The sequence below is a fragment of the Mustela lutreola genome, chromosome 1 (assembly GCF_030435805.1).
Source record: "Mustela lutreola isolate mMusLut2 chromosome 1, mMusLut2.pri, whole genome shotgun sequence".
NCBI lineage: Eukaryota > Metazoa > Chordata > Mammalia > Carnivora > Mustelidae > Mustela > Mustela lutreola.
In genome coordinates this window covers 186,324,686-186,396,774 of record NC_081290.1, presented here as the reverse complement: position 1 = coordinate 186,396,774, position 72,089 = coordinate 186,324,686, and the positions used below count along the sequence as shown (strand labels likewise).

The following is a 72,089-nucleotide window of genomic DNA, read 5'->3' as shown; positions in this document are numbered from 1 at the left end:
GATGTTGAACATCTTCTCAAGTGCCTGTTAGCCAACTGTATGTCTTCTATTCAAGTCATCTGTCCCCTTTTTTTAAAGATTAATTTATTTATTTTAGAGTGTGTGTGCATGCAAGTTGGTGGGGGGGGGGGGCAGAGGCATGGATCCCACAACCCATAAAGCCATGAACTCAGCCAAAACCAAAAATGGGACACTCAACTGACTGAGCCACCCAGGCACCACTCATCTGCCCTTTTTTAAACTGGATTATTTGCTTTTTGCATCATTTGAATGTCTTGCTACTTGAGCTCTCTACTCAAGAAGTTACACTTTTGTATATTTTCTGGCTTTTTTCCTGAATGTTAGAATAAGAATGTGTTTTTTGCAGCTTGTTATGTCCTGTGGAAACAGAAGTCTTTATTGACTTAGTAAAATATTACTTTATTAAGGTATATTTCACATATTGTATAATCTACCCATTCCAAGCATACAGTTGAACCCTCTTTCAAACTGCATATATATCCACCCACCACCCCTAGAAACCCCGCTTTAGTGATTAGCTGTAACTGAGAGGAGTGTCATAGCCCTGAAGAGTATGTTTAAAACATGGAAAATGGTTGGTAAACATTATCCCAAAGGTAAAAAGACTGTGCAGTGTGCAGTCAAAAAGGGTCCCTGGATCTGTCCTTCTTTTGCAATCTTATAATTACTTCTTCCTAGCTGCCCTCCTGGCCTCAGACCTCCTCCATTTCTACCTATTTTTGTTTCAATGCTATGTACAACCATTACCATGAATCAGTTTTAGAATATTGTCATCACCCCAAGATGACCTTTCTTTTTTTTTTTTAAGATATTTATTTATTTATTTACTTATTTAACAGAGAGAGAGAGAGAGAGATCATAAGTAGGCAGAGAGGCAGGCAGAGAGAGGAGGACGCAGGCTCCCTGCTGAGCAGAGAACTTGATACGGGGCTCGATCCCAGGACCCTGGGATCATGACCCAAGCTGAAGGCAGAAGCTTTAACCCACTGAGCCACCCAAGTGCCCCCCTCCAAGATGACCTTTCATGCCCGTTCACCGTTAATCCCCCTTCCCAGCTCATCCTCATCCCCAGCCCAGCAACCACCATGGTAGTTTCTGCCTTTATAGATTTGCCTTTTCTAGAGGCAATTTTTTTCATATTGCAAGTGAAATCATGCAGCACGTAGTCTCCTGTGTCTGCCTTCTTTCACTGAGCACAGTAGACTGGAGGTTCACCAGACCCTGGAATATACAAGTAGTTCCTTCCTTTTTATTGCTGAATACTATTTCATGACATAGATATGCCACATTCTCCAGTGAGCAGACATTCAGGTTTCCTCCAATTCAGAGTTATTGTGAATAATGCTGCTGTGAACATTCATTCACAAATTCATGCATGGCTCATTGAATTTTTTTTTAAAGATTTTTATTTATTTATTTGACAGAGAGAGATCACAGTAGACAGAGAGGGAGGCAGAGAGAGAGAGAGAAGGAAGCAGGCTCCCCGCTGAGCAGAGAGCCCGATGTGGGACTCGATCCCAGGACCCTGAGATCAAGACCTGAGCCGAAGGCAGCGGCTTAACCCACTGAGCCACCCAGGTGCCCCTGGCTCAATGAATTTTTAATTGTTCCTCTTTGTTTTATTATCAGCGGTCACTCAACTATATCAGCTGTGGTCTGTAGGTCAAAAGTGGCCCACATCTTGTTTTTCCAAATAAAACTTTATTGGAACACATCCCAGCATACCTCTTCGTCCAGTCTGTGGTTGTTTCCACATTGCAGTACAACAGCAGAATTGAATATTTGTGACAGAGACACTCAGGCCTGCAAAGCCTTAAATATGTACCATCTAGCCCTTTATTGAAAAATAAATTGCTCACTCCTGCTCTAGAGTTTAATAAAGTAAATCTTTCATTTATCACAGTCTGTTTTCTAGGAATATGCTGCTTCATGACTAATGTAGGAACTCTTCAGCAGCATAATTCTCTTTACTCCCTGCTACCTTTATGCCCCTGGGATCATATAGTTTTATTTCTATTTCTGCTAAGCTACTCCTCAATATGTAATATATACATACATATTTTAGGTTGCATTTCTTAGGAGAACCCTAATACACTTTGTATTTCATCTTTTTCTTTGGCTATTAAAAGATTTCTCATCTTCATTTCTCAACACTTTGACTATGATATGTCTGGTCAAGGAAGTCTTTCTTTGGTTCTCCTGAGGGTTCATCGAGCTTCTTAGATGAGTGAGTTGAAGTCCTTTATGAGTTTTGGAAAATTCTGTCATTATTTCCCTGGATATATTTACCTCCCCATTATCTCTTTTCTATTTTAGGCCTCTAGTTACTTATGTACCAGACCAGTTGATATTGCCCCACAGATCTTAGATATTCTCTTGGTGTTTTTTGCTTTCTCATTTTTTAAAAAATTTCATGTAATTGCTATTGGCCTGTCTTCAAGTTTGCTGTTCTTCTTCTGGGTCTAGTCTGCTGTAATTCCAATAAAATTTTCATGTCTGTGATTTTTTTCATTTTGAACACTTTCTTCTAAGTTCCATCAAAATAATTAGTTCTCTTTAGTTATTTTTATCTCTCTGCTGTAATTTCTATATCTAGTCATGCTGTCCAATTTTTCCACTAGATTTTTTTAAACTTATTTGTCATGGTTATGTTAAATATCTCTGTACTGATCCCAGCAGCCTTTGAGTCTTCCTTATGTGACTTGTAATTTTTGACTGTCAGATATTTTGTATAAACAAGTAGTAGATATTGAAGGAAGGAATATTTTCCCCCCTCCCTAAAAAGGGTGTGCTTCTTTGGTCAAGTTACCTGAAGGCAGGATTGGGTCAACTTAGTCTATAGTTGAGTTGTGTCTGGGCTTTATCTTGAGTCAGTGCATCACTGGCTTTAAAATTGTTGAGGGCAAGTTCAGGGCTCTCTTTCCAAGAGAGCTTGGACCTGATCATGCACAAGACTCCACAGATCCCTTCATGCTTCAGGGACCAGATACCAAATCTCTAGTTCATGACACTAGCTTCTTTGGTTCTCTGGGGATTCCTGTTTGCTCTCTGGTCTTACTCTAGAATCTTCTACATCCAGAGGACTTGTCTCTAAACTTTGGGGAGCACGGCCGTGCATTAGATCAGTGCAGCCTGACGTGCTCTGGAGGCATTTCTCTCAGTCTTCCCCATCTCTCCAGCCCCCTCACTTGGGCAGACCCTTGCAGTGGTGAAGGCCTGGACTGCCTCCCAGTAACGTGGCTCACAGCATCAGCAGGTCTTGTGAGTCTTGGAAGGAATCTCTCTCAGCCTTTTAGCTCCTACATCTCAAGTATAACAGGTGTCCTAGACTTCTCCTGGTCTTAGAATACATTCTGTCTTGCTCTGTTAAGTCTTATGTTAATGTAGTTTAGTTTCAATGACACAAGGTTAATAGTCACAATTTATAACAAACATCTAAACAAAACTTAGAAGGAAATTTACTTCGAATACATTTAAAAGGAGAAAGGTGTTGGGTTTTTTTTTTTTTAAGATTTTATTTATTTATTTGACAGAGAGAGATCACAAGTAGGCAGAGAGGCAGGCAGGGAGAGGGGGGAAACAGGCTCCCTGCTGGGCAGAGAGCTCGATGCAGGGCTCAATCCCAGTACCCTGGGATCATGACCTGAGCCACAGGCAGAGGCTTCAACCCACTGAGCCACCCAGGCACCCCTAAAAGGAAAAAGTTTTAATAACTCTTGAACTTAAGAAACCAGAGGATACAGTCCCAATAAGCAATCAGATAAAAGAAATCGAGAACCAAAAAACAATAGTGAGTGTATGGTTTTATTCAGATACCACATGTGCCATTTACCAACATACCAGTCTATTCTCCACAACCAGCTAGGTGTCTAACAATTCAGTTCTGTCACTAATTGTCCAGAGTTAGCACAGATCCCACAGGTTAAGAGTTTAGTCCCACAAGACAGCCCCCATATCACATACTAGCTGCAAGTCTCAGGGGCCACTTGTACTTTTGACCAACCAGTATACACGTGGGGGTTCCCACAACCCTCTCCTCAGGTTTGATTGTTCACTAGAATGACTCACAGAATGCAGAAAAGCACTTTACTATTACCTGTTTTTCATAAAGGGTACAACTAAGTAACAGCCAAATGGTAGAAATGCACAGGACAGAGTATGAAGAGAAAGCTCAGAGCTTGTACACCCTCTCTGGGTGATCTTCTCTCTCAGGACACTGATGTGCTCACCAGCCCAGAGGCTCTCTAAATACTGTTCAAGAGTTCTTATAACTCAATCTCCAGCCCTTTCCCTCCCCCAGGGGGACTGTAAGTTCCCACTCTATAATCACATGTTTGGATTTTCTGATGACTAGTCCCTATCCTGAGGTCATCTACGGTCCCACCTTGGGTCACCTCATGAGCCCCACTGTGGTCTAAAGGTGCTCATTATGAAAAAAAAAAAAAAAAATCCTACTCCTCAAGAAACTGAAAGTCTTAGGAGCTTTGTATCTGGATCCAGGAACAGAAGCCAAATATACTTTTTACTATGCCATAGAGAGTAGTAACAAAACTAAAATAAGGTTTTTTTTTTTTTTTTAAAAGACTAAGAGGAAAGATACGTCTCTTAAAAATTGACAGTCTTAATGAACAAAATATAGAACAAGAGTAAATGCTATAAATCTATTCAGCAACAAATTTGAAAACTAGAAGAAACGATACATTTCTGGAGAAATGTAAAATTCCAAAATTAACTTAAGGAGAAATGGAAAACTTAAAAAAAAAAAAAAAAGCACTAAGCATGAAGAAAATAAAAATAATTAAAGACTTTATTTTAAGCAAGCACTATATTTAGATGGTTTTGCAAGTACAAGTTATTAGACTTTTATGTAAGAGATTATCCTCTCTGAAACAAGCTGTTTCAGAAAACAAAGGAAAAGCCTGCAATTTATCCTATGAAACTTTATACGAAAACTGATAAAGACAGTACAATAAAAGAAAATTACGAGCTTATTTAACTTAGGAATCATATGGAAATCCTAAGTGAAACATTAGTTAGCTAACTCTATCAGTATAAAGATAAATAAAATACCCATACCAGTGATAAGGAACCATTCAGGGTATCAGAATCCAGCTTAACTAGGGATATTAAATAAAACCCCATATATGACCTCATGTTGGTTTTACAAGGGTTAATTTCAGTGTAAGGCACTTTGCCAGCAGGTAGGCTCTATGGGGTTAGACCCTCTATGCAGTCACCTTTCCAGGTGTGCTATCGGTGCCTTTCCTCTCAGAGTTCATGTGCTGGTTTACAGAACTCCTAGTCTCATATCCAAAGTCCTTTATTTGTCAATGTTTGCAGCAAGTGTGGTATAATTTGCCTTGTTGTTTCCACCAAGTTCTTTTGCTCTAGCTTTTCTTCTTGTATTTTCTTTTTTCCCCTTAAAGGTTGAATTGCACAAACATTGAAAATCATGTATAACACCTTTTTGTAAGGATATTCCTAAGAGTAAGATGTGTAATAATTTAAAAAGAAAAATCCTTAAAAAGAGAAGATGAAAACTATTATACAGTTAACATAGAGAAAAAGCCTTGGCAGATTGTATTCCCAAAATGAATTCTAACTATTGAAGGAATTGTGTCATTTTAATGGTATTTGGTGTCATTATAGTAAAATAGATGTTATTTTGATGCTAAAAATATTTAGAGTATCTTATTGAAATTAATAGTAACAATTACTTAATGAGAATTCACTTTAATAATTCAGGTTTAAAAAAAAAAAGATAAATTCCCCACATAAGGTGAAATAATCTTGATCATGGGACCATATGTGGTTTGTCTAAAGATCTTCCAAAAAACAAGAAAAAAAAAAAAAAACTCTCAGTGGAAATTTACTAGACTCCCGTTAAGGAATTCAAGAAAAAGTAATGCTTATTCTCATAGATGCATAAAAGTATTTGATAAGGTTATTTATGTTTATAATAGCTATTGATGATAAAAACTCTCAAAAAAAATAGCAATAGAAAAAAATCATTCATCTTAAAAAAAAAAAAAAAAAAAAAAAAAAAAAAAACTATCTGCCAAAATTCTGCAGCAGTCATTTTACTTAAGAGTGAAAATTTAGAAATAGTTCTTTCAAGATATGGATGGAAATGATAAGGATGACCACTGTTATCCCAGGCCAGAACATAAAGATAAGAGGAATTTCCAAATATAAGAGCTTGAAAAGACACAAACTGTCATTATTTGCAGATCCTAGGATATCTTCTTTAACCTAGCAAATTGAGAGATTTTAATCTGCTTTATGAGTGATTGATCTACTACCTTTATTGTATGTTTACTTTAGCTCATGAAAGGTTTTTGTTTTTGTTTTTGTTTTTTTGGTCATAATTTTCTTACTTCCAGATCTGGCCTTTTTTTTCCACTTAAAGAAGTCCTTTTATATTTTTAAGGCTAGTTTACTGATGTTGAGCCTCTTTAACTTTTTTTTGTCTGGCTGATGCTTTATATCTCCCTTCCATTCTGAACAATAATCTTGCCAGTAAGAGTATTCTTGATTGTAGGGTTTTTTTCTTTTTCAGCAGTTTGAATAGATCATGTTACTTCCTTCTGGCATACAAAAAAAAAAGTTTTTTTTTTAAGGTTTTATTTATTCATTTGAAAGAGAGAGCGAGAGCAGGAGAGAGAGCGCACAAGCAGGGGAAGCAGAAGAAGGAGAGGGAGAAGCAGATTTCCCACTGAGCAGGGAGCCTGATGTGGGGCTCCATCCCAGGACCCTGAGATCATGAACCAAGCTGAAGACAGATGTTCACCAACTGAGCTATCCAGGCGCCCTGGCATATAAAATTTCTGTTGCCAAATTAGCTCTTAGCCTTATGGACTTACCCTAGTAAATAATTATTTCTCTCCTGTTGCTAAGATTCTCTCTTTGTCATTAACCTTTGAAATTTTAAATGTTATGTGTGTTGGGGTGGACCTCCTGGGGTTCATCTTCTTTGGAGCTCCCTGCTTCCTGGATCTGGATGTCTGTTTCTTTGCCAGGTTAGGGAAGTTCTCTGCTATTATTTTTTCAAGTAAGTCTTCTTAGTCTCTTCTTCTTGTGGCACCTTAAAATGCAAATGTTAGTACAGATGACGTTACCTCAGAGAGCCCTTAACCTGTCATCAATTTTTTTATCCCTTTTTCTTTTTGCTGTTCAGCTTGGGTGCTCTCTGCTACTTTGTCTGGACCACTGATCTCCTCTTCTGTGTCCTCTAATCTGCTAACGATTCCCTCTAGCGTATTTTTCATTTCAGTTATTTCTTCAACTTTGATTGGTTTTTATATTTTCCCTCTTTGTTGAAGTTCCTGCTGACTTCTTCCACTCTTGTCTTTATGCCCTTTACTTTGGATTGTTTTTCTGGTAGGTGGCTTATCTCCATTTTGTTTAGTTTTGTCTTGTTCTTTCATTTGGAACATATTCCTCTGTTGCCTTTGTTTACATTCCTGTGAGTTTTCATCCCCCCCACCCCATGTATTGGACAAATGGCCTTGTGCAAGAATACCCCCTGCATAGACTGCATATACCTGGTGGCTTGGCCAGCTGGCTGTGATTGCAGCCAGTGCAGGTTGGGAGACTTGGGACCCTCTACGCTGGGGTCACCATGGTGGGATGGCTGGAGCCAACATGGGCATGGCCTGGAAGGTCCAGGGCACTCTGTGCAGAAGCACTCTGTTGAGACAACTGAAGTGAAGCAGGCAAGGGCTGGGTAGGTCCTGGGACACTCTATGTAAGGGGCATCTGGGCAGAGCAGCTGGAGCCAAAGCAAGTATGGAATGGGGGCACCAGTGTACTCACTCAGGGGGAGCCTGACGAAATGGCTGGAGCTCAAGTCAGTATAGACCAGATGGTCTAGGGACACTCTGTGCAGGTAGCTCCCTGATGGGACAGCTGGAGCTGAGGTAGGTAGGGGCCACAAGGTCTTGTGGAACTCTGCACTTGGAGGGCTCTGGTGGGACAACTGTTGATGAAGCATATACAGACCTGGGGTGTTCCAAAATGCTCTGTACCTCTGTTGTCTTGGTGAAATGGCTGGGGCTGTGGTAGCACTGTTCAGGGGTGTCCTGGGGGCATGTAATTCTGGGCCTGTCTTCTGGGGCCTCCTTGGAGGACAGCTGAAGCTGGTCACATAAGGTCCCCATCTGAGATTCCAGGTGGATATCAATTTGGGGGAGACAAAATTCAACTCATTATCTTATATCAAACAATTTGACCAAACTTTCTTATTACTTCTAATAATTTGTGGATTATCTGTGTGGATTTTTATATTATGAAACAGACAATTTTATTATTTTGTTTCCTCTTGCCTTCCCCCTACCCCCTCCTTTTAGGTCTTCCTACTTTTAATACAACTCCAGCAAAACATTGAGTAAAAGTTGTGGTGGCAAACTATTTTAATTTCTTCCTAACTAGTATAAATTCTTCTAAAACTTTAGAGGTAAGTGTAATGTATTAGATGTAGGGTTTTAATAAATATCCTTTATTATACTAATCAGGTTTCTGTTTCTAGTTTGCTGAGATGTTGTTTTTACATTGTTTTATTTTTTAATTATAAATGAGTGCTGCATTTTATTGACTTTTTTTCAGCATCAAGTGAAAGGATCACATTTCCTTCATCTAAATGTTAATGTGGTTGTCAGGAAGGAAAAACTGTTCCTCTATTCCCTTCTGCTTAGTAAAGGGAGTCCTGTGAATTACACTGACAAAAGACAAAGTAGCATGAAGAAAAAAATGTTCAGATATGTGCATGTGGGAGCCAACAAAAAAGTAGCTGTCTTATTAAATGTTTGAGGTTGGAGGCTTATCCATCTAATTTATTAGGGAAAAGGGAGGAGGGAGAAAAGGCTCTTGGGGAAGAACAAATAAGTTTCTTTAGAGAAGACAACCTGTTCTTTTAGAAGAACAAATAGGCTATAAGAAAATTTGTGATAATGTTGGTTTATGCAGGGGCCACTGGTCATTTTCACAGAAATGAAACTCCCCAGAGGGGCATTTATGATAGCTGCCTTTCCCAGAAGTTGCTGCTCTTCCTCAAATAAAGGATGCTCCATGAAAGGTTCTTTCTGCATCTATTGAATCTCAAAAGTCTTCAGCTTAAAATAAGCTCTGTATGAACCCTGGGGTTCTGACTTGGATCCCTCATGGCAAAATAAAGTGGAGGTCCATTGCTGTCTTTCTGGGACAAAATGAAGCTGTGGTGGTTTTCTTCCTCTGTATATTACAGAATTCAACTGGGTAGTTACCTACTTAGCATTATTCAGCTCTGCCCTATAGTAAAATTAATTTTTTCCCTTCTGTACTTTCCTCACAAAATAGTTTGAGGGATTTTCAGCTTTCTTTCTATTTCTAAATAGTTTATATAACATAGGTAAAAGGGTAGAAATCAGGTAAAACTTGTGCTTTGTGGTACAAGTTGAAGAGGTTTTTATTATGAATTTATATTCTTTAAAAATTACACTTTGGATTTTTTAATAAATTTAATTTTTTAAATTTTTTAATTTTTTATTAACATATAATGGATTATTAGCCCCAGGGGTACAGGTCTATGAATCGCCAGGTTTACACATACCTTCCCCAATGTCCATAACCCAACCACCTTCTCCCTACCCCTGTCCCCCCGGGAACCCTCAGTTTGTTTTGTGAGATCAAGAGTCTCTTATGGTTTGTCTCCCTCCCGATCCCATCTTGTTTCATTTATCCCTTTCCTACCCCTCAAACCCCCCATGTTGCCTCTCAACTTCCTCATATCAGGGAGATCATAGATTTTTTAATAATTTAATTTTTTAAAGATTTTATTTATTTGGAAGAGAGGAAGAGAAAGAGAGCATGAGCAGGGGAGGGGCAGAAGGAGAAGCAGGCTCTCCTGGAGGTGGGAGCTTGATGGGGGGCTCCATCCCAGGACCCTGAGATCATGACCTGAGCTGAAGGCAGATGCTTAATGGACTGAGCCACACAGGTGCCCCTAATAAATTTAATTTTTTAGAACAGTTTTAGATTTAAAGAATGGGGAAGATAGTAGAGTTCCTAAATATTTTTTCATTCTACACTGTATTATTAAAATATTGTCATCAAACATTTATATTATGATATAAACATGCATATGTTGTATATGTTACTATGAGAACACATATTCTATGGTATATGGTTATAATTAATGAGCCAGTATTGATACATAGTCATTAACTAAAAACTATATTTAGATTTCTTTAGTTTTTAATATAATGTCCTTTCTCTGTTCCAAGATCCTATGTTACATTTAGTTGGCATGTCTTTTTAAATTCCTTCTGGCTATAATAGTTTTTCCAACTTCACTTGTTTTTGAGGACTTGATTTTCAGGAGTACTGATCAAGTATTTTACATAGAGTGTTCAGCAGTTGGGATGTATCTGGTATTTCTCATGGTCAGGTTGAAGTTATGGGTTTGGAGAAAACTACAGAGGTGACGTGTCTTTTTTATCACTGTGTATCAAGGGTACATCTTATCAATTTGATTTGTCACTATTGATGTTGACCTTGGTCATCAGGCTGAGGATATTCACCAAGTTTCTCTGCTGTTGGAGTTCTTCTCCCCGCCCCCACCCTATGTCATAATCTTTCCAAGAAAGGTACTATGCATAGAATAAGACCTTTCCTGAGTTTATTTCTTCTCCCATCAATTTTATTGCCTTATATTTTTAAAATAGTTCCTGTGTCAAGCTTTGTAAATGTATGGCTCTAGTTATTTTAGTATTCTCTCGTGATTTCGAACGTCTTTGCATCGGCTGTAGTAAACCCTTTTTTCCCCAGATGGATTATTTGTATATTTTTCCTTTCTGTTGATCAAATTTATTGGAAAGGTGCACATGTTTTAGTTTTGTTCTAGGAATTAAACTTTTGTTCTGATGGTTATTACTTCTTTGTTTTAGCTCCTATCAACATCTGCTCTTTTACTTGGCATTTCTTTACTACTTCAAGTTTACCACGCTCTTCTTTGGTGTTCTGGACGTGGGCATCCAACTCATGTGGTCTTCATTCTTCCTGCTATCTAATGGCTGTATTTACAGTTGTAAATTTCCCTCACAGTATAACGTGGTGGCGTTCTACATTTGATGGAAGGAATTTCGTTATTATTCACTGTCCACATTTTGTTGTGATTTCATTGTGATTTACATTTAAATAATGAATTTAACAGCTGTTGAGGTTTTTTCTTGTGACCCCATACATGGTCTATTTTTTTATTTTCACATGTACTTGAAAATAATATGTTTGTTTGTTTACTTGGATTTTACCCTGTCTTTCTTGGATTCTTATGGATGTTGACCTATTTATTTCTTTGCTCCAGATCTTTTGTCTTTCATATTCTTTCAACTCTTTACTCTCTGATTTCTGGGAACGATCCTCAACCTGATCTTTCACTTTCCTAACTGGCTTTCTGTATGCATTCTCCTCTTGCACCAGACTATCATTTATTCCGGGTATTATTTATTTCAGACCAAGAAGCTTCAACTGGTTCTTTTTTTTTTTTTTTTTTAGATTTTATTTATTTATTTGACAAAGATCACAAGTAGGCAGAGCAGCAGGCAGAGAGAGAGGGGGAAGCATGTTCCCTGCTGAGCAGAGAGCCTGATGTGGGGACTCAATCCCAGGGATCATGACCTGAGCTGAAGGCAGAGGCGTAACCCACTGAGCTACCCAGGCACTCCTCGACTGGTTCTTTTTTAATGACTACTTGTTTTCTGCTTTCCAATCAGACAATCAGCATCTCCACTTGCTCTCTAATACTATAATAACTCTAATTCTTGTTCAGTGTGGTCCATTACTTTTTCCCTTTCTTACGTAGTGCGTGTACCTTCGGCTGTCTCATTATTTTTCCTGCGATGCCACATTTCCCTGGGATTATCCATGACTGTCAACAGTCCTGTCTTCCTAGGAGAACCTGCCAAACTATAAGCCCTAGCTCGTGACCTCGGTGTAGTGAGTATACAGAGATTCTTGGAAGGGGTCTTTAGAGCTAAGAGCCCATTTTGATTTTTCCTCAACAATTTCCAGTTTGTCATGCACACACACTGTGACACTGACCTCAAGTGACTTTTCTGTGCCTCCCCCGAAGTACAGCTTGTCCCAAGAGCTGTCATCCTCTTGGGACTCGATCCTCTAAACCACAGCTTCTCAACCAAAAATGGTGTTGGGAAATATGTGCAGGGAATTCGGCGGCTGCTGTGATGACACTGTTGCTAAAGCATTTGGGGCAAGGGGTTGGGAATATTAAACATGCTATAGGCATGGAGAAATCCCACACAATAAAGTACCATCTTGAAAAAAATGACAGTAGCCTTCCCATGGGTAGCAAGAAGACAGGAGTTAAAGCTGAGGACTAATTCACTCATTTGCACCTGCGGGTTTTGCCTCCCTGCTCTCAGGTTTCTGTAGCAGGGCTGGATGCTGCTACACCGCCTCCAGGTAGGTCCTGAAAGATGGTGCTGCCCATTCTCTCCCCTATAGTCACCAGGTAGCAGTGTTCTAACCAGGGCACTGCAAGGAAATTAAAAGGACCCAGAATGCTTGCCTCCATCTTTACCCTGTTCCTGACTACCAGCTTTCTCCTGCCCTGGTTTGGCTTCCTCCTCCTAAAGGCTAACCTCCAACAGGGACATCAGAATCCAATCATCTTGGACTTCCTCAGGATTTCTTACAGCTTTTACTAAGATCTACATATACCAGCTTCTCCCTTCTGTGGCACACCTGGTGTTGAATCAAACAAAGGAACCAGCATCCTGTTAGTATTCTATCTTGGAGCCTCAATCTAGGAGCATGGAGTCTTAGCAACATGGGAACAGAAAGGTACAGTGGATCGCTAATTTTAGCTAATTTTGAAAATTTGGAGCATTAAAAGTGGATTTACCCCCAGAAAATAAGATATACAAAGACATGTTTAAAAAAAAAAAAATGCTGGGGCAGCTGGGTGGCTCTGACTCTTGATTTTGGCTCAGGTCATGATCTTGGGTGGTGGGATCAAGCCCCACGTCAGTTTTCATGCTCAACATGAAGTCTGGGTGAGATTGTCTCTCCTTCCCTTCTCCCCATCCTTCCCATGTTCTTTTTCCCTCTCTCTCAAAAAATAAATAAATCTTAAAAAAAAAAAAATAGTGCAACATTCATAGATGAAAAACATACCAAGCAAGATGAAAAGCCTAGAACTCTATCAGGTATAGATGACAACATGAAACAGTGGAAGTCATAGCACCTCTTCTGTATAGACATAAATCATTTGCTGAATTATTTGGTAGACAATATAGGGAAAATGAAACATTTCATGGAGAAATATATTATTTCTACCATTTGAGAAAGTTTTTAAAAATTTATAAAGATTTTATTTGAGAGAGAAAGAGCACCCACAAGCCAGGGTAAGGGGCGGAGGATGAGGGGTAGGGAGCGGGACAGAGGCAGAAGCAGACTCCCCACTGAGCAGAGAGCCCAACACAGGCTCATTTCCAGGACCCTGGGTTCATGACCTGAGCCAAAGACAGATGCTTAACTGACTGAGCCACCCAGGCGCTCCTAAGTTTTTTAATCTGAAATAATTTTATAAGTATAGAAAGGTTTTCAAAAGCAGTATAGAGAGTTCTTATATAGTCTTCAGCCAGCTTCACATAATAACATCTTGTATGATTATTGGACAGTGTACAGAACCAAGAAATTAACATTGGTGCATTAGTGACTGTTAGCTAAACTACAGACTTTATTTGAATGTCACAGTTTTTTCCACTAATGTCCTTTTTCTGTTCCAGAACCGAAGACATGATCCCACACTGAATTTAGTCATTACCTCTTTAATCTCTTCCAAGCTCAGTTTTACACTGTTTCTCATGATCATAAATCTTTTTTTTCTTTTTAAGATTTTATTTAGGGGCGCCTGGGTGGCTCCATGGATTAAAGCCTCTGCCTTCGACTCAGGTCATGATCTCAGGGTCCTGGGATCGAGCCCCACTTGCCTACCCCCTGACCCTGCCTGCCTCTCTGCCTACTTGTGTTCTCTATCAAATAAACAAATAAAATCTCTTTTTTTTAAGATTTTATTTATTTATTTGACAGACAAAGATCACAAATAGGCAGAGAGGCAGGTAGAGAGAGAGGAGGAAGCAGAGAACCGATGCGGGGCTCGATCCCAGGTCCCTGAGATCATGACCTGAGTCGAAGGCAGAGGCTTTAACCCACTGAGCCACCCAGATGCCCCTAAATTGGGTATTTTATTATTAAACTGCTTCCTTGGAATGGCTTCCACCTTCTGCAGAATTCTCATTGACCTGCATTTGGAGCCATGATTTTCTTCCTTGATCTAAGCTCCTCTGCCTTTTGTTTTTCAGATCGATCTTTCTTTCTTCCTTTCTTCCTTCCTTCTTTCCTTCCTTCCTTCCTTTTTTTTTTAAGTAATCATTCTGCCCAATGTGGGGCTCAAACTCATAACCCTGAGATCAAGAGTCTTGTGCTTAGGGCACCTGGGTGGCTCAGTGGGTTAAAGCCTCTGCCTTTGGCTCAGGTCATGATGTAGAAATTGATAGTGGGATATTGAGTGGGATATCCCCCATGAGAGTGGGAAATTGAGGCTATAATATGTCTTTCGCCCTTCATCTTGAATCAGGTTTTCCTGCTTATTTTTTACCAAAACATTTTTTGCACAGAGTAATACTCTATCATACTAAATATCACTTAAAATTTTCATGTGAAGTTGTAGCAATTAAAAAATACCTTGTAGTGCATTGTGATGGTTAAGACATTAATTACTATGATAACGTTCATATTCTCTAGGTCATTACTCATTTTTTTAATCTAAATAGCAACTACTGAGATAGTAGCTTTAAGTTCCTATCGCAACTACTGAGACAGATTTTAAGTTTTTAATTATTATTATGGATTTCTCTGTCCCTTTAATTCTGTCAAATTTTGTTTCACATAAAATATATGTCCATGTAGGCACAATACACATTTATAATGCTATGTTTTCTGAGAAATTGATTCTTACCACTCTTTGAAATGTCCATGTCTATGTCTGGTGACACACATTGTCTTGTCTATTTTAACATTAATATTAGCTTTTTCATGCTTACAGGGCATGTTGTTTTCATCTTTACTTTCAATGTATAGAAAACTTTATATTTAAACTACATTCTTGATAAACAGCAGCTAGTTGGGTCTTGCTTTTTTATCTGTCTTAGAATGTCCAGTCAACTTACTGTTAGTGAAATTATTGAATGGATGTAGGTTTACCTGCTTGCTGTTTGTTTTCTCTTTGGCCTCTCTGTTCCTCTTTTTGGATTAATTGAGATTTTTTTTTTAGAATTTCCTATTAGTTTCTTTATTCTTTTTACAGCTTGTAAGTTTTTTTTTTTAAGTAGTTCCTCTAGAGATTATAATGCATATTCTTTTATAGTTAGTATCTGCTACTTCGTGTGATCTGTAATAACCTTTCAAACATTTACTTCTATTTGCCAAGCCATTCTTTATGCCATCATTGTCATATTATTACAAAATTACAGTTCTTATTTAGAATAATTACATGTATTTTAGAGAACTTAGGACACAAGCATACAGTTTTTTTTATTAACACATACTGTATTATTTGCTTCAGGGTACAGTTCTGTGAAACATCAGGCTTACATAAGTCACAGCACTCACCATAGCATGTGCCCTCCCCAATGTCCATAGTATTTTGTATTTATCCATATAGTTACCATTTCTGGTGTTCGTTCTCTCCTGAAGATCTGTGTTTCTATTTGTATAATCCCCCTTTTGCTTAAAGAACGGTAGATAGCGCCCCTCATAATACAATCCGGTGCTGTTCTTTACTCCAAGTTTCAGCTTCTGTCCAGTGTCCATCTGCTTGTGGTGGCCACTTTCCAGCACTTGCAGAGATTTTCTTTCTTTATGGTTTAGAGTTTATCATTGTTATCAGCAGGAGAATTGTTCTGGAAAACAATTTCATAGTGTATATTAAGACCCTTAACAGTGTTGGGGCACCTAGGTGGCTTAGTTGGCTAAGCATCAGCCTTCGGCTCAGGTCATGATCCTAGGATCCTGGGAGGGAGCCCTGCATCCGGCTCCTTGCTGGGCACGGGGACCTGCTTCTCCCTCTCCCTGTCACTCCCTCTGCTTGTGTTCACGTGCGCATGCGTGCTCTCTGTCTCTCTTACAAATAAATTTAAAAAAAGAAAAAGACCTTTGACAGTGTCACCACGTTGGACCAGTAACCTGGATTGCAAAGATTTATAACAAAGGTTTATACTGAAGTATAAGTGAGAGAAAAGTTGAATGCAATAAATGTCCAAAAAGATGGAAATATGTAAAATATTAAGCTGTATCCATGGGCTGGAATACTATGTGAGCCAGTGATATAGATGAGGTTTCTTTTTTTTTTTTTTTTTAAGATTTTATTTATTTGTCAGAGAGAGAGAGAGAGAGAAAGAGAACGCAAGCAGACAAGCAGGCAGAGAGGCAGGCAGAGGCAGAGGGAGAAGCAGGCTCCCTGCCAAGCAAGGAGCCCGATGCAGGACTTGATCCCAGGATTCTGGGATCATGACCTGAGCCAAAGACAGCAGCTTAACCAACTGAGCCACCCAGATGTCCCATAAGGTGGGGTTTCTAACAACTGATTTTTAAAATATCAAAATTCGTTGGTAATATTCAGTTTATTCACAATCATGTGAAATGGCATGTAGAGAATGAAAGAAAAATATTAACAGTGGCATATCAGTTGTTGGCCTATATAGTTTGGCATTGTCTCATTTTTAATAATCAGTGTTTTTTTTTATTAGAAAATAAATATATTATTAAAGATTTTTATTTATTTATTTGACAGAGATTACAAGTAGGCAGAGAGGCAGTCAGAGAGAGGAGGAAGCAGGCTCCCTGCTGAGCAGAGAGCCTGATGTTGGGGCTCGATCCCAGGACCCTGGGACCATGATCTCAGCCGAAGGCAGAGGCTTTAACCCATTGAGCCACCCAGGCACCCCTAGAAAATAAATATTTTTATAAACCTATGTTTATTATTTCCTAAGTTAACTAAAGCAATCTGAAAAATACTGATACATATCATAGAATGTTTAAGCAACATATAAAATATCAAATGGAAAAAATCGTATTTTACATAAAAGCCTCATGCATTTTTTTATAAGAATTTATTTATTTGACAGAGAGTGAGAGAAGGAGAGAGAGCACAAGTTGGGGGAGCAGCAGAGGGAGAGGGGTAAGCAGGCTCCCTGCTGAGTAGGGAGCCCGATGCAGGATTTGATCCCAGGATCCTGAGATCATGACCCGAGCCGAAGGCAGAGGCTTAACCCACAGAGCCACCCAGGTGTCCCAAAGCCCCATGCATCTTAAACATTTTCTTAGGGATTTTTTTAATGACTGAATTCTAGTTTTAAGATTAAGACATTATAGGACAATAAACATTTGTTGTGCGCTATGCAGTTAAAAAACATTTTCCATGTATTCACAACTGCCCAGCAAATGTCTATTTTACCATCATTTTAGGGAAGAAGATCCTAGAACCCAAAATATATTAGCCAGTGAAAAATGGAGTTCCACCACCAAATTCAAAGAAAATTATTTTTCCCATGAGACATACACGATGATAAAATCTCAGTATCATTTTATTTTTTTATGTCCCATTATTCTATAAAAGATCAAAGTTGGCTAGCCTACCAAAAATCATATTACATAAAAACATTCTCTATATGTTTATTGTATTCATTATCATTTCAGATATGGATGGTATTTAAGCTGTCCCCCTTCCCTTCATCACTGGAACTTTATCATGAAGTCCTCAAGTCCTGAATTACCACTGCATCCAGTAGTTTCATCAGCAGAGACTGAGCTAAGAATTAAGAGAATCATAGAGAAACTAGACCAGTTGATCCCACCCAGACCTTTCACCCACATGAGCACCACCACCAGTGCCACACACGGCACAACCACCATCCTCCACCCTCAACATGCCTACTGCAGGGGGGATCAGCTAGACATCCTGCTGGGGGTGAGGGACCACTTGCATCACAGGAAGGAATATGGCGGATACTTCCGGAGGGCTAGGATGTCCTCCCCAGCCCTGAAGGCAGGTGCTTCTGGAAAGGTGACAGACTTCAACAATGGCACTTAACTTGTCAGTTTCACCCTCTTCTGGGAGGGCTGGGTCTCTCTGCCCTACTCATCCACCCCAGTGAAGGGATGTCGGCTCTCTGGAGGGCAAGTAACCAAGGCTACGACAGGGTGATGTTCACCGGCCAATTTGCCAGTGGCATCTCCCATGTTGACACTGACTGTGCCCTGGTTTTAAACTCTAGCACTGAGATCTGTGAGTACGTGGGTGCTCAAGACCAAGAATCCTTCTATGGCGTGAGACCTCAGCACATGCCCTGTGCTGCACTCACTCACATGCATTCCAAAAACACGGAGGTTTCTTATCTTAGCAGACAAGAAGGGAGACTCTTCAAAAGGTAAATAATTATTTCGGGAGACTACCTGGGAAAATGTGGCAATGATTTAGCCTCCATGTTGATCCAAAGAAAAGTGCTCTGAATATATCAATTTTGGGACTCTATGAAGAGCCATTTTAGAAAAAAAAAAAAAAAATCTGTGAATTCATTTTCATTTGGGGACAGTGTTGATGTTCCATTAGTCCCCAGTCTTTCTGGATATTTAACCCTTATCAGTGAAATAAAAAGATATGTAAACAAAATAAAAATTGAAAGGGAATGAGGAACATACATGTAAGTGCGTGCTCGAATATATTCTTACTTTGCCTCAATAGATTACCTTGCACCCCTTCTGGGTATCTGTACCCCTGGACTAATAAACAAAGGAAGGAAAATGTGATCAATGGCCTGAAATTATGGGTACAGTAGCCAATTATTAGCACTAAGAAATCACTGAAGCAATAAGTAATGTGGCTGTTAATGTTTCCTGATCTTTGGGGTCATCTGCAGATTAATTTTTGTATCTGTCTCTTTAAGAGCAAATGTGGGTGTAGAGATTATGGAAAACAATGCAACAATGCCATTAATGTCTCCAAATGCAACAGTAAGTTCTCCCTGGGATGATGGGTGGTGCTTAGTACTAAACTCATTCAAGGGTTTCTTTCTTCTGGTGGACTTGTTCATTGTTATCTGCCCTATTGGTATCTCTGCACATCAGTCTTCTCCGTGGTGAGCCAAGATATCAGTTACCCAAGTAAATAAATGATTGGAATCACTAGGGTATCATAAACCTGTTTAAGTAACTGTAATTCATCATTAATCTATTTATCGGGCAACAGATTAACTGCTTATTCAACACGATAACCTTCAACTGTCCAAACTCTCTATTTACACCTAGGTGTTTCCCTCCCCACATATCTCCTTCCCACATCACTATAAACCCAAAAATCACCATCTAGAGGTTTCTAACCTGCCATTTAAGAGTCTCTTGGGTAGACATATGTTTTTTTAATATTCAATTTTTTAAGAGTTCTTATAAATGTGTATTGAATGTTGTCATATTCATTCTCCGCATCTATTAAGGTGATCATGTGATTTGTATCCTAATTTGCTAATACATGTATCACATTGATTTGCAGGTACTGAACCATCCTTGCATTCCTGAAATAAATCCCACTCGAGTGTGGTATATGATCTTTTTAATGTATTGTTGAATTTGGTTTGTCAATATTTTGTTAAGGTTTTTTCATCTAAGTTCATCACGGATATTGACCTATAATTTTGTTTGTGTGATGTATTTGCCTAGTTTTGGTATCACAGTAGTGTTGGCCTTGCAAAATGAGTTTGGAAGCATTCTTTCTTCATAATTTTTTTTAGAATAATTTGAGAAAACTAGGTATCAACTTTTCTTTGGGTATTTATTAGAATTCACCTGTGAAGCTGTCTGGTTCTGGACTTTTGCTCTTTGAAAAGTTTTGAGTTACTGATTCATTTTCAGTCCTTGTAATTGGACTCTTCAGATTTTCTATTTCTTTATAATTCAGAGTTGGGAAGCTGTTTATTTCTTCTAGGTTTTCCAAATTTTTGGCCTGTAATTTTTCATATAATCTCTTATATTTTACATATGTAGTATCATCTGTGATCTCTCTGTTTTCACTTTTTTTTTAAAGATTTTATTTATTTGAGAGAAAGAGGGACAGAGCTAATGAATGAGGAGGAAGGGCAGGTGAGAGGGAGAAGCAAGGCTTCTGGCAGGGAGCCAGATGTGGGACTCTATCCCAGGAGCCTGGGATCATGACCTGAGCCAAAAGTAGACGCTTAACTGACTGTCACCAACACCCCTCCTTTTTCATTTCCAATTTTATTTGTGTTCTCTTATTTTCATTAATGAATCTGGATAGTGGTTAATTGATTCTGTTTACCTTTTCAAACAACCAACTTTTAGTTCATTGAGCTTTTCTATTTTTTTTTTTTTTCATGTTCTCTTCGATTTTTTTTCCACTCTGATCTTTAGTAAGTCTTTTCTTCTTCTAACTTCGGGCTTTGTTCTTTTTCTCTAGTTTCTTTAGGTTTAAAATTGGACTGTTTATTTGGACTTTTTTGGTTTATTTTTTGCTATAGTACTACAAACTTTCTCTTAGAACTATTTTTGCCATGTCCCATGGATTTGGGGGAGTTGTGGTTCTGTTTTCATTTGCTTCAAGGTGTTTTTATTTTTTTACTTCCTCTGATTTTTTTTAACCCATTAGTTGTTTAGTAACCTGCTGTTTGGTCTCCATGTGTTCATGGTTTTTCCAGTTCTTCTTGTAATTGATTCCTAGTTTCATGCCATTGTGATTGGAAAAGATTCTTGGTAAGATTTCAGTCTTTTTGAATTTAATGAGACTTGTTTTGTGGCCTAACACGTGATCTATCCTAAAGAATGTTCCCTATGCGCTTTAAAAATATGTGTTCTGAAGGTTTTGAATGAAACTTTCTATAGATCTCTGTTAAGTCTATTTGATCTAATGTGACATTTAAGGCCAGTGTTTCCTTATTAAAAGGATCTGGATGATGTAACCATTGATGGAAGCATGGGGTATTTAAGTCTTCTACTATTATTGTGCTACTGTCAATTTCCTGTGTCTGTTAATATTTGTTTTATGTATTTAGGTGTTCCTATGTTGGGTTGCATAAATACTACAAACATTATATCCCCTGCTTGGATTTAGCCCTTTATCATTATGTGATGCCTTTTTCTGTTTTAAAGTCAATTTTGTCCTACACAAATATTGTGTACCAGCTTTCTTTTTAATTTTCATTTGCGTGGAATATCTTGCTTTCCTTCACTGTCAGCCTGTGTGTCTTTAGATCTGAAATGAGTCTCTTGTAGGCCGCATACAGGTGGTCTTAGTCTTTTTTAATCTGTTTTGCCACCTTATGTCTGTTTTTTTCTTTCTGAGAAGTTTTAATTATATTTAATTTATTTCCCATGAATATGCCTATTCAGATGTTCTGTTTCATCTTGTATCAATTCTGTAAGTTGTATTTTTCAATGAATTTATCTATCTCCTCTAAATTTTGAAATTTGTTGGCATTCACTTTTATTGTAATATTGCCTTGTCACCCTTTTAATGTCTACAGAATCTTTAGTGATCCTTTTTCATTTCTAATATTGGTAACATGTGCATTCTTTTCTCTTTCTTTCCTTTTGATTAGAGCATTTAATCCACTTAAATTAATTATAGACATGTATGTACTTAATGCTATTCTATTCATTGTTTTCTGGTTCTTCTGTTCTTATCTTCCCTTTTATTTTCTTAACAGTTATATTTGGGTTCTTTCCTCTTTTGTTTATCTATTATAGATTTTTGTTCATGGATACCATAAGATTCATATATTCACATATATGTATTAAGCTGATAGTCAATTAAGTTTAAATGCATCGTAAAACAGTACAATTTTATTCCCCCCACTGCCCATTTTTTTGATGTCTTATTTTATGTCTTTTTATTTTGTGTAAACTTTAACTGTTTTTATGGTCATAGTCTAACCTATTTTTGTATTTAACTTTCATACTAGTTCTTCAAGTGGCTGATTTACTGCCTTTACTGCATAGTTGCCTTTATCAATTAACTTTTTCTTTATATATATATATATATATATATATATATATATATTCTATAAATATGTATATGTATATTTCTCATTTTCTGTTTTAAGAAAACACTTTATCATTTCCAGAAGATTCCATTCCTGTGTTTCATCTAATCCACTGTTGGTTTACTCTAGCTTACTTTCATTTCAGTTTGTGTTCTTTAGCGCTGGCTCATTTTTACATTTTCTAACTCTTTTTTTTTTTTTTTTTTTTTTTTAAAGATTTATTTATTTATTTATTTGACAGAGAGAAATCACAAGTAGGCAGAGAGGCAGGCAGAGAGAGAGAGAGGAGGAAGCAGGCTCCCTGCTGAGCAGAGAGCCCGATGCGGGACTCGATCCCAGGACCCTGAGATCATGACCTGAGCCGAAGGCAGCGGCCTAACCACTGAGCCACCCAGGCGCCCAATTTTCTAACTCTTTATTGAAGTTCTCCATTTGCCCATTTTGGTCAGTCTCTTTATAACCATTACTTTGAACACTTTATCGGGTCAATTACTTATCTCTGTTTCATTTGGGTTTTTCTGGGGTTTTAATTTTTTTTTTTTTCATCTGGAACGTAATTCTTTGTTTCTGGTTTTGCTTGACTTTTTGTGGGATTTGTTTTGTTTTGTTTTGCTATTTTTTCTAATGAATTAAGCAGAATAGTTACCCCTCTCTGTCTTGAAAGAGTGGCCTTGTGTAGGAGCATTCTCTGTGTAAATTGTGTGCCTGGTGGTTTTGGCACCAGGTTGCCAAAACCTGGATGACTGGGGCAGGACCAGTCATGGGCCTGGGGTCTCTAGGGTTTTACTGGGGTGGGGCCACCCTCATGAGATAGCTGGGCCTGGAGTGGGCATGGGTCAGGGGATCCTGCTATGTCCATCCTTGTGAGATGGCTGAGTCTGGAGTGGGTACATGCCAGTGGGTTCCTGGTGTCAACCATGCCAGGGCTACCTGAGCCACCTTGGCAGGGTAGCTGGGTCAGGCATGGCCTGAGGAAATCCCGTGGCCTGCCATTCTGGGGCCTGCTGGCAGGACAGATGGAGCTGGGGAGGGCACAAACTGTTGGCATGGGGTGGTGCCTTTGGGGGCAGTGGGAGCTGATGTGAACTAGAGGCCCGGCACTTCCTAGGGCAGCCCTAATAAACTGGCTAGAGCACCTGGACTCTGCTCCCATCCAGACTATTACAGTGGAGGGGGAGTGCACACACACACACACACACACACACTCCTTGTCCATCTCCAACCCCAAAAAGAGTTTCAGTAGTTCCACTACTTTTTTGGCAAATGATTCAGTATGAGTGAGTGGATTTCCTTTACTTAAACACTAGTTGCCTTTTAAATAGCTGTTTTTTACTATGTCCCAGGACAAGCAAGTCTAATATCCCTCCCTAATCAAGTTGCTACACTGGAGGTAGGGCTCCTATGGTTACCATCATCTTTTTATCCTCCTCTTTGTGGTCCCTCTGTTGTTCATTGTGAAGTAGCTGTTCAACCAGCCCTCAGTTCTTCAGAAGGAATTGCTGTGAATGTGGTGGTAGACTTGGTGTATCCATGGAAGGGGATGAGTTCAGGGTGTGCCTGTGCTGCCATCCTGGACCCTCTATTCAAAGAATTTCCAGTTTGATGATGTCACTTATGACACTATGACAAAGTGTGAGAAACTTGAGGGTAAAATGGGCTAAAATGATAAAATAATTGAATTTTTATTACTATGCAAGAACTGATTACTTTCAGAGGAAGCCAAACAAATATTTAAATTTTACCCAGAGGGTTCTTTTTGGGGGGAGGGAGAAAAAAAAACATGTTCTCTATAATAAACTTTAATGAGCACTATTTAAAAAATTCATATCAGAAAGATTTTACTAAAAATAACTATTTATTAAGAGAATGATGCTTCAATAGGGTTTTTCACCTCCCTCCTGACCTATTAAGAGAATACTTAGAAATGATAGTAGGTTCTTAATAATTACTGGTGAATATGTGATATTTTAGATCTTCTCTTGCTGTTATTTTTGGTAGGAAAAACAGTTCCAATGAAAAAGAAATGCAAGTTTGGAATGGCATCTAGAATCCCTGGGGGACATGTTTGGAAAGAGACATGGAATCCAGTCTCCTGTAGTTTGACTCCAATCAAAATGAAAGAACGCCTAAGAAGAAAATTCATGTATCTAATGGCCAATTTCATGATCCGCCAGTGGATGGAATATTTCAAAAACAGTATCAACAGTATGCCTCAGTCTAAGCTATTATATATATCCCTTTCAGAAATTTCACTTTTTGTTCCAAGGAAGCAGTAGGATATGCCTTCTTCATATTTCTTAACCACAACACAACTTTTCAAGACATAATTGTTTTTCTTTTTTATTTTTATTTTTTTAATTAATTAATTAATTTATTTTCAGAAAAACAGTATTCATTTTTTTTTCACCACACCCAGTGCTCCATGCAATCCATGCCCTCTATAATACCCACCACCTGGTACCCCAACCTCCCACCCCCCCGCCACTTCAAACCCCTCAGATTGTTTTTCAGAGTCCATAGTCTCTCATGATTCACCTCCCCTTCCAATTTGCCCCAACTCCCTTCTCCTCTCTAACTCCCCATGTCCTCAATGCTATTTGTTATGCTCCACACATAAGTGAAACCATATGATAATTGACTCTCTCTGCTTGACTTATTTCACTCAGCATAATCTCTTCCAGTCCCGTCCATGTTGCTACAAAAGTTGGGTATTCAACCTTTCTGATGGAGGCATAATACTCCATAGTGTGTATGGACCACATCTTCCTTATCCATTCGTCCGTTGAAGAGCATCTTGGTTCTTTCCACAGTCTGGTGACCGTGGCAATTGCTGCTATAAACATTGGGGTACAGATGGCCCTTCTTTTCACGACATCTGTATCTTTGGGGTAAATACCCAGTAGTGCAATTGCAGGGTCATAGGGAAGTTCTATTTTTAATTTCTTGAGGAATCCCCACACTGTTCTCCAAAGAGGCTGCACCAACTTGCATTTCCACCAACAGTGGAAGAGGGTTCCCCTTTCTCCACATCCTCTCCAACACATGTTGTTTCCTGTCTTGTTAATTTTGGCCATTCTAACTGGTGTAAGGTGATATCTCAATGTGGTTTTAATTTGAATCTCCCTGAGGGCTAGTGATGATGAACATTTTTTCATATGTCTGATAGCCATTTGTATGTCTTCGTTGGAGAAGTGTCTGTTCATATCTTCGCCCATTTTTTGATGTGATTGTGTGTTTTGTGTGTGTTGCGTTTGAGGAGTTCATTATAGATCCTGGATATCAACCTTTTGTCCGTGCTGTCATTTGCACATATCTTCTCCCATTCCGTGGGTTGCCTCTTTGTTTTTTTTTACTGTTTCCTTTGCTGTGCAGAAGCTTTTGATTTTGATGAAGTCCCAAAAGTTTATTTTCGCTTTTGTTTCCTTTGCCTTTGGAGACATATCTTGAAAGAAGTTGCTGTGGCTGATATCGAAGAGATTACTGCCTATGTTCTCCTCTAGGATTCGGATGGATTCCTGTCTCACGTTGAGGTCTTTTATGCATTTTGAGTTTATCTTTGTGTACGGTGTAAGAAAATGGTCAATGGTCGAGTTTCATTCTTCTACATATAGCTGTCCAGTTTTCCCAGCACAATTTATTGAAGAGACTGTCTTTTTTCCACTGTATATTTTTTTCCTGTTCTGTCGAAGATTAATTGACCATAGAGTTGAGGGTCCATATCTGGGCTCTCTACTCTGTTCCACTGATCTATGTGTCTGTTTTTATGCCAGTACCATGCTGTCTTGGTGATCACAGCTTTGTAATAAAGCTTGAAATCAGGTAACGTGATTTTATTTTCTTTTTGTTTTGGGGTTTTTTTAAATAATTTTTTTAAATTAAATTTATTTATTTTTAGCATAACAGTATTTAGTATTTTTTCACCGAACCCAGTGATTTTATTTTTGTTTTATTTTTGTTTTTCAACATTTCCTTAGCGATTCGGGGTCTCTTCTGATTCCATAAAGATTTTTGGATTATTTGTTCCAGCTCTTTGAAGAATACCAGTGGAATTTTGATCGGAATGGCATTAAAAGTATAGATTGCTCTAGGCAGTAGAGACATTTTAACAATGTTTATTCTTCCGACCCAAGAGCATGGGATGGTCTTCTATCTTTTTGTGTCTTCTTCAATTTCTTTCATGAGTTTTCTGTAGTTCCTTGAGTACAGATCCTTTACCTCTTTGGTTAGGTTTATTCCCAGGTATCTTATGGTTCTTGGTGCTATAGTAAATGGAATCAACTCTCTAATTTCCCTTTCTGTATTTTCATTGTTAGTGTATAAGAAAGCCACTGATTTCTGTACATTGACTTTGTATCCTGCCACGTTGCTGAATTGCTGTATGAGTTCTAGTAGTTTGGGGGTGGAGTCTTTTGGGTTTTCCACATAAAGAATCATGTCATCTGCGAAGAGAGAGAGTTTCACTTCTTCATTGCCAATTTGGATACCTTTCATTTTTCTTTGTTGTCTGATTGCTGTTGCTAGGACTTCTAATACTATGTTGAACAAGAGTGGTGAAAGTGGGCATCCTTGTCTTGTTCCTGATCTCAACGGGAAGGCTGCAAGATTTTTCCCATTGAGGATGATATTTGCTGTGGGTCTTTCATAGATCAATTTGATGAAGTTCAGGAATGCTCCCTCTATCTCTATACTTTGAAGCATTTTAATCAGGAACGGATGCTGGATTTTGTCAAATGCTTTTTCTGCATCAATTGAGAGGACCATGTGGTTCTTCTCTCTTCTCATATTAATTTGTTCTATCACACTGATTGATTTGCGAATGTTGAATCATCCTTGTAGCCCAGGAATGAATCCCACCTTTAAAAGAATACATTCATCTAACTGGAATGGAGGATGTGCAGAGAAGGTTTATTCCATCCCTGTCCCAATGCATACCTCAGAATGTAGCCAGCATGTCCAGAAAGTCATTGACAGAGCTGAAAACAATGTAAGATCTTGTATTGCCCATTTTCTACAGTTGGCATAACACTTAAGGGTGTGGGTTGTCCCTCTAAGTTTCTTCATCTGTAAAATGGAGGTGAAAATAGTACCCACCTGCTAAGTGTACCCACCTGGTAAAATGAAGTAATATATACAATGCTTTTAGAATTGTTTGTTACAGAGGTAAGCCCTCTTTGGTGTAAGCTATCATCCCTATTGTTGTTACATGAAAAGAGAGACTCCAGGAGCAAGGTGATGACTTGGCATCAGTTAGAAATAATACTTACAAGCATGGGCTGTGTTATCTATCATACATAGACTGTGCCACTTAGAAGCGATGTCCTTTGACTTGTTACTTATTTTTTGTGCCTAATTTTCCTCATCCAGCTACACAAGAATATTATCTGGTGGTTGTTATGAAGACTAAATGAGATAATGATTATAAATACTTAACAAGCAAGGCCCATAAACACATAGGGTCCAGTAAACAAGAGCTACTGTAGCTGTATCCCATGTCCAAGTTGGGGTTGGAATCCAGTGGCTAGAATCCTAGACCAGTTGCTCCACCTACTAAACAAAGGACGCACCAATAATAATTCAGAATTCACCGGTAGATCTGAGCACTCTTACCTGGCTAACTTCCTGCCTACTGGGTCCTGGGTCTTGTCTGTCTTCCCTGGGGACAGTGCACCTTCTGTGGTTCTGTTATGGCCTGACATGCTGCCACTCTTGGGATCTCAAACTTAGAAGGTCCTCCCAATAAAAAGGGAAAAACAGTAGGAACTTGGCTCCAAGCAATAGGTAGAATTCGCAACAAAAGGGGGAGAGTTGTAAACTGTGACCTCTGAACTCCTGCAGACCTCAGTTTCCTCATCAGTAAAACTCAGGATCTGGAGGTAATCTTCAGCATCACATTCCGTGTAACAGTGGATCTCTCAGGTTATGAAAAGCACAGAATTTAATGAATTACCCCCCTCTTTGTCTAACCTTTTAAATTGTAGCAAAATATCTGTTGCACGTTTTGTTAAAAGTAACATTTTATAGCAGGCTTTGGAAAAGGAAGTTGAAGTAAATTAGAAGCAGAATGAAGACAATGATACTGCCATTTTCCTTCAACTAATGCTCCGGGGTCTTTATTTTCAAACGCCGTGGGTGAAAACTTTAAATATAGCCCTTTACTTCAAAGATGGCACTTGTTACAAAGCATTATTAATCCTTTTCTACATATTTTCCTCAGAAGTTCTGACTACAAAGCAGCTGGCCCCAGTAGTCTGATAAAGGCCTAATTTATAGGATGGAAAATGGAAGGACTTCATTTTATTCTATTCATATTAGGCTCCTATTTTCATGGGTTCTAAGATTGGGTAGACAGTTTTCACAAGAATTGGGAGGAATTTCAAATTGAGGTGCCGCATCTGTCACTAGCTGTGTAACCCTGAGCAGGTCATTTAATCTCTTGATCTTCTACAACATGACAATTGTGTGTGTTCTATGGATAAGAAGTTACATATGTTCTCTTGTAGAACCACATAAAGCAAACTGACTGGGGATGGTAAGCACTGGCGTAACTTCATTGGTGCATGATGTAGTTAATTTTTTAGGTATTGTTTTGTACATCTTGTGAGCTGTAGATTAAGCTTGAGGATAGAGAAAGTACTAATTGATGTCTTTGCATTAAAACACACACACACACACACACACACACAAGTAAACCTACTTCTCCAAATACTCTGTTTCCCTAAGACTGGAATTTTATATACTTATATATATTCTATATATATATATAACTTAAGTTACATCAGTGCTTACCATCCCCAGGCAATTTGCTTCTACATCATTCTACAAGGGAACTTCTTATATAACTTCTTATCTGTGGAATACTTTGGATTGTTCAAGTAAGTTTCAAAACTATTCCTTCATTTAAGCCTGTAATCAGTCATGACTGACGTGTTATAAACACCAAACCTTTTCTTCTGTCCTTATCATCTTTGTAATTTCTCACTTGTTTCATTTTGGGATTGCCTATTGGTCATCAGCACTGAAGTCCGTGGATCTGCATGAATCTGGAAGACTTCAACACCAACTTGCTGTGGACTTGGACCAGAATATCAACATCCAGTGGCAAAAACATGGCTACTCTCTGATTGGACCATTGACCTATTCAGTGAAAGAAACTGAATATATAGCTCGAGTCGTTGACAGAACTGGAGGAGGAAAGAGCACGGTCATTGCTATTTCTCTGGGCCAGCATTTCAGACCCTTCCCCATTGATGTTTTTATCCAAAGGACCCTCAGTATCCACAAGGCTGTTCAATGCCTTCTTCTATGAAGCACAGACACTATGGTTATTATCAAGGCAGAAAACATCAGGGAGATTCATGGTGACGTGGAAAGATTCAGGGACTTTCATGGTTATGTCCAGTATCTTGCCATTAAGGATTTCTTTCAAGATCTCAATGTGGGTATCATTGATGCCTGGGATACAACAATTGCACGTGGCACCAATAATGTCCACCTGCCGCAATCTGTATTGATAAATCAAGTTAGTATATTGTTAAACTCTATTTGCCAGATGACCCCTCTGAAATCCATTCACTTAATTAAAAACATTTATAAAGTGTTTGCTATCATGCCAGTTCCTGTGTTTGGCTCTGAACTCACAATTAGCATGAGATAATCTGCACTATGGCTAATCCATAAACCACTGATTCAACCAAATTATTTCTAATTGGGCATCCACTTAAGAATAAAAATTAGAAATGCCCATGAAAAGGAGCTACACTTCTTGACCAGAGTCCTGCTACTCTTCACAAATGGGAAGTCAAGACACCTAATGGTTATAAGGGCCTCTGATTCATGGAAATCCCGTGCAATGAAGTTATCTGAAAATATTTGGAGAAAGCAGTCCCATTTTCTTGTCTCTGCTGCTAAAGACAAGCTCAAGATGATTTCCAAGTGGCAAGAGAAATTCTGTAAGGCAATTCTGCATGGCTGCTGTCCTAAAGGGGCAACAGAATTCTAGGCAAGGCCTCCTGGATACTGAAACCCTCTGACTTTTCTCTCCCTATAAGAACTCCCACTGGTAGGAGCTAATCAGATTTGATAGAATTTATCCTCCAGGAATAAAAGACAATACGTGTAAAGGCACAGTTCCCTAGGATTCAAGAAGTTGATCACAACTTCGGATAAAGCACATCAGCTCTCTCGGCCTAGTTCCCAAATTAAGAAGTCAGTCGAAGGCTTGTGATTTCTTCAGACCTTGCTCTGTGCAGATCTGTGTGCTGTAGGTCGTACTTCAGGTACTGCCTGGAGGGGTAAGACTTAGAACAGGTGCCTGGCAGGCAGGGTGCAAGTTCTGGCACACCATGTTAGCCTTGCCAGCAGCCAGGCTAACTTACAGGTGTGTTGGACTTGCCGGAGGGCTTTTGATTTGAAGAAAGCTCCACTGCTTGAAATATATTGGAAAACTGCAATGTAGATGATCAAAAACATTGGTTCCTATACTCTACACATGTAGGTTAACGTTTTAATCTCTTTCTCTTGGGTTCTAACAGACCTTCCAAAACTTGACCAAACAAGAATGACTGATAGAATTTCAGTTGAAAGATGCAGTATAATTACTATAAAACAATTTGGCATCCTATTCTTAATTTTTCACTCTAAGCCATGCCCCAGATACCACGGGGCCTCTGACCTACTCTTGCCACTTCTAGGAAAGAACAATTATAATAGAAACATAATCCATTTATCCAGTTTCCTTTGGGTGAGAGATAATAAATTTTCTACTTATTTGCCCATGAACCACGGTTCACGGTTTAGTGTCCAGTAAACATTCGGATGGTCAAAAAATATTATCTAGCATGTGCCAGGAACTGATCTAGTCCTTAAGAGATAAAGTGACCAAAAGGCACATGAATTCTCTGCCATCAAGTAATTTACACTCTAATAAAAAAAGATAAGATATAAACTAATTCCAACCTACTAAAGTCGAATCAATAAAGCATGTGACGTAATTAATGGACAGGGATGGTGTGCTGGCAATGCAGGAGACAAGTAGAGAAGGTATCTCAGAGAGGAAGGCATTTCAAGGGAGATAGAACTCCCGGAAAGGAGGCATCCATGAGAGGAAGTAGAGACCCAAAAAATGACAATTGCAAAACCCCTGTGATATGACGGAGCTGGGTTTAATTAAGGAACAGGAGATCATGATGCCTGGAGTACTGCCAAACCAGGAAACATGGAGGGAGAAGGTAGAGGGGAAAGCAGGGGCCAGGTTCTGTCTGGCCTTTGTAGCCTATGGCAAGGAGTTTGAATTTTATCCTAATTACCATGAGAAGGCAGTTGAGGAAGGAGAAAATAGAAGAAGCAGGAGAATAAGAAGAAAATGCAAGGGGGGAGAGGGACTGGTTACCTGAACCTGGGTGTCACTGTAGACTCTTGTAGTTGCTAAGGTCCGAATGAAGGAGAGTTGTGAAACCACGGAAACGGGCAGAGCGTGTGTTGTTCTGTTATGAAGTGGCTTTCCCTGACCACACTCTTCACCCGCGGTGAGAACCAATCAGGGGCGCTAGAGGTCTTGCGAAAGGAGCAGATTTTTGAAAAAGACACACAGAGGGCTATAATTTCAGAACAGAGACCAAAAATTAGAATATGACCTAGAGTTTTTAAGGAAAGAAAAAGAAATAGGTTTGGGTGCCTGGGTGGCTCAGTGGGTTAAGCCGCTGCCTTCGGCTCAGGTCATGATCCCAGGGTCCTGGGATCAAGCCCCGCATCGGGCTGTCTGCTCAACAGGGAGCCTGCTTCCTCCTCTCTCTCTCTGCCTGCCTCTCTGCTTACTTGTGATCTTTGTCTGTCAAATAAATAAATAAAATCTTTAAAAAAAAATAGGTTTGTAATGTATAAAAAAAGAAAGGGTAGGCTCAGATAAAACATTCAGAATAGCTCTCAGAAGTTAGCACTTCTGGTTCTTCCAAAAACTGAATCATCAGAAACGCAGAGGTAACTGTCTCTATGTCTCCTTGACATTTAAGGTGGTCCTTTCCTGTCTGCGATGATTGCCAAGTGTGCACACAGCAGATGCAAGCTGGTCTTCTAACAGGAGGAAGAGGGGGAAATGCCCGGCACCCAACCTTTTGGGAAGGATGGATAAATATTCCTAAAAGAAAGAAGTAAATATTTGCAAAGAAAACTATTTCCAAGAAGCAAGGGTGTTAAGAAATATTACTGAGAAGAAACTGAGAAGGTGAGTGGTTTTGTTTTTGTTTGGTTTGGTTTATTTTAATTAACATATAATGTATTATTTGTTCAGGGGGTACAGGTCTGTGATTCATCGGTCTTACACAATTCACGGCAGAAGGTAAGCGTTTTTTAATTACACATATGAGGATCTTGCCAAGGAGAATGTTCAAAAACTGGTATATTCTAAGTACTATTTACTGCTGAATTATTACAGTTATAACCTCTTGCCATTGTATTACTCTGGACCCCGTTGGAAGGTAGGCCCCACACTGTGAACTAAACCAGGGATGTCTCCTAGAATTATGAAACCCTTGATGAAGGAGCGATGGTAATGTATAAAGAAACCATATGGTATCCTTAGGGTAAAGGGAGGGAATCCAGGGAAGGGGCAATAGGGAAGGGGCCCTCCATGTTTGTGGATCAGAGGATCAGACCTTGTCGGTGAAAGTAACGGAGGGTGAAGGTTGGCCCAGGCCACAGCTGGTGTGCAGTTGCTGTGCAGTTCCAGACCCTCACTTTGCAACTGCAAAAATCAGCCCTTGTGGTGCGCGCAGGGTGCAGGTGATTGGCAAGCAGGGGCACAGGCAGGCAGAGCAGGCGGGGACCTGGACTTGGGCAAACTCTGCAGGAGACCTGCCAAGGAATGGATTGCCCACGCAAACAGGAGGCCATCATAGGCAGGAAGTTTTGTTTTCCTTGTTGCAAAGGCCCGGGAAGATCATCGCTAGTCCGAGAGGAGGATGCGAGGTCCCCAAATGATGGACAGGTTCTGGGATAGCCCCATACCCATACCCATACCCACAACACCAGCCCACCGCAGAGCCGCTGGAAATAGCCCCATACCCATACCCACAACACCAGCCCACCGCAGAGCCGCTGGAAATAGCAGCCTAAGTCCTTCCTCCTGTAATGTCCCTCCAGCGCCCTCTACTGAGAAAGTCTGACAATGTGCAGGAGAGACGCTTGAGAAAATCGGGTCCGTTATTGCAGAGAAGATACTGAGGGGTGAGTTTGTAGCTGAGAAAAAAGAAGCTGGTAACTGTTACAGTCATCAGCCTACTCCTTTTTACTGGGTCGTTTCCTCGGGAAACAGGACCGTGCTCTAATAATACTTTACATCTTCAAAAAAGTGAACACAAATTTTAAAACATATATATTAAAAACTCTGTAGATCCCTGATACTACATTTCTTTTCAGTTATTGTCACGCGTCTTCTCCCCTTGGAACAAAACCTTGACGGTGGGATTCTGTATTCTCTGTCCTCACTGCCTCCTACTCTGTTTCAACACATTCCGTGTTGACTTATGTTCTCCACTGCTCCTGTTAAGGTCATCTTTGCGCTGTCAGAGATAATGGCCACTTGTCTGTGTTCATCCAAATCAGCCTCTTGGTGGCATTTAAGTGGACAATACGCCTTCTTTTTCCAGACCCTCACTTCGCTTTGTGTGACATGACTCTTTCCGTGTTCTCCTCTTGCCTGCCTAGAGACTTCTTCCCCCTCTCCTTTGGCCATTCTGCCTCTGCTACTTGGCCTCTACATTCGGAATACCCTGGGGTTCAAGCCTATTCACCTGTTTTGCGCTATAATCTCATTCCAGGTGATACCGACCCTTTGCTTTAAATCCTGCCTATAGTTTCAGTGACTTCTAAATATTTGTCTCCAACTCTGATCTATATCCAATGGCCTACTTAACTCTCTATTTCCTGCCTAGGTGGTATCTCAAACTCATCATGCTGAAAGTAGAATTCTTGACTTACATTCCAAACACATTTGTCCCTAGTCTTCTCCAATTCAAAAAATGTTAGAAGCTATCCTTCATTCATCCGCTGCTCTCCTCACCAAGTCCTGCCGTATTTTGTTGTATTTGGACAACCTGTGTCTCTTCTCTCCTTCCTGGTTCAGGCTGTAGAGCCTCTCTCCTGCAGATAGGAAAATCTTAAAACCTTGAAACGTCTGCAAAGCATTCTCTACCCAGCAGCCAGACTGATCTTTGGAAACTGCAAACCGGATTATGTCACACCCTTAGATAGTGATCCCAGAGGGCTGGGATCAAGTCCCACATTAGGCTCCCTGCTCAGTGGGGAGTCTCCTTCTCCCTCTGCCCCTTACCCTACTCTCATGCTTTCTCTCCTGCCCTCTCCCTCAAATAAATAAATAAAATCTTAAAAAAAAGAAGTGATATTCCCTGTCATTGTGAAATATGTGATTTAGTTTCCATGTTACCTACCTAAATACTATCTTAGATAGTATCTTTCCATGGATTCTACAGCCTCAGGGCAAGTGTCTCGTAAAACCTGACCACACAATCTAGATGTAGGTCCCTCCATCTCTCTGTTAGTTAATTACTTTATTGTGCTCCCTTTTCATGTCACTAAATGTCGCTTTCCAAGATGATCTCATTAAGTTGGTTTTACCTATGATCTTACCTGTTCTACTTAATGCTGGAGTCTAAGCTCCCTGACTGGGAGGGTCTCAAGTTGCCCACCAGGTGTTTCATCCCCAACATCTACAGAATTCCCAGAATATATTGGTTCAATCTGTATGTGTTGAACAAAAGACTCCTCTTAGATTGGCCAGGGAGAAAGCTAGATGTAAGAGTGGCTAATACCACCCATTTGTAATTATAGAGCTATGTGTGTGTAGAATGGCATGGCCTATAGTAAGGACGTGTTCTCTCTCAGGAGAACATATCCATGATTATTACGGAAAGACTCCAACATGCACCAAGTCTGCAAAAGCCCAATAAGATGTGTATCACAAAATATTTCCATGTTGTGACTCAGAAATAAAAAAATTTAGGGACAAAGACCGTAGTTTTCATTATTACCTATTGATGATTGAAGCTTTAGAAGAGAACAGAGAGTACGGACACATGTTAGTAGTTGTATCTTTGTGTTGCCAGGAAAGATTTGCTCTTTTGGAACACGAACAATTATACTGATCCAAGCGGCTCCTGGAAAGGGCTTGGCACACGTGGAAAACTAAGGTAGGATAAGATTTGGTCTCTGACCAGAAAGTATCTATAATACAACTAAAGAGATAAACTTGTATAGAAATAACTTGGAAGTGAAACCAGGGGGTCTGCCTGCATAGCCTAAACTTCTATATGTCATACTAAATTAGGCTCTGAAAGTGTCCCTTTGATGGGTTTCCCACTTCCAGAACCAGGTAAGGATCTACTGACTTTATATTCCTGCTTTAAGTCTATTGTCCAAGCTGTTCCTTTTTAATGGGAAGAAAATCCTTCCTAGCATTCTCTAATTAAAGAGAATAGTCCTCCAAGTCCCAGATCTGTAAAGCCATACTCAACCACTGCCTCTCCTGTGCACTGATGGCACAATTTTCATATGGCTGTAATTAACATTGTATTAGAAATTCTAGGGGCACCAGGTTGGCTCAGTCAGTTAAGCATCTGCCTTCAGCTCAGTCATGATCCAATGTCCTGGGATTGAGTCCTACTTTGGGCTCCCTGCTCAGCAAGGAGTCTGCTTCTCCCTCTCCCTCTGCCTCCTCCACCCTGCTCGTGCTCCCTCACTCTCTCTATAAGAGAAATAAATAAAATCTTTAAAGAAAAAATAATTCTGTATGTGTCTGACAACATAGGTAACCTGGAAACTAAAATCACATATTTCACAATGGCTGGGAATATCACTTTTTTTTTTTTTAATTTTTTTATTTTTTATAAACATATATTTTTATCCCCAGGGGTACAGGTCTGTGAATCACCAGGTTTACACACTTCACAGCACTCACCAAATCACATGCCCTCCCCAATGTCCATAATCCCAACCCCTTCTCCCAAACCCCCTGCCCCCGGCAACCCTCAGTTTGTTTTGTGAGATTAAGAGTCACTTATGGTTTGTCTCCCTCCCAATCCCATCTTGTTTCATTTATTCTTCTTCTACCCACTTAAGCCTCCATGTTGCATCACCACTTCCTCATATCAGGGAGATCATATGATAGTTGTCTTTCTCTGCTTGACTTATTTCGCTAAGCATGATACGCTCTAGTTCCATCCATGTTGTTGCAAATGGCAAGATTTCATTTCTTTTGATGGCTGCATAGTATTCCATTGTGTATATATACCACATCTTCTTGATCCATTCATCTGTTGATGGACATCTAGGTTCTTTCCATAGTTTGGCTATTGTGGACATTGCTGCTATAAACATTCGGGTGCATGTGCCCCTTTGGATCACTACATTTGTATCTTTAGGGTAAATACCCAATAGTGCAATTGCTGGGTCATAGGGCAGTTCTATTTTCAACATTTTGAGGAACCTCCATGCTGTTTTCCAGAGTGGCTGCACCAGCTTGCATTCCCACCAACAGTGTAGGAGGGTTCCCCTTTCTCCGCATCCTCGCCAGCATCTGTCATTTCCTGACTTGTTGATTTTAGCCATTCTGACTGGTGTGAGGTGATATCTCATTGTGGTTTTGATTTGTATTTCCCTGATGCCGAGTGATATGGAGCACTTTTTCATGTGTCTGTTCGCCATCTGGATGTCTTCTTTACAGAAATGTCTGTTCATGTCCTCTGCCCATTTCTTGATTGGATTATTTGTTCTTTGGGTGTTGAGTTTGCTAAGTTCTTTATAGATTCTGGACACTAGTCCTTTATCTGATATGTCGTTTGCAAATATCTTCTCCCATTCTGTCAGTTGTCTTTTGATTTTGTTAACTGTTTCCTTTGCTGTGCAAAAGCTTTTGATCTTGATGAAATCCCAGTAGTTCATTTTTTCACTTGCTTCCCTTGCCTTTTGCGTTGTTCCTAGGAAGATGTTGCTGCGGCAGAGGTCGAAGAGGTTGCTGCCCGTGTTCTCCTTCATCCATTTTGAGTCTATTTTTGTGTGTGGTGTAAGGAAATGGTCCAATTTCATTTTTGGGCATGTGGCTGTCCAATTTTCCCAGCACCATTTATTGAAAAGGCTGTCTTTTTTCCATTGGACATTCTTTCCTGCTTTGTCGAAGATTAGTTGACCATAGATTTGAGGGTCTATTTCTGGGCTCTCTATTCTGTTCCATTGATCTATGTGTCTGTTTTTGTGCCAGTACCATGCTGTCTTGATGATGACAGCTTTGTAATAGAGCTTGAAGTCCGGAATTGTGATGCCACCAACGTTGGCTTTCTTTTTCAATATCCCTTTGGCTATTCGAGGTCTTTTCTGGTTCCATATAAATTTTAGCATTATTTGTTCCATTTCTTTGAAAAAGATGGATGGTACTTTGATAGGAATTGCATTAAATGTGTAGATTGCTTTAGGTAGCATAGACATTTTCACAATATTTATTCTTCCAATCCAGGAGCATGGAACATTTTTCCATTTCTTTGTGTCTTCCTCAATTTCTTTCATGAGTACTTTATAGTTTTCTGAGTATAGATTCTGTGTCTCTTTGGTTAGGTTTATTCCTAGGTATCTTATGGTTTTGGATGCAATTGTAAATGGGATTGACTCCTTAATATCTCTTTCTTCTGTCTTGCTGTTGGTGTAGAGAAATGCAACTGATTTCTGTGCATTGATTTTATATCCTGACACTTTACTGAATTCCTGTACAAGTTCTAGCAGTTTTGGAGTGGAGTCTTTTGGGTTTTCCACATATAGTATCATATCATCTGCGAAGAGTGATAATTTGACTTCTTCTTTGCCGATTTGGATGCCTTTAATTTCCTTTTGTTGTCTGATTGCTGAGGCTAGGACCTCTAGTACGATGTTGAATAGCAGTGGTGATAATGGACATCCCTGCCGTGTTCCTGACCTTAGCGGAAAAGCTTTCAGTTTTTCTCCATTGAGAATGATATTTGCGGTGGGTTTTTCATAGATGGCTTTGATGATATTGAGGTATGTGCCCTCTATCCCTACACTTTGAAGAGTTTTGATCAGGAAGGGATGTTGTACTTTGTCAAATGCTTTTTCAGCATCTATTGAGAGTATCATATGGTTCTTGTTCTTTCTTTTATTGATGTGTTGTATCACATTGACTGATTTGCGGATGTTGAACCAACCTTGCAGCCCTGGAATAAATCCCACTTGGTCGTGGTGAATAATCTTTTTAATGTACTGTTGAATCCTATTGGCTAGTATTTTGTTGAGTATTTTCGCATCTGTGTTCATCAAGGATATCGGTCTATAGCTCTCTTTTTTGGTGGGATCCTTGTCTGGTTTTGGGATCAAGGTGATGCTGGCTTCATAAAATGAGTTTGGAAGTTTTCCTTCCATTTCTATTTTTTGGAACAGTTTCAGGAGAATAGGAATTAGTTCTTCTTTAAATGTTTGGTAGAATTCCCCCGGGAAGCCGTCTGGCCCTGGGCTTTTGTTTGTTTGGAGATTTTTAATGACTGTTTCAATCTCCTTACTGGTTATGGGTCTGTTCAGGCTTTCTATTTCTTCCTGGTTCAGTTGTGGTAGTTTATATGTTTCTAGGAATGCATCCATTTCTTCCAGATTGTCAAATTTATTGCCATAGAGTTGCTCATAGTATGTTCTTATAATAGTTTGTATTTCTTTGGTGTTAGTTGTGATCTCTCCTCTTTCATTCATGATTTTATTTATTTGGGTCCTTTCTCTTTTCTTTTTGATAAGTCGGGCCAGGGGTTTATCAATTTTATTAATTCTTTCAAAGAACCAGCTCCTAGTTTCGTTGATTTGTTCTATTGTTTTTTTGGTTTCTATTTCATTGATTTCTGCTCTGATCTTTATGATTTCTCTTCTCCTGCTGGGCTTAGGGTTTCTTTCTTGTTCTTTCTCCAGCTCCTTTAGGTGTAGGGTTAGGTTGTGTACCTGAGACCTTTCTTGTTTCTGGAGAAAGGCTTGTACCGCTATATATTTTCCTCTCAGGACTGCCTTTGTTGTGTCCCACATATTTTGAACCGTTGTATTTTCATTATCATTTGTTTCCATGATTTTTTTCAATTCTTCTTTAATTTCCCGGTTGACCCATTCATTCTTTAGAAGGATACTGTTTAGTCTCCATGTATTTGGGTTCTTTCCAAACTTCCTTTTGTGGTTGAGTTCTAGCTTTAGAGCATTGTGGTCTGAAAATATGCAGGGAATGATCCCAATCTTTTGATACCGGTTGAGTCCTGATTTAGGACCGAGGATGTGATCTATTCTGGAGAATGTTCCATGTGCACTAGAGAAGAATGTGTATTCTGTTGCTTTGGGATGAAATGCTCTGAATATATCTGTGATGTCCATCTGGTCCAGTGTGTCGTTTAAGGCCTTTATTTCCTTGCTGATCTTTTGCTTGGATGACCTGTCTATTTCAGTGAGGGGAGTGTTAAAGTCCCCTACTATTATTGTATTATTGTTGATGTGTTTCTTTGATTTTGTTATTAATTGGTTTATATAGTTGGCTGCTCCTACATTGGGGGCATAGATATTTAAAATTGTTAAATCTTCTTGTTGGACAGATCCTTTGAGTATGATATAGTGTCCTTCCTCATCTCTTATTATAGTCTTTGGCTTAAAATCTAATTGATCTGATATAAGGATCGCCACTCCTGCTTTCTTCTGATGTCCATTAGCATGGTAAATTCTTTTCCACCCCCTCACTTTAAATCTGGAGGTGTCTTCGGGCTTAAAATGTGTTTCTTGGAGGCAACATATAGATGGGTTTTGTTTTTTTATCCATTCTGATACCCTGTGTCTTTTGACAGGGGCATTTAGCCCATTCACATTCAGGGTAAGTATTGAGAGATATGAATTTAGTGCCATTGTATTGCCTGTAAGGTGACTGTTACTGTATATGGTCTCTGTTCCTTTCTGATCTACCACTTGTAGGCTCTCTCTTTGCTTAGAGGACCCCTTTCAATATTTCCTGTAGAGCTGGTTTGGTATTTGCAAATTCTTTCAGTTGTTGTTTGTCCTGGAAGCTTTTAATCTCTCCTTCTATTTTCAATGATAGCCTAGCTGGATATAGTATTCTTGGCTGCATGTTTTTCTCGTTTAGTGCTCTGAAAATATCATGCCAGCTCTTTCTGGCCTGCCAGGTCTCTGTGGATAAGTCAGCTGCCAATCTAATATTTTTACCATTGTATGTTACAGACTTCTTTTCCCGGGCTGCTTTCAGGATTTTCTCTTTGTCATTGAGACTTGTAAATTTTACTATTAGGTGACGGGGTGTGGGCCTATTCTTATTGATTTTGAGGGGCGTTCTCTGAACCTCCTGAATTTTGATGCTCGTTCCCTTTGCCATATTGGGGAAATTCTCCCCAATAATTCTCTCCAGTATACCTTCTGCTCCCCTCTCACTTTCTTCTTCTTCTGGAATCCCAATTATTCTAATGTTGTTTCGTCTTATGGTGTCTCTTATCTCTGGAATTCTCCCCTCGTGGTCCAGTAGCTGTTTGTCCCTCTTTTGCTCAGCTTCTTTATTCTCTGTCATTTGGTCTTCTATATCACTAATTCTTTCTTCTGCCTCATTTATCCTAGCAGTTAGAGCCTCCACTTTTGATTGCACCTCATTAATAGCTTTTTTGATTTCACCTTGGTTAGATTTTAGTTCTTTTATTTCTCCAGAAAGGGCTTTTATATCTCTCGAGAGGGTTTCTCTAATATCTTCCATGCCTTTTTCGAGCCCGGCTAGAACCTTGAGAATTGTCATTCTGAACTCTAGATCTGACATATTACCGATGTCTGTATTGATTAGGTCCCTAGCCTTCGGTACTGCCTCTTGTTCTTTTTTTTGTGTTGAATTTTTATGTCTTGTCATTTTGTCCAGATAAGAGTAAATGAAGGGGCAAGTAAAATACTAAAAGGGTGGCAACAACCCCAGGAAAATATGCTTTAACCAAATTAGAAGAGATCCAAAATCGTGAGTGGGGAGAAAGGGGATAAAAAGAGGTTCAAAAAGAAAGAAAGAAACAAAAAGAAAAGAAAAAAAAAAAAGAAAAGAAAAGAAAAGAATTTTTAAAAAATGAAAACACCTAAGAAAAATGTAAAAAAGAAAAAATATATATATTAGATAAACTAGTAAAAAATCGTTAAAAAAGAAAAAGGTAACAGTTAAAAAAAAAATTTTCCCGAAGGCGAGAAAAAAAAAAAATGAAAAAGAAAAAATTAAATTAACTGCAAGACTAAAAAAAATCACAGGAAAAAAGCCATGAGTTCCGTGTTTGGCTTTCTCCTCCTCTGGAATTCTGCTGCTCTCCTTGGGATTGAAACCGCACTCCTTGGTAGGTGAACTTGGTCTCGGCTGGATTTCTTGTTGATCTTCTGGGGGAGGGGCCTGGTGTAGTGATTCTCAAGTGTCTTTGCCCCAGGCGGAATTACACCGCCCTTACCCGGGGCCGGGGTGAGTAATCCGCTCGGGTTTGCTTTCAGGAGCTTTTGTTACCTGAGCGCTTTCCGTAGAGTTCCGGAGGACGGGAATACAAATGGCGGCCTCCTGGTCTCCGGCCCGGAGGAGCCGAGAGCCCAGGGCCCCACTCCTCAGTGCGCCCTCAGAGAACAGCGCCCAGTTACTCCCGTCTGCCTGACCTCCGGCCGCGCTCTGAGCTCACCGAGCCTGCGACCGGTTCAAGGTAACACGGAGCTGCGAGCTTACTGTCGGCTCTGTCTCTGTAGCCGGCTTTCCCGTTCCAATACCCGCAAGCTCTGCGACACTCAGACACCCCCGATCCTTCTGTGACCCGCGGGACCTGAGGCCACGCTGACCCCGCGTGGGCTTCGCCCCGGTTGAGCCTCTGGAGCGATGTCCCTCAGCGGAACAGACTTTTAAAAGTCCTGATTTTGTGCACGGTTGCTCCGCTGCTTGCCGGGAGCCGGCCCCTCCCCCCGGGGTCTATCTTCCCGTCGCTTTGGATTCACTTCTCCGCCGGTCCTACCTTTCAGAGAGTGGTTGTTTTTCTGTTTCCAGAATTGCTGTTCTTCTTCTCTTCGATCTGCCGATGGATTTTCAGGTGTTTGCAATCTTTAGATAAGCTATCTAGCTGATCTCCGGCTAGCTGAAGCAGTCTCAGCTTGCTACTTCTCCGCCATCTTGACTCCTCCTGCCGAATATCACTTTTTTTTTTAAAGATTTTATTTATTTATTTGAGGGAGAGGGCAGGAGAGAAAGCATGAGAGTAGGGTAAGGGGCAGAGGGAGAAGGAGACTCCCCACTGAGCAGGGAGCCTAATGTGGGACTCCATTAGTCCCATAATGTGGGACTCTGGGATCACGACCTGAGCTAAAAGCAGTTGCTTAGCGGATATGAGCCACTCAGGCACCCCTGCCTTTATCACTTATAAACAATCCCAAACCATCAGAGCTGAGAGACCATCCATGGATTTCCAGCTGTTTCCAAGTCGGCAGCTGCAGGCCCTAGGACTAAGTACATGAATGAGTGATTAAATAAGTAACTTATATGACTCATGGGGATAAAGCAGACTTTCAGATAGAACTTCCCTAGAGGTAAAGGATTCATGACTGGATATATGACTCCCTCTCTTACCTGCCTTCAACTGTATTCCCTTCTTTTTTTTTTTTTTTTTAAGATTTTATTATTTATTTGAGGGCACAGAGATCACAAGCAGTCAGAAAGGCAGGCAGAGAGGTAGGGGGAAGCAGGCTCCCTGCCGAGCAGAGAGCCCAATGCGGGGCTCCATCCCAGGACCCTGGGATCATGACCTGAGCCGAAGGCAGAGGCTTTAACTCAATGAGCCACCCAGGCACGCCTGTATTCCCTTCTGTATTAAAACATCTGTTGTTTCTGCCCTGACCAATCCTCCCCCTTCTAGTAAAAGAGGCTCTCTTTTCCTAGAGACCTGCACTTACCATGCTTATCATGCTAGTGGACCTGTCAACCATGTGGTTCTCTGTCTCTGGGTCTTCCTCTTCCATGGGCGCACTCTCCCCTGTGTATAAGTGGTTGCTCCTAGTGGAGTCTTTTGGGATTGTTCTGTGTGGTGGTTTTTTCTGTGACTTATAAATTCTGGATCTCTCATTGAGACATCTTGAACACTGAAGACCATGTATGTCTTAAACATCTTGGGACTACACTGTGCAAAGGATCATCTGAGAGTAGATCCAAGGAAAGAGGATAGTAGACCCTAGAGGCTTGGAGAGTTGGCTTACCTTATTTGACCCCCAGATGAGTCATTCAGTTTCCTTTCTCCCGTTCCTTCAGCTGTCATGGAAACTACTAGCATGAGTTGAAAACTAGAACTGGAAGAGTCCTGGATAATGTGTTTTTGTAAGGTCAACTTGCCTCTGGAGAATAATGAATAGAGATTGCAGATACAGTTGTAAAAGTCATTACGTACCATAGAAAATTAGCGAATTCAACAGTCCTAAGTCCTAGAATCTGTGATTGATACCCCCCAAAATTTTTTTCTGGATACTCTGATAGGCAATGGTTTACATGATAGTACTTCTGTCTTTTGCTGTGAATCTTCTTGAAATAAGTAAAGGTAGACATAAAGAGTTTGTATGGAGACTGGATTGTTTTATTTCAAATATTTCTCCTGAAACAAATAGTAAAAGAAACAGATTAAAGCACTACCAAGTGTCTGCGTATGTTTTTACACTTATTCCTCACAAACCCTAAGAAATTCATACTGTTAATATCCCACTTTATAGATGACTAAATTCTGCCTATTGAGTAGAAAGGGAAAAACTTGTCCAATTCTAAAGCCAGTCTTTCGGAAACTTTTTTGTTTATCAGTATCTAGTGATAAAAGATAAACCAGTGACTCACAGTATAAAGGAATAACAAGATGGTAACAGTAGAAAGTAGGAAATGACGGTAAATAAGAAAAGTTTGGGGAATTTATTCAAAATGGTGGACTTGGCACACGCTACGGATTTATTTTATAAGTCCACAGAAATGTCTGAAAGGAGATTTATAAAACTTCATTACCATAACAGAGAGGAAGAAGAATTTCTTTTTACAAAACAGAGAATGTGAGAAAATCCAAAGACTAATATTAGAAAGGATGAGATTAAACTTGAAAACTCCAGTCCAAGATGCATTCGGGTCTGGACGGCCACAAAAGTTTCATGTGCCAGAATCAGGAGAGAGCCCTGAGAAGATTGTACTCTCCTAAGTGTGCAATAGAATTATGTCTAAAAACTAATGTGTATACTTTAATTTAAAAATAATTTATTGCTAATTTTCCCATGAATCATAATCACTGATCATAGATTACTATAACAAATATGATAATGAAAAAGTTTGAGATATAGCAAGAATTATCAAAATGTGACAGGGACACAAGATGAATGCAAATGCTATTGAAAAAAAAAATGGCACCAATAGACTGCTTGATGCAGGGTTGCTACAAGCCATCAATTTGTAAAACAAAACAGAAATGCCGTATCTGCAAAGTGCAATAAAGTAAGGTAAGTCTCTATAAGTAGGCCAGTAGTGAATTTCAACTCCAAAGATGAGCACATAACCAAAACTTACCATTTGAAAACAGTGAATACTCGAAAGAGAAAGCTTCAAGCACAACAATGAGAAGAAATTTGCATGTCAAGGAAACATTAAGTTACATAGGACCTAAAATCTAATTCATTTCTGGAATGACATGAGAAGATACTGCAGCCATATGTAGAGTTAGTTAGACGTTCGGTAAACGAAATGTGTGATAGATGAAATAAAGGAAAAACCTGAAGGATACACTAAAAATCAAAATGAGAACAATACACTGGGTGAGACGAAATATTAACTCAAGAATTCATCCAGAATATAGAATAAAAGAAAAAATGAGATCAAAATGGTAGAAGTTAGTAGATATGAGTTCTCAGATTTAAAGGGTCATGAGCCATTAAAAGTGCCAAGCGAGATAAAAAGATTTGCATAAATTTCATAAGACCAAGGATGAGGAGAATATTTTAAAAACTTCCAGAAGGATATTAACTTTGATATCTGATATTTCGTCAGCCACATTAAATGCAAGAAGAAAATAGAACAGTGTCTTCAAAGCTGTGAGACATCTCATAATGCTATATCGCATAAACTTAACTGTTTGTAGAGGCAAAACAAAAACCTGCTCAGTTTTCTGTTAGCCCTTTCTGAAAACACTAAAGATTTCACAACAAGATGAGAAATCAATTTAGTAAGATAGGAGTAGATTTTAGAAATGTTGTTGAAGAAACCAGGAACACAACAATATTGTTTTAATTGTGAGCTAATACGTAATATATAAAACCTAACTCTTAAGCATAAAGATTAGTTGTACCGGTGGTAATGGTTGTAGTTGATAATTGCTGACCTTAGAATTAGACTGAATGTGGGGGGTGGGGTTATGGACATTGGGGAGGTTATGTGCTTTGGTGAGTGCTCTGAAGTGTGTAAACCTGGCGATTCACAGGCCTGTACTCCTGGGGATAAAAATATATGTTTATAAAAAATAAAAAATTTTAAAAAAAGTAACAGTCCCACAACTGTCTACATGGAGAATTTTCCACAGACTTTGTTAAATAAAAGTTAATATTAAGAACAACTCCAAAAAAAAAAATAAAAAAAAATAAGTGTTCATTGCTTCTCAAAAAAAAAAAAAAAAAGAAGAAGAAGAAGAAGAAGAATTAGACTGAATGCAAAACACAGTTCTAGGATGCCTGGGTGGCTCAGCCAGCTGAGCGTCTGCCTTTGACTCAAGTCATGGTCCTGGGGTACTGGGATTGAATCCTGCATCAGGGACCCTGCTCAGCAGGGAGTCTGCTTCTCCCTCTCCCTCTGCTTTTCTTTCTTTCTTTTTCAAATAAAATCTTTTTTTTTTTAAAGGTGTTATTTATTTATTTGACAGAGATCACAAGTAGGCAGAGAAGCAGGCAGAGAGAGAGGGGGAAGCAGGTTCCCTGCTGAGCAGAGAGCCTGATGCGGGGCTCGATCCCAGGACCCTGAGATCATGACCTGAACCCAAGGCAGAGGCTTAACCCACTGAGCCACCCAGGCGCCCCTTTCAAATAAAATCTTAAACACACACACACACACACACACACACACACATAGAAGCACAGTTCTAAATATGATACATATATTCATTTAATTTTCCTCACAACCCTGCGAGCTATATACCTGGAAACTGATAATACTGAGGCACAGAAAAGTTGAGTAGCTTGCTATTTGTCACAGAGCCAGGAAGTGGTAGAGCCGGGATGTGAACCTGTAAATCACTGAGATTCCAGACGATACTAACATGGGTAATAGACAGAATTGTGTTCCACCCAAATCCTTATGTGGAAGTCCCAACCCCCAGTACTTCAGGATACAACCCTATTTAGAAATGAGGTGTTTAAAGAGGTTATTAAGTTAAGAGGAAGCCTTTTGTGTAGGGTCCTAGCCCAACAGAACTGCTGCCCTCATAGGAAAAGGAAGAGATGCCAGGGAGGTGCATGAACAGAGGAGAACATGTGGGGACACAGCAAAGAGGGGACCATTTGCAAGCCAAGGAGAAGGCCCAGAGAAGAAGCCACACTTGCCGACGTTTTGACCTTGAATTTACAGCCTCTGGAACTGTGAGAAAGTATATTTCTGATGTTTATACCACTCAGTCTGTAGTATTTTGCTATGGTAGCTCTAGCAAACTAATACTGATTTGAGTGATAACTGTGTAGCAATAGGAAAACCTTACATGCTAGGAAATTCTAGATGCACCTTTTAAAGTAGAAATGGGGGCGCCTGGGTGGCTCAGCGGGTTAAAGCCTCTGCCTTCGGCCCAGGTCATGATCCCAGGGTCCTGGGATCGAGCCCCGCATCGGGCTCTCTGCTCAGTGCAGAGCCTGCTTCTCTCTCTCTCTCTCTGCCTGCCTCTCTGCCTACTTGTGTTCTCTGTCAAATAAATAAATAAAATCTTTAAAAAAAATAAAAAATAAAAATAAAGTAGAAATGTAACCTTACTGTTTTTTTTAATTAAGAACAGCTTATAAAGAAATATCTAATTTTAAACCAGAAAAGGAAAAAATCTAACAAAGGAAACACATTTTTTTTAAAAAAGGAAATGAGTGGCGCACCTGAGTGGCTCAGTTGGTTAAGCGTCTGGCTTTGGCTCAGGTCACAATCCCAGGGTCCTGAGATCAAGTCTCCTTAATGTTAAATATCAGTGATTTGTAGATTAGAATTTAAAAAAAATTTAATCCTGGGCACCTGGGTGGCTCAGTGGGTTAAAGCCTCTGCCTTGGGCTCAGGTCATGATCTTGGGGTCTTGAAATAGAGTCCCACATCTGGTTCTGTGCTCACCAGGGAACCTGCTTCATCCTCTCTCTCTCTGCCTACTTGTGATCTCTCTCTCTCTGTCAAATAAATAAATAAAATTTTTAAAAAAAATTTAAATCCCTTTTTTTTTTAAAGATTTTATTTATTTGTTTGACAGACAGAGATCACAAGTAGGCAGAGAGGCAGGCAGAGAGAGAGGAGGAAGCAGGCTCCCTGCTGAGCAGAGAGCCTGATGCGGGGCTCGATCCCAGGACCCTGGGATCATGACCTGAGCCAAAGGCAGAGGCTTTAACCCACTGAGCCACCCAGCCCCCCTTTAAATCCCTTTTTAAGCTGTTCAAAATATACATCTGAAACATAACGACACAAAAAGGGTGAAGGCGGAAGAATGGGAAAATAGTAAGTACAAACAAAAGAGATGGTATAATAGCAATTTTCGCATAAAGCAACTGTTAGGGGAGCATAATGACCAATTAATCTTTCTATTCTGTAACTGCTTCTTCTACTTAGACCATATTCCTGGATCAAGAACCAAGAGTGGCACATCTCCATTCTGGATCTGACACCTGAAAGGTGAGTCACCAGAAGGATATGTTGTCCTCAGGGAATGTTTAGATGTAGGAATACGGTGCCCAGGAAGGCAAATAAACCTCTGGGTAGGATGAGATGGTCTAGGAAAAAGTCTGTTAGTGCCATAAAGATTATAACCTTGGGACAACAAGATTATGAACTTCTAAAGATCAACGATAATGTTTTATTATTCATGCTTGAATCACTAGCACCTAAAATATAGGTATAAAATAAATGAGTGCATTAATGTATCGTGTACATTGTATATTTTAATGATTTAATTCTCCATTATCATGCACATACCTGAATTATAAATATAGTAAGTGTTGCTTTTGCCTTTATGCCAAAGACCTGTAACATGCAAAGGCAATATCAGAATATCAGAATGCTCAGATAAACTCTGTCCTGGCTTCTCATGCTCCCTTATGAAGACTTTTCGACTGTAACCTCCTGACCTATGGTGTATTTCTACCACCTCATTTCTTGCACAGCCTTTCCTTTACAGCAGCGATTCTCAAAGTACGGTCCGTAGAAATACACATACAGTCCACACGCCAGCCCACTGACCTCTTTTACTGGTCCTCATCAAGATATATACAGAAATTGAGAGGAAGCATTTGAAACATTCCAGACAGCTTCAATTACCATGACAATTATGCAGATTTTTATTGTTTGTTTTCCAAAGTCCTGGTAGAGGACAGTTTGGAAACAAGTAAATAACTTGTCTTTCAGTTCAGGCAGCTGGAGAGGCTTTGTGGCTGAAAGTTGGCTGAATATAAGTCAGTTGGGATCTTCAAAACCAAATCTTAGGAATTGGCGCAGAGTTGAGGCATAAAGAGACAGGTGAGGTTGGAGTTCTGTTTCAGAGCTAGAGTAATAGTCACATAAGCAAACCAAAACCTAAGGGGCTAGGTGGGAAGGGCCTGGAACGCCCTCAGCAGAGTTGGGGTTCATCCTCCCTTCCCCTATCCTACAGAGCAGATAGTCCTTCCTGTTTTAGATCTTTTTCAAACCAGTAGAAATCTCTCAACCACCCACCATTTCCCTGCCTGGTGTTCACCCACTATGTGTCTTAAGTGGGGTTCTTTCCAGACCCCAGGTTTTCAGAGCAACGGCTATCCATACAGTAGAGCCACTGGGGTATTTTTACACTATGACCACAGGAACTGACATGTGTTAAAACTAAGAAATTTCTATCCCAGTGATTTCTGGTAAAATATAGGGAGAGATGCAGGAATCTCAAAGATTTTCTGGGTGAATCTCTGGGACCCACCCCGTGAGCAGAGCCGGTAGCCTTCTGTCACCATCCAACTACTCTTTATTGGCTTTTCAAATTTATGCCCTAGGTTAGTCATAAACCAGGTGACAGTGAATACAGATAGATGAAAATAAACGTCTTCAGGGACAAGAAAAAATAAGTTTTGTACAGCCACAAGAGACCGTTAAGAACACAGGTGCTTTTCCACTTACCCAGATGAAGAAGTCATTGAAACAGATGGTTAAGCAAAACTACAAAGACTTCACTGTCTCTAATCTTGCCTGTGGTGAGTAGGGGAGAGGAAGAAGCAAAGCAAAAGGAATTAGAAAGACTGTGTCCATGTCAAAATCTTTTTTCAAGGAAGAGAAAAGGGGAAAGTTCAGAAGAAAAATGTAGTAAACAAAAATGAGTGCAAGAGCCTGTCTTCGTGACAAGAACAGGCTAGTTGTCCTGACATGGCATGAAAATAAGATTTTTTTTTAAAGATTATTTATTTATTTATTTATTTGACAGATCACAAGTGGGCAGAGAGGCAGGCAGAGAGAGAGGGGGAAGCAGGCTCCCCGCTGAGCAGAGAGCCCGATGTGGGGCTCGATCCCAGGAACCCAGGATCATGACCTGAGGCCCAAGGCAGAGACTCTAACCCACTGAGCCACCCAGACACCCTGAAAGTAAGATATTTTTCTAATAACCAGTGATCCAAAGTACCCAGAGCTCCATGGGGAACAAGCATATAGACAGTCATTCCACCTAACATCCAGTTGGAGAAAGATGTGAAAATACCTGCTCACAACTGATCTTATTTTTTTGCCTTGTTTCATGTAAGACATTGACAGGGTAGAAAATGTATAAATATGTCACAGGAATTTGGAATGTGGGAGAGATCAATGTGGTCTAGAACTATGCTAGAAAGATTTCTGGAGAGCTGGGTCCTAAACTAGGGACTGACTGCCTATCAAGTTTGGATTGGTACAGGGCAAGGCATCCCAGGTAGGAAGTAGGCTGTGTCATATAACATCAAAAAGCAGGAAGGTATTTTTTATTTTTGTCCTTGAATATGTGAGTATCCTTGTACTGTATTTTTTTATTTATTATTTTTTAAAGATTTTATTTATTTATTTGACAGAGATCACAAGTAGGCAGAGAGGCAGGCAGAGAGAGAGGAAGGGAAGCAGGCTCTGTGCTGAGCAGAGAGCCCAATGCAAGGCTCGATCCCAGGACCCTGGGATCATGACCTGAGCCGAAGGCAGAGGCTTTAACCCTCTGAGCCACCCAGGTGCCCCCTTGTACTGTATTTTATGTGTATGATTTTAATTTACATAAAAAAATTCTTGTGGTAAATACTATTTCTTTCTTCACTTACTAGTGTGTTAAGCAACCCTCCATGTTATATGCGAATGTCCTAAGTTGCTTCTGACCTCTGCATAGTGGCCCACATTACAATCCACTGCATATGTCTTAACCATTCCATAACAATACATAGTATAGTCCATCTAATTCCCTGCAGTGACAGAAACAGATATACAGGAAACTGAAATAAAATTTTACAAGTGATTTTTTTTTAATGGACCTGACTGAAAAGTCTTCTGATGTACTCAGACTGGATTGCTTGGACTTAGTACATAGGTATACACAATTTCAGAAAGAAAAAAAAAACCTATCATAACACTTTCAAACTTTATTATACTCACCAGTATACTCGTCAAGAGTACCACAGACTTATGTATAAAAATGCAGTATATATTATGACCCAGTTGGGTTTAAGTGAGCAAGGTAAGGTGCTATAGCTTTAGAAAACATATAAAGATAAAGGAGAGACATCATATAACCACGTCAATAGCAAAAAAGCCTGTGACAATTCGATTTCCACTAATTCAACTTCCACTGAACACTTAGCACTGTTTTTTACAAGATAGCTTCCTTTTTTAATTGAAGTATACAGGACATAAAATGTTATATTAGTTTCACATATACAACATAGCGCTTCAATAATCATGTACATTACACAGTGCCCCCCACTATAAGAATAGGTAACCGTCTATCACCGTACAATGTTATTACATTATTGATAATCCCTATGCTCTACTCAACATCCTTGGGACCTGTTCATTTTATAACTGGAAGTTTGGACTTCATAAACCCATTCTTCTATTACACACACACACACACACACACACACACACACCCCACATATTACTCCCCTCTGGTGACCCCCAGTTTCTCCTCTGTATTTACAATTTTGTTTCTTTTGTTTGTTCATTTCCTTTGTTTTTTAGATTCCATATATAAGTGCAAATACATGGTATTTGTCTTTCTCTGTGTGACTTATTTCACTTAGGACAGTGCCTTCTAGGTCTATCCATATTGTCATGAATGGTAAGATCTCATTCTTTTTTATAGTCAAATAATATTCCTGTCTCTTCTTTATGCATTCATCTTTCAGTGGATGCCTTGGGTTCTTCCATATTTTGGCTATTGTAAATGATCTTACAATAAATGTAGTGGTGCTTACATTTTTTTCAATTAGTGTCTATATTTGATTCATGTAAATACCCAGTGGCAGAATTATTAGATCATATGGTAATTTTTATTTTTAATTTTTGAGGAATCATCATAGTGTTTTGTAGAGTGACTGCATCAATTTACGTCCCCTACAACAGTGTAAGAGATTTCCCTTTTCTCTATGTCCTTAACAACACTTGGTATTTCCTGTTGATACTAACAATTCTGACAGGTGTAAGGTGATATCTCATTGTGGCTTTGATTTGCATTTTGCTAATAATTAGTGATGTCAAGCATCTGTTTATATGTCTATTGGCCATCTGTATGTCTTTTTTGGAGAAAGTGTCTATTCAGATCCTCTGCCCATTTTTAATCAGATTATTAGGGGTATTTTGGTATTGTATGAGTTCTTTATATGTTTTGTACATTAACTCCTTATTAGATACTATCCTTTGCAAATATTTTCTCATATCCAGTAGGCTGCCATTTTTGTTTTCTTGATGGTTTCTTTCAATATTCAAAAACTTTGTATTTTGGTGCAATCCCAATAGTTTATTTTTGCTTTTGTTTCCCTTGCCTGAGAGACATATCTAGAAAAATGTTGCTAAGGCCAACGTCCAAGAGATTACTGCCTATGTTTTCTATTATGTGTTCAGACATGCCTTTAAACCATTTTGAGTTTATTTTTGTAAATAAAGTGGTCCAATGTCATTATGTCCAGCTATCTAAGAACTATCCTTTTCTCATTGTAAATTCTTGCCTCCTTTTTCATGAATTGATCATATAAGAATAGGTTCATTTCTGGGCTCTTTGTTCCATTGATCTGTGCATATGTTTTTGTGTCAATAGCATATGGTTTTGATTACGAAACCCTTGTAAAAGTGCTTGAAACTGGGGTTATGACACCTTAAGCTTTGTTCTTCTTTCTCAAGATTGCTTTGACTGTTCAGGGTTTCTGCCATTCCATATAAATTTAGGATTATTCTAGTTCCGTGAAGAGTGCTATTGGTATTGGTAGGAATTGCATTGAATCTATAAAATGCTTCATGTAGTATGGGCATTTTATTGATATTAACCTTTCCAATCTATGAACGTGGTATATCCTTCCATTTGGTTGTGTCATCTTCAGTTTCTTTCATCAGTCGCTTATGGTCTTCAGAGTAGAGGCCTTTCACCTCCTTGTCTAAATTTATCTGTAGGTGCTTTATTCTTTTTGATGCATTTGTAAATAGGATTGTTTCAGTTTCTTTTTTGGTTACTTTATTATTAGTGTAGGAAAATATAACAGATTTCTGTATTTAGTTTTGTATCCTGAAACTTTACTTAGTTCTTATAGTTTTCTGGTGGAGTCTTTAGTGTTTTCTGTATATAAATTCTTGTTATCTGTAAATTGTGACAGTTTTCCTTCTTCAGAGAAGAGATTATTTTTAATCTAATAGAAAGCATTAAAAACAGTAACTATAATACATCAAACATTATATGTTGAACCAAATATGGAGAAATTTAAAATTAACAATGGGAACAAGCCAGAGCTGCTCAGTATGGCCACTTCTAATTATCTTTGTTCTGGATGTGTACTGGGAAAAAAAAAAAAAACAACACTACAAAAAATAGCAAAGTATAATAGGTGGGAGCAATGAGAGAATGGAACTGACTGGAAATAGCACAACGGCATTTGGGGGGGTAATAGTAAAATTTTGTATATTGATTCATTTTTTTTTTATTAATTTCAGAGGTAGAATTTAGTGATTCATCAGTTGCATATAACACCCAGTGCTCATTCCATCAAGTGCCCTCCTCAATACCCATCACCCAGTTACCCCATTCCTCCACCAACCTCCCCTTCTGCAACCCTCAGTTTAATTCCTAGAGTTCAGCAGCTCTTATGGTTTACCTATTTTCATCTTATTTTATTTTTTCTTTCCCTTCCCCTATGTTCATCATTAAAACTATTATAAAATACTAGATTTGGTTACTAAATATTTGGTGTGTTAGTAAAGACATATATATTACTATATAATAAATTAGATTATTTAAAATATCTATAACTATTTCAATAGAATTTTTGTTATTCTATACATTTTATGTATTTAAAAACATTATCTTCAGAAGAAGTCTAAGGGCTTCATCTGTTTTGTTACTTAAATTCCACATATGAGTGAAATCATGGTATTTGTCTTTCTCTGACTTATATACAAGTGTATACATTTGTTAATGCTCATAAAACTGTTCACTTAGAATGAACGAACATATTGCATACAAGCTATACCTCAAAGTTACAAAAGAAGAGCTATTACGATTCCTAAGGAATACCTCAGCAATAACTTTACTGGATAGCAATTGTAATGATGGAAAAAAGACTGAAATTGAAAAGATACTTAATAATAGATGTAGGCAGGTTGAACTGCTGGGGAAGAAAAAACTCCCAAAATATGATAACTCAAACAGAATACAGTTCGTTTCTCTCTCATGTAATTGTTCAAGCAGATTCTGCTCCTTGAGATCATCTGGGAAGCCAGGTAGTTATCACGAAAGCTCTATCATTTGTTGCCAGTGGTCTTAACCTAAGGCCAATGGATACCCAAATGGTCCTATAGACAGAATTTAGGAAGTCCGTAAACTCTAATAGGAAAAAAAATTATATCTTTATGTTCACTAGGTTCTGAATGAAATTTAGTAATCTCTTTAATTTTAAATAATGACAACAAATCATAGTAGCACTAACAGTACCTATGGCCCAGTCACCAATTGAAATCACAGATATTTTCATATCACAACTCCGTTATTACAGAATCTGGAAATATCACTCACACTTAATGTCATTTTAGAACTATTATAAAATATCAGATTTGGTTACTAAATATTTGGTGTGTTGGTAAAGACTTGCTATACAACTATATAATAAGATTATTTAAAATGTCTGTAACTGTACTTCAACAGAATTAATTTTTGTTATAATTCTATACATTTATGTATTTAAAAACATTTTCAGAAGAAGTCTAAGAGCTTCATTAGACTACCAAAGGGGCCCATGTTACATAGAAGTTTTAAGCATACCCCTGTTAGGATATTGTCCTCATTCTCATGGTCAAAGCCAGGCTGCTTCCCTCTTTAGTTTGCATGAAGTAGGAAGAGAAAAGAGAGCATGGAGGAGCCATATCCAGGCCTTACGGGAGAGGCCAGGGTATGGACACACCCCCTTTGACTTCATTCCATTTCAGACAACTCAGTCCCAGGGCCACACCCAAACACAATGGAGGCTGGGAAAACACAAATATTGTGCTTTTTCGGTGTCAGGAAGGAAAAAAGTTTTCCTCCGCCCTCTTTTGGTCACTGGTTTAGTGTGAAAATTAAACGGACAGAGTAACAGATCAGCACATAAATTTCACTGAATTTTTACTATAACATGGGCAGCTTCACAAGAGAATCAACACCCAAAGAAGCGACCAGCACAGGAAGCTTTGACATCTTTTAGACAAACAGTAAATTTGTGAAGACATAGGGGTTTGGGCTAGTGCTAGTCAAACTGTGGCCAGGTCTTCCTTTACTGGTTAACTTCCTTAACTTCCTAACTGAGGTAAGTAAGGGTTAGTTGAACAAGTTTGTTTGTAGATTCCTCTGGTGCCATCTCTGCGCTGATAAGTCTATCACCAATAAAATAAGGATTGGCTTCGGTTTGGGGGGAGTTTTTCTTGTTTTGTTTTTAGTTTGCTTTTGTTTTGTTTTATTTTGCAATACTATTAATTGCCTGTGGCTCAAAATAAATTGTATGTCCAAGAGGCAAATTTGGGGGTGACATATTCTAGTTTCCTTCACAGGCCTGATAGGACACTAGACGTACAACCCCAGGAGAAACATTCCATTCCTTAACTACCTTTCTGTTATTCGTGATGAAAGGGTCTCTGCATATTGACCCAGTCATACCTGAGGACGACTGAGTATAAACACAAGGTTATTCAATGAGTCAAAGGCAGTGGCCAGTTTTCTGATTCGTGAAACCATTCACAAAGAGAGGAAGAAACAAAAGAATAGAAAACATTCCACTGGACAAGTTGACTTGAGATTTCTGTGACCAGTAGTGTACTGATAAGCCTCCTCTGAGGAGTAAGGGGTAGGAGAAGAACCCATCCTGTAAATCTACCCATCAAGGCCACTTTCAAGATGATGTCATGGCACAAGGGGTTGGGAGAAGATGGGCACATGAAGCTCCCACAGACTAGTATGAGCTAATGTGCCTCTGCTGGGGGTGGGGTGTGTGTGAGGATTTCCAAGTGGAGACATTCTGAAGAAATGTTCATAAGCAGAGCTCAGGTTTAGGAGTAGAATCTGGGTGAGGCATTGATTTGGGAATCGATAAAATTATGTAGCAATAAGGTTCTTTTTAAATAACAACAACAAAAAAAGGCACGTGGGTGGATCGTGTCTGACTTTTTATTTCAGCTCAGGTGCTGATTTCCTCTCAGGGTTGTGGGATCAAGCCCCATGTGAGGCTTGATCCCCCTCTGTGCAGGGCGGGGTGTGGAGCCTGCTTGGGATTCTCTCCCTCTCTCTCTTCCCTCCTCCACTCTCTCCTCTCTCTCCTTCATGTTCTCCCTCCCTTGCTCGCTCTCTCTCTCTCTCCCTCTCTCTAAAAAACAAAACCAACCCTAACAACAACAAAAGACAGCAGACAACAGACCCAAAATGGAGTCGTTTATGCTAAGCCCCATGTCACAAAACCAAGGCTTAAAAGTTTCAGCTCTCCCCGAAATGGAATCTTAAATGATTCAGTTAGTACTCTCAGCACTTAGGTAATCTGCCTAATCGACCCTTGCTGTCCCTGAAATTTGCCTAGTAGGGTAACTTCCTGTTCCCACTCTGTTCTGTTTATAAAAGTTTTTTCATTTTCTACAGCTCTTCCTGCCAGACTCAGATTAATTTTTGTTCAAATAAACTCAACCATTTAGTATACCTCAGTTTACCTTTAACTGAGTTCAAGTTTTAGTATCTGAGGAGGGAACTGAATGAGACTCCTGACAGCCCTCAGGAAAAACAAGCAACTGGGTAAACTCCTGAACTTATGGCTTCTAGCCTCCGAAGGTTGTAGGGAAGTCCTTTTCTCATCCTGGCTCTTCAGTTTTTTGTTGTAAGCTTTCAGACTTTATTTGAGCATTTCTGTCTCCAGACTGGCTTCTGAATCTGGCCAGAGTTGGGCTGGCTCTGACTTAGAAACTGAACGGGGTCTGGGCTGGACAGCTCACAATTTAACCTGGACTAGGTCTAGTGTGAGGTCTTAGGTAAATAAAACTTTGTTTTAAGGATGAACAAACAGGTCAACCTTCTTTAAAAAAATTCAAACTGCAATGACCACAGCAGAGAACTTTTAACTTATATAAATGGAATTTAAAGTACCCTAGGAAAAGAGAAGTCTCAGGGAAGCACTCACCATAAAGGGTAAGAGAGAAAATTATTTTTCCTCTTCTAAGTTTTTGGTGACCAGATCGAGACCTGCTGGGACACTCTACTCCCTCCAGATCCTGCAGATGGGATCCTGAGAAAACTGGCAGAAGCTGGCACAGGATAATTTTTTTAAAGATTTTATTTATTTACTTGAGAGAGCAAGAGAGAGAAAGAAGGGGAGAAGGAACGGGGGAGAGGCAGAGGGAGAAGGAGAAGCAGATTCCCCACTGAGCAGGGAGCCAACATGGGGCTCAGTCCCAGAACTTTGAGATCATGATCTGAGCCATAGGTAGACGCCTAACCAACCAAGACACCAAGGTTCCCCCAAAGGGTAATTCTTATCAAAAGCACCAATCCCAGATCTCTACCTGTGGTGTCTGATTGAGAGAAATAGGTAACATTTCACATAATATCTTCTTTTCCAAATGCAGATTTACCGGTAGAAAACATTTGTAAAAATATCAAGAATCTTGAGTTGTGACTTAGAATTTGCTTTTCGGTACCCATTGATTAGATATATTTTCTCTTTCAGAGAAAGCTGTTGACTTCTTGTTTATCTCATTTTGTGTCCTGAGAACTTGGCTGCCAACAATCAGGTTGAGGGTCCCATAAATATGGCTGGACGGAAATGTGAGTCACACCCCACTTCCAGCCAGATGCGGCTGGACAGAGATGAGGGCTGTATTCCTCTTGCTGCTGGGGTCCTGCCAACTGTTGCAGCTCTCGGGGCATTATCTGTCTGTCTTCTGGTTATCTTTTGGTCTTAGGAGAGTAGTATATTTTGCACCCTCTTTGGGGACATGTCTTGTGTCTATGAAGTTGTTTAATACTGCCAGGAATATCTACTGTTTGTCCCTGCAGAAACCTGGCAAGATATCAAAAAGATTTCTCTTAAGTAGTGTTGTGGTCAAAACTTGGTCAAATTGGCAGCTGATAGAACCTGAGAGGAACTCTTTAAAAGACCTTCTCCCCCAAGCTAAGATGAAACTATGCCCCCAGAAGGAAAGAAAAATATTCTGAAACCTTTGTGGGAAGACTTGCTAAAACATTTCCAAGACAAACAGCTCTAAATCTAGAACATAGGAATCTTTTGATTTCCATCTTATCATTCAGTTTGCAACCCAATTCTTTGAGGAATTAAAAATAACTGTCCTAAAAATTGAGGACAACTTGTACAACTTGTCTTAAAAGTTGAGTCTTTACAGAACAGAAAAAGCCTACCTATCCTTTTTACCAGTCTGCAAACCTCCCCTATTTATCTCAAAAAGCTTGTAGATATTGTAAAAATTCTGGTCTTAGGAAACAAAAGTCCTTCTTGGAGGAACTTTCATTCTTTTTTAATGTGCTTTTGAGATATAAATATTCTACCCCATTTTCTCTCAGAAATGAGGGCCAACTCTTTGAAATGAAGACTTCAGAGAAGTAATTTTTATCAGAAGGAAAAAAAGAAAATGAAAAGAAAGGCTTTTTGGAAACTAAGCAAATAAAAAAATCTTAAAAATCTTCAACACAAATAGTGAAAAGTTTAAGCTGTGTGGGCAATTAACCTGAACTTATTCCACCTGTCAGAAACATAATTTGGATCCAACTTTTTAAAAATAAACTAGTGAGTTTTATATTATCACACCTATCTCATGGCTAAAATTTTAAAACAAAAGCTGTAAGATCTATGTTTGTATCTTTCTGTATATTTATGTATGTCTGTTACACAAATATAGGTGTATATATATGTATACCTATATTTTGTATACCTACATATATAGGTGTGTATTTATGTTATATATATGTGCGTGACTTTTTTTAACCTCTGGATGATACTGCCAAAATTAATTTGTGGATAACTCTTTGATTGGTTTAAATTAAATATACTCTCAGGAATATAGAAACTACCCAAATGTTTTTCAAGTTCATGTGATCTAGAATAGCCTTCAATAAATAAAAGCTAGTTTAAGTTTGTCAGTTTAATTAAAACAGTCATATCTTTAGAGTTATCAGCATTAAATATAATGCAGACATACAAATTCTACCTAGGTTTAGTCAAAGTTAAATTAACTCATGTTACCTCTGTTAACAGAATTTATCAGCAAGAAAAATAACATCATGATTAGCTGTTGAATGTCTCATGAAACTTATGGTAGTATAAACATAATTGCTAAGAACAAGTAAATCAATAGAAATAAGATAAAAGTTTATAGATGAACTGTTCAACAATTGTGTTTTATGCTATGTCTACTTAAAAATAGTTTCCAAATCTTTTTAGTAACTTGAAAGCTTACAGTTATATGGAGATAATTTAAATGACAAGTATTCATTACATTCTAGATTATTTCTAAACATAATAAAATACTGAAACCTAGATTTTTCCACTTTGACTTCCTTTTACTGAACTAAAGATATTTGGTTCCGTTAGTAAACATGTTTGGTGCCACATTAAAAAATTTACTATGAGGAAGAATATGTTTCTAGAAATTATAAAATGCATAAATTTGCCAATCCACCAAATGTGACAGACCGTGTACAACTGCTTATTTCTTAGTTTTCACAAGGAATTAAGAATTCTAAGGGTTAAGAATGCTAATCAATAGGTGTAGCCAAAACTACTTGGAAATAATAAGGGTGAAAGGAAACAACTGTGTATGAAAAATAGGTAAGGCAAGTAAAATTATTAATTGTTCCAGAATTAGAAAAAGGAAAAAATGTAAGACAAAATGAGAATGGATCTAAAAAAAATTTTGTGTAAGTATTGCGGAAAAAGAATCTTGGGAAAGGAATGTTATGTGTGGTCAAGCTGGTTAAGATTGGAATGGACTGAAAGTTTTTTAAATGAGGTTTTAAAAAATATATTTATTTATTTATTTTAGAGAGAGCATGCTCTCGAGCAATGGGAGGGGGAGAAAGAAGGGGAGAGAGTTCCAAACAGACTCCTGCTGAGCACAGAGCCCAACACAAGGCTCAATCCCATGACCCTGAGTTCATGACCCAAGATGAAATCAACAGTCAGACGCTTAACCAACTGAGTGAGCCATCCAGGTACACTTTTAATGAGTTTTAATATCAAAACTACACAGCAAAATTAGAATTTATTTTATTCTCTCTTAATAGCACCAAGTTTCCTTGGACCATTGGTCTACTCTAGATGACATATTGTGAAAAGTTTTTCTTTTTAACCTTTTGGATAATCTACTTGGAAAGCAATGATTTTATATATTACCAAAATAATTTACTATGCTTCATGTTATCTTTATCAGGTCTTTTATTACATAAGAAAACCCAGTCCTTACAATATTAAACACTAAGTTTTGTTCATGAATACATAACCTTCTTTATTTGCCTTTAAAATATTCTTTTGTCACTTGAATTAAATAGATAATTATTATTTTACACTGATCTGTGACTCTGTTAGTCAAATGTGCAAACCTTTTGACATGTTGACAGCTTCCCAAAATTAAATTCTAAATTCAGTCTTTTTGACCTCACAGTAATTTTGAGATTTCCCAGAGCGTCCCTGGAAAATCTCAGGATTTGTATTTCACCTTCTAAAAGAGAAATTTAAACATTAGGTTTGTTTGGTCAGTGCAGTTACATGAGAAGCTCTGTCAAACAAGTGATGGTAAAGACTTTAGGTGATATTTATATGGATGCATATTAATGTTATTAATATAAGAGTTGTGCGAATTGTATGAGATTCCTAAAAATCAGATATGTCCTGGTATAATGTTATCAGCCATAATTATCTCCAATGTCACAGAAATGTCACCAAATTTCCTTGTTAATTTCATTATCATGAACTCTCCTCAGGTCTTTCTCCATAAGCATTTTTAAACTTGTCATTTACAGGTAGTTATTGCTTAAGGCTAGTGTTTTTGCAAAAGTGAGATTCATAGAAAGGACTCTCCTGGGTATTCTTGACCACTGACAACGCTGCCAGATCACAGTGTGTTCAACCTCGGCTGCATATTTCACAGGTGAAGGAGGATTCTCCCATATCTGATCCTGTGCAAATGCTGGACACCTCAAAAATTACATTAACTAGAGACACTGAAGAAGAATGCCTCCTCTCATGATACGAGATCAAAATGTTTCTTTCCATTTCTCTTTCACTTTCTGACCACCCTTTGCCAAATTCTAACACCACGAAGATCTTGATGATTCTTTTGTTTACCTTTGGCCTTGCTCTGGCCTGGAAAAATAATGCCACTTAACACATCTCAGGCCATTGCAAGGGGAGGTAATTGAACCTCCAAATACTGTTAGATTTGCCACAGTACATCTGATCTATAGGCCTGCGTGTCACAAACAACTCCCCGATTTCCGACACCCAAGTTCCTCTGGAACAAACTCAGCCCTCTCTCTACCGTGTTAGGTTCCCTAACCTCGGAGGTCCATTCCTCTGTCGCTAGCTAACAACCCCAAACCCAGAGAAACTTTCACAAGGTTCTATACAAAGGGACATAAGCCAAGGGTGACCAGAATAAAACCATCTATGTAGTCTACAGACCCTGAAGTTTTACTGGCGCTGACGGGTATCACCTTCCAAATCCCAAGCGACAGAGTCAAACAGAAATTACCAAGAGGCATTTGACATACAATATCTGCTTCCTTTAGCAGATACATATGCCCTGGCTGGGAGTAAGCACAAATGAGGCCATCATTAGGAACTTCTCCTGGACTCTTAAAGCTATTGCAGAATGTGATCTAAAACAAGAGCTGCCCAACAAAATCCTTGGGCTCTCTGGCCAAAGTTGTACTCGATTACCCCTTAGCTGAGCAAGAGGTGTTTTTACCCTGCCCATTTCACTTGCAATACATGGGTTTATACTCCTAAGCTAAGAAAAGGAATGGGGGTCTGGAAGCAAATTTTGGAATGGCAGTGTATCAGTACACTTTATTCTCACTTTGAAAACTTTCAAGAATTTTTACAGTTCAGAAGATGAGTTGGCGGAATGCTCCATATCCCACTGAACCAGTCTCTTAGTCCTGAGAATAGGAAGTTCAGTTAAAGGGTTTTGTCTCATCAGGATGTGGGGATGCAAGTGGACTCCCAGTGAGGCCAATATGGTGCCAGCAATTAGTATTTAAAAAAAGGCATTCCTGTGAAAACAAAAGAAAAACAATGCTTAATGGTTGAAGCAAAGTGTAAGTCTTCCCCAGTCCTGAGGGAACCCAATCAGTAAGATTTCTAGATGTTGGCTGGAAGCATCTTCAGGGGAGTAAGGGGAGGCAGTGACAACTGGAGAGATTCTCCCTGGTTTACAGTTTGGATGTCTCTGGTGATCCTCCTGAGGGGCTCACATAGCACCAGGCACAAAAACTGTCCATACATGAGCTGTTGTGGTGATTTCTCTTTAGTTTATATAAAGCTGTCCAGCTTTAGTTTGTAGGGGGAAAAAGTAATCTTTATTCCTATAAATTCCAAATCAGAAGGTTTGTCAGGGGAGGGGGGGGGATTGGAAATGTTGCTTTGGAAACATGTAGCCAGGTATTTGAGGAAGCTAGAAGAATAGGGCCTCTGGGCTTGTGGGTAAATAAGAAAATCTTAAAAACAATAGGTCTCAAATCCACACAGGTACACTGTATTTTCCCATTGAAGCAATTTTTTTTTTCTTTCTCTAGTCAACCCTGTTTCTTTCTTTCTTTCTTTTTTTTTTTTTTTTTTAAGGTTTTATTTATTTGACAGACAGAGATCACAAGTAGGCAGAGAGGCAGGCAGAAAGAGAGGCGGGAAGCAGGCTCACCGCTGAGCAGAGAGCCCGATGCGGGGCTCGATCCCAGGACCCTGAGATCCTGACCTGAGCCGAAGGCAGAGGCTTAACCCTCTGAGCCACCCAGGCGCCCCGTCAACCCTATTTCTATCACAGGTATAATCTGAGACAAATTTGTTTGCAAAATCTAATCTAGTCTCCTTATACTAGGCCTGATTGTTTAGGTATCGGCAGCAAGAATAGTGATTAACCGTATAGTATAGCTTTTTAAAAGTTTGCTTTTTAAAAGATTTTATTTATTTATTTGACAGAGAGACAGCAAGCATAAGCAATGCACAAGCAGGGGGAGTGTCAGAGGCAGAGGGAGAAGCAGGCCCCCCACCAAGCAGAGAGCCCGATGCAGGGCTCGATCCAGGACTCAGGGATCATAACCTGAGCAGATGCTTAACAGACTGAGCCACCCACACATCCCTAAAGTTTGCTTTTATAAGGAATCTCAAATTAGATTTTTAAAAGCCTCTTGAAGCTAGAAATCCAAGTTAAGGACTTGCCACTAGACTTTACTAAATATCTATAGATTTGGGATGATTCTCTTAAGGCCCCCAAAATCTCCTGAGGTAACTGATACTACCAGGAAGTGACCTTCCTCCCTCACCTGGCAAGGATTTCAGGAACCAAGTGACCAAGCAGCCAGGGCAATTTTCCAAAGGGGATTGACTGGCTTCATAACGTCTACCTTAATTCTTCAAAACTGTCTGATCATATAATATTCGAAGCACATTGTTCTCAAAGAGAACATTTCCAGTCAAAGCCTTGGTAATATAACCAATGTTTCTAAGTGTGCCCTGCTACAGAAAGAACATATTTTTATTGAGCTTACACAAATTACTATATTTCCATGGAAATATGACTACTCTAAGAGTTTCTGAGTTCTGGAGGAACTAGGAAAGGGGAGAAGGCAACTGTTTCATTTTTGTTCACAAAGATATAATTTTCCAAATTATTCTAAGTCATAGATAACTTAAGAGAAAAGAGGAAGAGGTTTCCTTAAATCTGGAAAAACAAAACATTACAAACCAGCAAATGCTTCAAAGAAGTCATAAAAAATTATGATTATCCTCATGAATATATTCAGTTCCATGTAATTAAATTCATGCTGATCTTGCTCTTTTGTTAGTAGTTGTGTAAAGCCATTAGTTTCGCTATTAGAGTTCTGTAAATTCTCACTCAGTGTAGTGGTATGATTAGAAAGTTATCATAACTCTGTACTTGTCCTTTCTATGAATCTCCTTGAAAAGTATCAGAGTCAAACAATACTTGTCTTTAATGAAAAAATAAAAAATGGACATGTTAAAAAAAAAATCCATAAGACTGTCAGCCAATTTTTCAGAAGAAACTGTGCAAGTCAGAAGGCAATGGCATGATGTGTCAAAGCTCTGAAGGGAAAACCTATCATAAAGTTCACTACACAGCAAGATTATCATACAGAATTGAAGGAGAGAGGGAGTTTCCCAGACAAATAAAAATTAGAGAGGTTCATCACCACTAAGCCAGATTTTAAAGATATACTACAAAGCCATACCAATCAAAAACAGTATGGTACTCAATAAACCTAGATACATAGATCAGTGGAACAAGATAGAGAGCCCAGAACTAAACCAGTGCTTATACTGTCAATCTCTAATAGAGGTGGCCAAAATGTACAATAGAGAAATGACAGTCTTTCCAGTACCGGTGTTGGGAAAACTGAATATCTACATGCAAAAAACTGTAGCTGGACCACTTTGTTAGAACACACACACACACACACACGTGCGTGCACGTACACACATGAATATTACCAGCTATAAAAATGAGATCTTGCCATTTGAGATGACATGGATGGACTTAGAGGGTATTATGCTAAGCAAAATAAGTCAGACAGCAAAAGATTAATATCACATGTTTGCACTTATATGTGGATTGTAACACACATACACTCACACATTCATACACAATGGAATATTAAAAAAAAGGAGGTCTTGCAATTTCCAAATACGTGGATAAACCAATAAAGTATTTTATGCTCCGTGAAGTAAGTCAAAAAAGACAGTTACCATATGTTATCACTTATATGTGGGATCTAAAACACACAACAAAGGAAAAAACCAGAAACACAATTATAAATACAGAGAAAAAAAAATCTGGCCATTACTAGTAGGAAGAGGTTTAGGGGATACACAAAATAGGTAAAGGAGATTGAGAGGTACCAAGTTAGAGGTCATACGGATAAAATGTACAGCATAGGGAATATGGTCAGTGTTACCGTAATAACATTGTATGATAACAGATGGTAAATACATTTATTGAGGCGAGCATAGCATAATGTATTAATTGTCAAATTCCCATGTTGTATACCTGAAATATATGTCAGCTATATTTCAATTCTAAGAAATGGCCATGGTTAAAGGCCTAATGAGAGTTTATATTAATGCAATTGATGAGAGAAGTCAGTTGTTTGTGACATAGGTTTTAAGATAATAATTAGAATTGCAACTGGTAATATTATAGCAAGATTTCTAGGAATGTTATATAATTTCTGAAATGCTAATATTAATAATCCATACAAATATTACCAAAAATGTTTAGAATCATTTACTGTTTGATGATGCTTCCCATGCAACTTAACATATCAAATAGGTCTAGTGTAACAATGTTCTTTTTATTCTTTACAAAGAGAACTAACAAATATGTTGATGTTTCAGGGATCCGGTAGAAAATCCCAAAATTAGTTTAGAAGCCAAAAGGACAAAATGAGAAGTTTGAGAAGTTTGTCAAAATAGCAAAAGATTTTGGACACTTGACTAATAGGACACAGTTCACTTTGAAACAATACTTCTGTATTTAACAAAAGTGACATATGATTTAAAGGCAGATATTGAAGGTTACATAGTTGTGTGCAAAACTTAGGTCTTTTCACATTGAGAAGACTTGGTTTGGGTTTTTTGTCTTGTTTTTGTAAGTAAACAAATACCTGATAAAGACAACATGAAACGTAAGAAGTTATTTTGGTAAGACATAAATGTTTGTTACAGATCTGTTACTTAAAAGGTACAGAAAAACTTTCACAGTCTCTTGTCTAAAACAGACAAGTGGTTCAAGAAAGCTTTGTCCTTCTAGCAGATATAAGATAATTTTTAGTTTTACAGAAGTATACTCTTGATACTAAATCTTAGTACTCAAAACCATGTAATAAAACTATTCACTTAGGGGCACCTGGGTGGCTCAGTCGGTTAAGCATCTGCCTTTGGCTCAGGTCATGATGCCAGGGTCCTGGCATGGGGTCCCGCACCGAGCTCCCTGCTTCTCCTCCCATGCCCCCAGTTGTGTTACCTTTTATGTGTCTGTTACCTCTCTCTGTAAATAAATAAAATCTTTAAAAATTACTCACTTACACCCAGCTTAACTACACGAGGTGAGATTGCCTCTCTTCCCAAATTATTATATCCATTTAGTATCTTCAATTCTCCTCTTCCTCATTCTGAAATAACCAGTTATCCAACTTTAGCAAAGTACCTTTTTCTTTTATACATCTAAACACATCTCCATACTTCATACATTTTCTCAGCTAAAAACACTTCCTACATTCCTCGCATACAAAGTTGTTCCTGTTACTAATTTTAGTTTTAATTATGTATATGAATTAGGATGCTTTACTTTCAAAAGCCTTAATTTCTAATGAAACTAAGTAAGTGTGAACTGTTACATCAGCATTCTTTAGATTGGCAAATTTAGGACTATATTTCACAATTTCTAGAACCATATGCTTCCTCATGGAATTTTTTAGTGTGGCACATGACATGTTTATTAAGTATCCAAGTATCTTTAGTGCCTCTCTAATTGGAAGCCCAAAATGGGACACTTATGTTCAATTAATCATGTATCCATATTTTCTGTTATTTAAAAATGATCTAGATATTCAATGAATTTTTATCATTTAACTTAGCAAAATTCTAAGGGTGTAATCACCAAAGGGGAAATATTTAAGTAGACATATCTTATTGAAAAACTTACTTATAAATTTTATTTTACTTTTGTTTAATTCACTTGCTCTTAACAATTATGTTTAGATTAATGTGAAAATTTTATGAGACATTATACAAAGTTAGCCATAAACCAAAAATTTTTCTTACTGATAAATTTTGTAACAGAGATAAGATGAGCTTATTTGATTAGTAAACTGACTTAGTATAAAAGTTGTATATCTGCATTATATTTAATTCTGATAACTCTGAAGACACACCTATTTTAATTAAGCTGACTAATTTAAACTAGCTTTTTTACTGAAGACTGTCCCAAATCATGTGAGCTTGTAAAGCATGTGGGTTAGTTTCTGTACTTCTGGGAATTTTAGTAATATTTAATTTAAATAGTGCTAACATTTCTTTATGCCAGTTAAATAGAGCTTTTTTACAAATTAATTTTGGTGCTACCATCCAGAGTCAGAAAAATATCATGTATACATAACACACATCCACTGATGTCTATAAACATACAGATACAGAGACCTTATAGCTTTACATTAAAAAATTGTAGCCACAAGTCAAGTATGATCATATAAAACTCATTACTTTTTCAACAACAGTTGAATCCAAATTGGTTTTCTAACAGGTAGAACAGGTTAAGTTTACCTGCTCAGATGGTTAAAGCTTTTTCATTTATGTTTATGGAGAAGACTTTTAAGATTTATATATGTACCCTTGACAAGTAAAATATGGTGGCTGTGAACTAGATTTGGGGCAAAGAAACTCTCATAGGAGTTTCTATTTTGAAAATATTTTTTTCCCCTTTAGTCTCAGGCAATTGCAGGCAGTGTTTTAGTATCTCTTGGAATGTTTACATTTCAAAGACATGGTAAAACGTAACATCTTCAAGGGACAGAGAAAGAATATGTTTTCTCCTAAGGTCTTCAGGGTATATTTGTCAACTATCAGAAATCTATGGGCATTACTATTTAAAGCTTTCTTTCTTTTTCTTAAATGTAAGAAAGTTCCATTTCCACTGTCCTGATCTTTTAAAATATTTACAACATTTTGAGATTAATAGGGGAGGTTTGGGGTTGGTAAACCTAGGAGGACTTTGAATTGTTTCTAGAGCCGCACTTGTGGTTATTTAAAGACTCAATTGTAACGTAAGAAGAGTTGCTTTTAACCCTCAAAGAAGCTGGATTACAGCTTCAATGATACCAGAGGGCTGACCCACCCCTTCAAATACACTTTCTCTTTACTTCTTTATATCAGGGAAATAATTTCCAACTAAAAAATTTTTAAAGATTCCCAGGTTCTAGATTTAGAGCTATGTGTCTCTGGAATGTTTTGATAAATCCTTCTACAAGATTTTCAGCATTTTTTTTTCTCCTAGGAGTATATAGTTTCATTTTTGCTTAGAAGAGAAGGCCTTTAAAAATATTCCTACCAGGCTCTGAATATTAGCATCTAATTTGGACAATTTCTGACTACAGAGCTCCTTTAAAATATATATATTTTTTCAAACATCTTATTAAGATTCAACTAGGACAAACAGAAATATTCCTGGAAGTATTGAACACATACTTTCTCTTTTAAACTAAAGACATACCCCCAATGACTCAGCCAAAACCAATAAACCTTTTATGACTTAACTACTGACTCAACAGTCATCCCTCCTGAAGGATGGTGCAAGAAGGTTCAAGGAGAGATACAGTTCTCCCAGGATCCAGAGCCATTCCCAAGGATAGCCAAAAGAAAGACTTAGTTCCCCTAAAAGCTGTACTTTTTTGGGTAAAGATTACTAAAACAGCTATATCCACTATATCCATCTCTAGCCACCATCTCTAGCCACTACTTTCCTGGTAAGGAAAAAATAAATGAGACCACACAGTGCAACTCAAACACTGCAATATTCACTTTTTAAGTGAATTTTAAAAGACCTGGGTCTGTCTCTGGATTGGTGGCAGGGGAGGGGACTCAGAAGAGCCCCTTGACTCTATCTAGTTTTCTGCCCTGTTAGGCACACTATCTGTACACTCTGAGAAAATCCACCTTCAGTGAATAAAAGTTGGCATGGGTCAAAAAGCGGGATTCAGTATTCAAATTATTCATTAGACTTTTGTCTGATACTGTGCTAGGTGCTGGGCATACAATGTTGAGATAGGCATTATTCCTTAGTATGGGGCAGTTTTGGTGTAAAGAAAGCAAACTCTTGCATATAATGTGTGATACAGATTAGAGCTGCCCTCCTTGTCTGGTCTCTTGCGTTCATTTCTTTTGTTCCCACGCTAATCTAGACCCAGCACTCAACACCTCTACACATCTCCCCTAGCCGTGCCTCGGTAATTTGGAAGAAGTCATAGTTCAGTCTTCGGATAGTGATTTGTGTCGCAGTAGTATGAGTTGTGATTGTGTACCGAACCTTATTTAAAACAATGTCACCTTGGACTGCCCAAAGATTAACCAGACATAAGCTGACGCTTGGTTCTCTGTCTTCTGTTTTGCATGTGTAGCCCTTGTTACTGATCCACACCAACCAGATGCAAACATGGAACTTTTGGGATTCCACTGGATGAATCTGTTCCCACAAAAGCTTTTCACGTCATCTGGATTTCACTGAGAATGGGGTAAGGGGCTTTACATCTTGTACCCCAAACTAAGCTATTTCGAATGCATGTAATCTGGCGTGACCACACTAACATGAACATACAGGTAGAGCCGCTCTCTTCCCTCGTCTCTCTCCTGTAATCCTCCTTTCCCTTCTATAGTACACGGCTTTGTCCGGCCCTCTCTTCCTTACTGGGCAGAGCAGTTCAATCCTGAAGGAGTTTCTCCTTCCAAATTTCATACTTGGTGCTCAGCAAAACGAGAGCTCCCAGCTGCACCTCCCCGCTCAGTTAACTGAACCAGCTTTCTCGAAGAGCATTTTATAGATCATGTTTGGTATCATAAGCATATTTGTATAGGCCCATCAGTTATCCTAAGTCTTCCCCCAAAAAACAAGCTGATGAATTATTTTTTCTGCCTCTCATTGTGATTGTGTAAGTGTTAAAACCAAGAAAATAGAGTGTAGTGAGGGATTGCATGAGGGATATCTGACTCCCATTTCAGAAGGAGGCAGGCGTGATCCTCACTGAAACCTGGATGGGCAGCAAGTAGGTGGACAAAACAGCTGAGGGTATGAGTTGTAAGGGAGTAAGAAGAAAGTAGTTCACAAAGGAGGAACAAAGTCTCAGGTGAAAACAGAACGAATGAGTACAGAGGGATTCCCTACGTATGCGATTTCTTCTCTCGTGTCCTCCCTTCTGGGGCACTCATTGTGTCCTCAAATATGATGTTTTGGGAAATTTTGCTGCTGGTGCTGACATTTTTAATGGTTGCCTGGATAATTTTTATAATTTCCCAAAACTCCACAAAGGAAGGGTTTTCTCCAGTTTGACCTGAAGATCCCTCCTGTGTGACATGTCTCAAGTCAGTCCCAAATAGCCAGTCCTGCCCCCACCAGCCCTCCCGCTCCTCCCCCTCTCCAGCTCTGCTCTGCTCTTCCTGCTCTGTTCCTTCCATTTCCTCCCCCCCCCCGCCCCGTTCACCCCCAATCCATTCTCATCAACGTCCCACCTCCAACAGCCCCCAACATAGCCTTTGGTAAGGCCAGTGACTTCTTTGTCACTAAATCTAGGTGCATACATTACTCTTACATATTAATTCTGTTTCTGTCCTTTTTTCCCTATGATTTCTTTTTCTATGCAGCACTGATTTTTCAAGTAATCGAGTTTCCCTTATTGTTACTGTATGCTGAGTCATCGTTAGAAAAACTTCTCCCACTCTATGATTATACAGGAATTGACCTCCTGTCTTCTTAGCTGTTCACTTGCATCATTTCTTTTTTTTTTTTTTCTATTTAAGTATCTGACCCACTTGGAATTTATCCAGTTGAATGGTATGAAGGATTGATCTCACTTTACCTTTTTCTATAAGGCAGTTCAGTTATGCTAATGACCTTATTAAAAATTCTATCTTATATCTCCACTGATTCGGAGGCTGCCTCTACAGCATACTAAATTTGTACATATTATGTATATTTCTGATTTCTATTCTGTTCCATTGCCTTTTTATTCTTGTGCCAGTACAACCCTATTTTCATTATAGAGGTTTTTATGGGCAAGTTTTAATATCTAATAGGTCTAACCCTACCCACACCCCTGCTTTTCCTTAATAGTCCATATATTTTCTGACTGTTCCTATTTTCCTTTCAAATGAATTCTCTATTGATCTGTCCTGCTCCAGAAAACAAATGATTATTCTTTCATTGTAATTTCATTAAATGTATAAATTAACTTTGGAAGAAACAACATCTTTATAAGGTTACATTTTTCTATCCAAAAACAAGGCTTTGTTTCTTTCAGTAGTTATTCTGTGAGTTTTCTTCAACTATGTGTTGGACATTCATGTAAAATTTGTCCCTAAGTGTTTTATTGTCATTTTGCTATCATGTGTTGGGCCATCGCTTTCACTTTGTCTTCTCTCTGGTTTTTGTCTGTCTATATATATATAGTTATATATATATATCTATATATATATAGAACTAAACTATATAAACTAAATATATTATATATATATATAGAACTAAAACAAAAATCTCCATCACCTTTATATATATATATTTTGGTAGCCATTTTAGGTTCACAGGAGAATATATATATATATTTTTTGTAGCCATTATATATGGCTACAATATATTTTGTACATTTGTATATTTTATACAATATATTTTGTATATATTTTATAGACATTATATATATATATATATTCTTTTTTTTTTTTTTTTTAGTAGCCATTTTAGGTTCACAGGAGAATGGAGAGGCAGGTGCAGAGATTTCCCACCTACCCCCTGATACCCACTGATGCCCTCCGTGTTAAGCATGCTTCCTCTTGCATTGTCAACGCCACTCTTCAGAATGGTACGTTCATTACCAAGTATAAACTTACACTGGCCCATGCTAATCACCCCCAATCCATAGATTACTTGAGGATTCATTGGCGATGTTGTCAGTTCTACGGGTTCGGACAAATGTGTGATTACATATATCCATCATTATAATACCATACAGGGTATCTGCACGACCC

At 38.8% G+C, this 72,089-nt stretch overlaps 1 protein-coding gene across 1 annotated transcript; it reads left to right on the top strand.

The window, feature by feature from the left end:
- Window positions 1-12,456: 12,456 nt before the first annotated feature.
- LOC131828989 (NXPE family member 4-like) lies at window positions 12,457-29,781 on the top strand. The gene is given in 8 exon segments (XM_059170328.1): window positions 12,457-12,477; window positions 17,776-17,796; window positions 17,798-18,209; window positions 18,212-18,506; window positions 19,023-19,056; window positions 19,059-19,089; window positions 24,126-24,332; window positions 29,141-29,781. Coding segments are annotated over 8 exon segments (1,662 nt in total).
- Window positions 29,782-72,089: the final 42,308 nt, after the last annotated feature.